Here is a 52,120-nt window from a genome sequence, read left to right on the forward strand (position 1 = left end):
TAATAAATTTGTCTATTCATGCTTATGTTGATAATTACAGTAAGTCACTAAAAAAAGGAAAAACTACTGATAAAAATAACAGTATTATGTGATATACAAATCTAGATTGGAAGTAAGTGTTAATTATGATTACAATAATTGCTAAATTTACGATGATAGTCAAGGCAGCTAATTGTAAACATTGTCTTCCTCTTGACATTAAGACAATGTCATGAATTCAGCCTCTGGACACTGAATCTGGACACGCACCACAGAGAGAAAAACCTCCAACACTAGTAACTAACCCCTGATCCCTGGAATAAAATCAAATTACTGGAAAATACAGTGATATATAACATTAAAATGAACCAAAGTGGGGATTCTAGCTGTGTCCAAGTTTACAAAGTTGCCTCAGATTAATCACAACAAGGTGTCTCTGCTATTGTTTTTTTTTTTCATGAAAGACCTCATTTGTTGTTGTTGTATAATCTACTGCAGGTTGGTGGTATCTGACATCTTTGATCATTATTCCAGGGAGTGACATTGTTGTAAGATTTACCCAACTTTTAATTAACATTGTCTCAACATTGTTTCCTTGGGAGATAGTGGAGATAAGACTCAAATGAAGGAATCCTTGAGAAAAGCACAAGGCTTTCCAAGCAGCTGGGACCAATCTGTGTTTTTACCTGAGGTTTCACCTCTGGTTTTGTAGCAGGGTCGTCAGTATAATTGAGCTGAGTTGTGTCATCTCCAACATCATTTGAACTTTACTGAAATTTTTAATCCTACTTTTAATGTTAAGGTTATTATGATCTTACTGCACTATTATCTTTTAGCAATCAGTCTTTCTCTCTGCTGTTTTCTTAAACAACAGCATAAAATAATATAAGTAATGGTGAAAATTGCTGAGAATACAGCATATGGTCAGGTGTGATATTCTGCACTCTATATTTCTTGGTGGCAACATTGGTGCTCAAAGGTATAAAACCTTTTCTATTGGTGACTGGTGAGTAGGTCAGACTGAGGTTCTGAAGCCTATAGATTTTCCAACTTGATTTTCCAGCAATATGTACAGTTTGGAGGTGTATGTACTTCTTTCTAGCTGGGAACTTTATTCCATAAAGAGTCTAGCAAACACAGATTTTAATGTGCAAAGCACATTTGTTGATATTTTCTAGCTGCCTGATAGGACTACTTTTGTTGCAGTAGAAAATGGTCCCGTCAGATGAAACAAGGTGGCACCAGAGAGGAAGGCTTGCTGTCTGCCGCTGCCTGTGATTTGCTCATTTGTGCAAATCACACAAACAGTCAAGATGCCTAAATGTACTGGTAGTTTTCCATTTAAGTTCACCCTTATTTGAAGCAAGCTTTGAACTTGGACACAGCTCTCCCAAGCAGCTTAATCACAGGAGTCCATTCCTGTGAAGTCATCACTGATGTCATCTGGAGGTCTGGACCTGCCTGGGAGTCTGGGCGTAGAGGTACTTCCAGATGGCGTAGTAATGTATGGCTGCTCCCACAGCTACAAAAAGATGCCAGATGGCATGAGCGAATGGGACGATGCCATCACTTTTGAAGAAGACTATACCAAGACAATAGCAGGCTCCACCGACCAGCAGCTCACACAACCCGGACTGCTCCGGCTAGCGGGAAGCATGAGGGATTAAGGTGTTGATATTGGAAATACAGCACAGTGCAATGCATGCATTACATGAGTGACCTCACCATTGAGAAAATGACCAGAGCAGGAAAAACTCCCATCACTGTATAGCAGATCAACTCCATGAGTTTATACCTCAAAGAGAAAACAAATATAAAAACAGATTTTTATTCTTAGACGTCTGGAAGACATCGCAACTGCCAGAAGTTGATGCAAACTTATTGAAGGATTATGTCAAGTTTGAAACAAAAGAGCAGTAGTTTTGTAACAGCTTAAGCAATTGATTATCAAAAATTTTGTCAGGACTCCCTGTGGGTTAGGGTTAATTAATCAATTAATCAATACACTGGTATAGATTATAAGTCATCCAGAACATGGTAATGTAAAGTGCACACATAGAAGGCAACTGGTCTTCTTCTTAAAGATGTTCAATTAGATTTTATCTTTCTAACATCTACTCTTCAGCCCTGACTTGCTTGTTATCTTAAGTGTTTTTTTTTTGTAATTCAGAACTCTGACCTGCCTGTTTTGGATATGCGACCAAAACAGGCAAACAGGCAGGTCCAGTAGCTCACGTGTTCCAACTGTCCCATAAGTGAGTTAAATTTGCAATGTCTGCGTTTTTATAAAGAAAGAACAGATGCAGCATTAATTATTATTACTAGCTGTGGTAATATTTACCACATTTAAAGCATGACTGTGTGGACACACTGTGTGGACAGAAAGCCAGTCTGAATTAAGTAAAGGTGTCAGTGTGGGAAAAGACCTCTCATGATAGAAGAAGACATAGGTGGTTCCAAAAGACGCCATGACCCAAACCAACCAGCGCATGTGACATGCCCACGGACCCAACTCCCGAAGGTTTAGCCTATAGGAGAGAAGCAGCAACAGCTGCAAACTGGGTTCCTATGTAATCATATTTACATTCTCTCACACACAGACAGCAAGGCAGTATGCTTACCATGGAGCATAAGAGGCTGCGATGAAGAAGTAGATCACCATCCTGTCACACATGTGGAAACACTGCTCCACAGAACTGAAAAACAAAATATTTTTTTGTATTTATATTTTTAATATGGCCTTGTAAAAGTATTCAACATTGTCTTACAGACAGACAGACAGACAGACAGACAGACAGACAGACAGACAGACAGACAGACAGACAGACAGACAGACAGACAGATAGATAGATAGATAGATAGATAGATAGATAGACAGACAGACAGACAGACAGACAGACAGACAGACAGACAGACAGACAGACAGACAGACAGACAGACAGACAGACAGATAGATAGAAACTTTATTAAAGCATAAGATTTTGTAAAAAAAAAAAAACATTGGCACCTCAATCCTATGGTCCTTCTGCTATTACCACATCCTCATAAGGATTTGTAGTGACAGACCAACACAAAGTAATGCATACATAATTGTGAAGTCCAAAGAAAATCATGCATAGGTTTTACATTTTTAAAGAAAAAGCTTCTTTTTTTTTTTTATAAAAAGCTGCTGTATAAAAGTTGGCGTGATATTTCTCCAATGCTGTGTAAATGTGTCTTGGTACCGAAGGTGGCTTTTCTTCCAGGCCACAGTGTGGAACAGAGTGGAGATGATGAAGAGCGAACTGAGCCCCGCCCCATATACCCAGGCTGACAGCCGCTCCCATTGGTCCTCTGACTCGTAGTGCAACAGTGAGCTGCCCAGTAGGCTGGGGATTATCCACATCTAAACCAATTTAAAACATAAATCACACATTAGATTACAGAGGATTTTACACAAACTAGCAGGATGAAAGTACAATTGTGCATGCAATAATGGCACAACTTTAAAACTAATTACAGTATGAGTGTCCTGCTTTATCTTTAAGATCTTAGAGATCAGTTTATATGTGGTGTGTGTGTGTGCACGCGTGTGGGGGTGGCCATGTGTGTGTATGTGTGTGCATACTGACCGCATGCGTGGCACAGTTGGCAGCATGCTCATAGTCTGTGGGTTGATATCGCTTGTTAGGAGGAACACGGTTGTTCATAAACCTGTAAATGTTCACATATCAACAAATGTAAATCGATTTTATTAGAATAAAACATTTGATTTCTTGTTTAAGCTAAAATCTAAGACACTTGCTTCTATTAAAAAAAATAAGCAAGTAAATAGAAAGGTCTTTTGATTCATGGATATCATGAATAACAAGATTCACGATGTCCAAAAACTAATAGAACACAAAGTAAACGAGTCAAAATAAAAGTAATAATAGAAATTAAATGCAATTAAATAAACATTAAATAAAATTAAAGGCTACCCAAAGACAGGCACAAATAGATGAGATTTACAATCAGATATTAGGATCACCAAAATTATTTATTTTTGCTAAACACCAAAATGATGAGAGAAGATCTTAAAATCAAGTTTATATTAGTATCTGGTAGAGCTGCCTGTATTACTTGGGCTAAATGCTTTGGGTATCCTTCTACAAGTTAATGATTGATTTAGACCATGAAAATATCTGGCTTCCACTGCAGAAGCTCTGACTTTAGATGAGAATCTGTCAATAAATTATGACCATAAACTAATTCATGTTTAATATGTGTGAGCTGAAGGTTGACCTGCTTCTTATGAACACTGAACCTGTAAAATGCTGCATGTATCTCATAGCTGTCCATAAGTCCCCACCTCCACTCTTTCCTTTTGCTTAGCAACGCTACATCATGCTTCAACTTGTTGTCATGGCTGCAGTTGCATGGCAACAGTGGGTATCCACGGTCCCGTCTGGACCAGACGTTTGACCCTATGATTCCTTTTATAAATAGTGCACACAGAGAAGCTTCCGCATGTCCACATGTCCACCGCAGACAAACACATTAACACACACTGATCAGAGTCTCTGAGCATGACTGCAAAGAAGAAAAGGAGGTAACCCTCACTGATGTCACTGTTGTCATGGTAACTGCAGAACAGGGATTGTCTCTTTTTTTAAAAACAGAGAACTCCTCGTTTATTTCTTCTCCCTCGCCAGTTTCTGTCGTGTCTTGACTTTCTTCCTGTGATTAAATAACATGCAGAACCAAATGCACAGAAAACCAAATCCCGCAAACACACATGCACACACACACACACACACACACGCCCATGCTCTTATGTTGCATCTTCCAGAAGCAGATTTCGTAAGAGACCTATATTTGTCATTTTCTCACATAAACACCCACCTATAAGAGCGGTGAGATCCAAAACACAAGCTGCTGTCAAAAGAAGAACATCCTCTGCTTCAGATCGTTTGGCTTATATGAGCACTGGAAAAACTTCAGTCATAGAAAGAGTCTAGAGTTAAAGGTCTCACTGCAGTGTTCTTTAAAAAGGACACAAAACATTATCTGTATTTAGTATATTTCGGGGAAGGAGCGTCTCTTCTGACAATCAAACTTCCTGATAAGACATATTTGAGATCTCTATTTTAAGACACTTTGGACACAGCACATAATTTGGGCTTTCTGTTCTGAGGCTCACATTGCGTTCTTTTAACCAAATTATCATTTAAAATTTTCCTGTGTAATTTGGAGACCCTGAAACAAACAAACAATGTGATGAATACAGGTGAACCTTTGAAGAGGTTCAGGGTGTATCAACAATGTTTATAGAGCCAAAAGGGAAAATCATTCACGTTCACCCTCTCCCTTTGTAAAGGAAGTATTTTTTAGCAGTTTGCTAAAAAAAAAAACAACAAAAAAAGAAAAGAAAAAAACAAAAAAACAAAAGAAAAAAACCCAATATCACCATTTAAAATAGAATCAGAAAGAAAATTTGCATCACCCCTTCATCTGGTAACCATGTAACCACTTGATAGGACCAGTATCAGCTTACTTGTTCTTCAGCAAGGCCATTTTTAAAGAATTCAAACAATGACTGTGCCAATGAAAATCGACTAAAATAAATAGATACAATGTTTAAGTCGAAATTACAAAATGTTTTTCCTACTCTATAGATCCACTCAATAAATTAGAATATTAAAACCAATAAAAATGTTTTGTTCATTCAAAAATGTCAGCTAACTTAGTCCTCTATGCAGAGTGGTATGGAAGCCCTGCTGAGGTATCTAGAAATTCTAGGACCTTTTTGCTGCAAGGCAACAGCTCTACCAACTGCGCCACTGTGCAGCCCCACTTCCTTTTTATAAATGGTTTTTTAAAATCGGTTTGGTGTAATATTTTAATAATAAATGTACATTTTTGCATTAGCTATAAGCGGAAAATCATCATTAACAGAAATAAAGTATTGAAAAGATCTGTCTTTGTGAAATTAATCAATTCAATGTGTTTTACTTAATGAATTGAGTAACTGAAATAAATGAACATTTGAATGATGTTCATTTACTGAATAGGTTTGTATTTACTCCAATTATCACATGGGTAAGTGGAAAAAAAATCTGTTAAAAACATATGTTTAACCTTTTTACATCTTTAACGCTTTGTTTTACTGTTGAACTTTAAAGGATACCAGTTTACCATCTTGGTGCTTCTCTTCTAGATGATAAATGATCTGCACTTGTATAGTTCTTTATCAAGTCTGAGGATTCCAAAGCCCTTTAGACTACAATCAGTCACTCACCCATTTATACACTGATGGTTGTAAGCTACACTGTAGCTACAGCTGCTCTGCAGCAGGCCAAAAGAGGTGAGGCTGCCATTCAGTTGGCAACAAGTTGTCTAACCACCAGCAGGAAGAGAGGGTGAAGTGTCTTGTTCAAGGACACAACTGCAAAGTGACCCAGATAGAGGAAACATGGTTTCAAACCTGGCAACCTACCAGATGAACCCCCACCGCCCGAGCCACTGCCACCCCAAAATACACTAACTACAAAGTTTCATGTCTGCTTTAAATTTACACTATGTACATGTTTGGACTGTTGTACAGTAGTGTGATGCAAAGTGGAAGTGCTGTCCTCCCCAACAGTGGAGGCTTAAACCGCTCTGAGACATACGACTGCAGGATGGAAACGGAAGTGAAACATTTACTTGTTGTATCATAAATATGTAAAAGAGGTGAATCGTCCCATCTTTTCTGTTTTCCCTCTATTGGGCTCTCTTTTGTCGAGCTGCTGTTTTTAGAGTGACACTCATTCAGAGATATTAATAATAACTGACCCAGCCCAGAAACTCACAGTCCTGTCCCAAATAAAGAGATTACTCTATTCAGAGGCCACCTCTCTCTTTACTTTCAGTCTGTATTCCATGTTCCTATTCTCAGCCCAGTAGGCCTGGCTGGGTTATAGTAACTTTATTACATTTGCTGACAATTAGCAGACTACAGGCTATGGGCCTGTCCACTCAGTGAGTGGACAGAGAGGAACAGCAGGATAAAACTGATCAAAACCATCCGGATTCAAGTGTTTATTAGACTGAGAAATATTCATTAGATGTAAAATGCATAAAAACATTTGATCAAATACATTACTACCTTTGTTGACTGTCTCTTACAAAACAAAATTAGTAAAAAAAATTCACAAAAATGATTTTTAAGAATCTAAAATGATCTTTTGTAGTTTCTGTTTTAATGTTTAATTTACGTCATTCTGTTTTGTAATGTCTGTTTTTCAGGTTTTGTTCTCAGGCTCCTGCCTGCTGAGGCTGACGGTCAATTAGTCTATCTGGTTCTGGTGGAAATGTCTTTCTCCTGAGGGGGAGTTGTTTCTCTCCACTTTGTATGCTTGCTCAGGATGTAGAAACTCATCAGAGATTATCTTAATTGACTGTATTGTAATTTATTGAGATGTGTTTGTGTCTGGGTTTTTAAAGAGAAAAGAGATTGATTATGAATGGATATTTACAGATTGAGAATATGAATCGGTTATTAGAAAATGTTGCCAGCAGTGCTGACAATAATTAAGATAATGTTTGTCTTAGTTTTGTGTCAAACAATAAATAAAATACAGAACATTGTGGAACAGTGCTGTGTAGTACATCAATTGCCCTCTTACAGATTTCTTCTGTTTTTTTCTGATCTTCATTTTTTAATTAAATACAAACTGCAAATTTGGAATAATTTAGTTTTTATAAACGCTATCCCGACCCCATGTGAAAAACTAAATTATCCTTAAACCTAATTAATGGTTAATTCACCCCTAGTGTCAACAGCCTGTTAAGGTCATGTCAGTCAGAGGTGGACTTTCTGGTGTGTTTTGGATTACTGTCCTGCAGCATCATCCTATTTGAGTTGAAAGGATTACCTTCCAGGTCTCTGTTGTTTGAAAATTAGCCCAAAAGACTCACATTCAGCTGATTAGTATAATCAGCCAATGACACAGCACAAGTTAGACAACATCGTCAAGTTTCACCATCTTTGAGGATGCACTTAATTTTCATACAAATTGAAATAATATCTTTCTATGGGATTAAAGGAACTATTACAAACTCATTACATTCCTTTTCAAGATTTTCAGGGCAAAGCAGCCCCAGACCAAAACTCTTCTACCACTATACTTGATGTTCTTTTCCTGAAATGTTTTATTACTTCACACCAGAGGTAACATACGCACACATTCCAAAGCATTATACATTTGTCTCCTTACTCCACACTATATTTTGCCAGACTTGGGGCTCATCAAGGTTTTATTGGACAATGTGTTTTTTTTCTTTTATTTAGGGGTGACGGGAGCCTCTCCCATGGATGCTAGTTTTACCAAGTCTCCTTATTGTTGAATCATAAACAGCCATGAGAGAAACATGTGAGGCCTGCAGAGCTTTAGATGTTGTTCCGGATTCTTTCATCATTTCTGGTGGTTGGTGCAGTTTTTGAGTAGTTTTAGTGGGCTAGCAACTCCTAAGAAAGTTCACCTCTTTTTCATGTTTTCTCCAAGTCCAAAGCCTTAGAAATGGCTTCATAATTCATTCCAGATTAATATAAGTCAGTCAGTTTCTTATCTGCTCTTTGATTTCTTTGGATCTGGCATGATGTATTGCCTTTTGTGAGGTTTTAGCCTCTGATTTAAGTTTTTAATGCCTGTCCTTTTACCTGGCTGGTTTGGATAGCTTTTATCCCATCTATCAAACCATTTTTAAACAAGTTTATCCCTACTGGGGTCGTGAGGGGTGCTGGGGCCTATCTTCAGCGGTCAATGGGCGAGAGGCGAGTTACACCCTGGACAGGTCATCAGTCCATCGCAGGGCAGCTTTTATCCCTTCATATATTAACAAATAACTTCAAAACTGTGTTTTGTGTTTACTCTAGCTTTTTTTTAATTAAATTTTTTCTGATTATCTGAAACATGCAGGTCTGACAACAAACCAAAACCTTAATTAATCTAAGAAAATACTTTCTCACAGAACTACATGGTGAGTGAAGTGATCTGGTTTCAGAGAGAATGGTTCTGAGATGAAATATTGAGTTGTTCTCTCATCCCAGCATCTTCCTCCTCATCATCACCAACAGGACACAATGAGCTGCATACATGCAATACTCAAGCATTTGTTTAAATAAAATTTAATTCATTTTACTAGTAGGTTAAAATGATACGCAAAGCTTTCTACCTACCTTACAAGATTCATTTACAGTGAAAATAAGCAACAGTTGACGGCAGACAGTAGGATTAAAAGCCTGTATCCCCGCTGAGTGTCGGTCGATAGAAAAACTGCTGCTGATGTGATGCAATCTCTTCAGCTGAGATTGCAAAAGCGAGATTTAACACAACGCAACCAGCCGCTGCGTTTTACTGGCACCGTCCTCCCGTCATCTCAGACGGTCGCATCCCGACCCACAGCTGCCTGTAACAGGGTCTGCTCCGGAAGTGTGGGCGACGGGAAGCGGCTGGACGAGACCCGCTCTGTCCGTGGTATTTCTGCTGCTGCTGAGCCTCTAATGTGTCTGCAAACCACCGCTTCACATCGTCATCACGACTCGATGAGGAAGGCTGTTTTTTTCTTTTTTTTTCTTTTTATTTATTTATTTATATATATATATATATATATATCAAGGCTGCCACATCATTTTCAGAGGCTCTGATTCATAGCTGAGGAAATTCTGAATGTAGTTCCTGGTCGCGCCACTAGATGGATGTGCAGGGACATAGAGCGGGATTAGATTTTTGTCAAATTCAAAGTAATGTTGATACGATTTTCAAGAGTTTGCACAATGTATAATTAATATTACGTGTCTGTCAAATGAACAGTTTTTCAGTTTTAATTGATAGCTCTACACACAGCAATGCATAATTGTGAAGAGAAAGAGTTTCCAAAATTTAAGTGTGGCATTTACTTTTACGGTAATACCCCTAAATAAAATCCAGTGCAACAAACTGCCTTCTGATTCAGAAGTCATCGAATCAGTAAATATTGAGTTATGTGTAATTTAAGTTTAATATAAAATATAACTGCTTTATGCATGAAGTCTGCAAATTCTTCTCATCAAATCCTCGGTTCTAAACAGGTTTTCCAACTTCCTTCAACTTAGATGTAACTTGCCCAACATGGAACTCATCTCTTACCCAATGACTGCTAGAGATGGACACCAAGCTCCCAAGAACCCAGCATAGACAAACTGGTATAGACAATGGATGGAATTAGACGATGTATGCATACTTGAGAGGTTTGTTGGAGAACTTTAGTGACCGCACAGAAGACCAGGGGATACAGCAGGCAGGTGAGGAATAAAACTGGAAAAGTTTAAGTTAATCGCCAAAGCAGTCAAGATGCTCATGATAACTTTGGAGGACCTGCAGAGATTCACATCTCAGGTTATCTCTGTTAACAGGACAACTGTGAATCAAGCATGCACCTTTATGGCAAAGTGGTCATTAGATTATTATGAAAAGCCTAAAGAAGTCTTGATTGTAAATCAGCACAAGGCATGATGGCTGATAAGCCTTTGGAAGAAGCTGCTCAGCTCTGATTAAATCAAAATTATGCTTTGCGACCTATTGGTAAAACATATATGGAGAAATACTGACACTGTTCATTAAACAATCATGTTTAATTGTAAAACACATTTCAGCAACAAGGCCATTCAAAGTGATTTACATAATTAAAACACAACAATTAAAAGCTATTAAAAATTCCTACTCACCAATTTAAGAAATCAGTAACAAATATTAAATTTTGTTGAGTGTGATCATCAAAATCCTCAATACACATGTTAGTCAGTGCAAGATAACCATAAACAGGCAGGTTTTTAACCTTGATTTAAGAATTGATTTTTAGGCAGACCTATGAAGAAGCTGTTGCACTAATCCAGAGGTTCCCAAACTGTGGGGCGCGCCCCTAGGGGGTGCGCCGTGCCGTGCGTGCCATTACGCAAAGAACCTTTCACTGTTTTCCCCCCAAACTAACAGACTGTTGAGTAAAGCTATTGGATGCAGGTAATGTAAGCTAAAAGATGACTAGCTAACTAATATCAATACATCACCTTAAGCTTAACAAGTAGCCTGTAGGCTAATGATGTTATCTATGTTCAGCTACGTACATTTATTTTGCCCCCCCAAAATTTGCTGTCGTATAGACATATAGATATTGAATAACCGCAAGAACTGATCCTTGGGGTACCCAGCATGTGACTTCTGTCCACTTCCATGAGAAGTTATCTATTGAAACAAAGAAATCCCTATTATATATGTAAGATTCAAATCAGTTGAGTACTCGACCAGAGTGTACTGGTCCAGTACTGAAATCAGCTCTCCAGTAATTTCAGTAATATGTCATGGCTGAGGTCTGAGGTCCATTAGAACCAGCACTGTGGTTCTTCCACAGGCTGTGTTTATGTGGATGTCATTAAACACTTTGACTAGGACCATCTCAGTCATTGAAATTTAGTATTTTTTTTCTGTAGTTGTTATGTCTGTTCATAGCCAGGATATTGGATTTAGTGTGGATGTGAAGATTAACCCTCTTTTTTTTTTCTCTGCAAAAAGTTGGCAAATTCATTGCAGTCTGCGTTTAATTGGAGTTCCGGTGGTACAATCAGAGGAAGATTTTTGAGCCTGTCAGCTGTAAAATAAAGCCTGAGCACTGTTATTTTTTAATTTTTATTTATTTTTTTATGGTTTCCGCAAAGAACGTTTTCCTTTCCCTCTAGTGTAGAGTGATAGCTTTCTTTGTAGATTTTTAAATAAATGTTAAATTGAGTTTTAGGTAATTTATGTTTGGCCCTGGGCTGCACAGTGGTAGAGCTGTTGCCTTGCAGCAAGAAGGTTCTGGGTTCAATTCCCAGCCCTGGTGCATGCGTGGGTGCATCCGTGTACTCTGGTTTCCTCCCACAGTCCAACAACATGACTGTCAGGTTAATTGGCCTCTCTAAATCAAATTGTCCCTAGGTGTGTGTGTGTGTGTGTGTGTGTGTGCATGGTTATTTGTGTGTCTCTGTGTTGCCCTGTGACAGACTGGCGGCCTGTCCGGGGTGAGCCCCGTCTCTCGCCCGGTACGTTAGCTGGAGATCGGCACCAGCACCCATCCCGACCCCACTAAGGGACAAGGGTGTAAAGAAAATGGATGGATGTTTGGCCCTATGAGAAAGGTTTCTTGCAGATCCAACTATTTGCGCATATCTCCACGGAGACTTTTTCCTACTGGACATAACCTTTACTTTGGTGGGAGCACTGGCATCAACGATACCTGAAAGTTCAGAATGAAAATGATCTTCCAACACATCTACTGGGTCACACATGGAGGCGAAGTGGAAGAATAGATTTGATTAAAAGTTTCGGCTGTGTTGTGTGTGAAAGAATGCTTTCTAATAGTAGCTGTTTTGCCAAGCGAGTCAAAAGAGATTGTATTTTCAAAGATAACAAAGAAATGTTCAGACAGGGCAACATCAGACCTTGGAAGTATTCACACCCTTACTGATAACTGAATCCAGAATGTGTCCTCGATTGTGGGTTAGCTGTGTAACATCTTGAGAGTAACTACCTCAGGCAGTCATTCATGATTATCAATGAGAAGTTAGTTGGCCATGCAAAGTCAAAAGACATTCAAGAATTTTAAATAACATGTATGAAAAAAAATTTGGTTAATTTACGTATGTTTTTGACCAATCATATAAAATATAAAAAGTGTGAATAAGGAAAAAGTTATCAAAAAAGTCAAATTTGAGCATCAAATAATTGTAGCACAATAGAACAATTCACAATGTTATATTTTGTCATGCAATTCTTCAAAACATGAAAATTAGACCAAGATACTTATTTCATTTAATCTCTAATGATATCCAAAATACTGAACACAACTGAAACCATAACCTCAAACTTATATGGTGGAATAGAATGAACTATAAATGAAAAGCTGTAAAAGTGTTCATACACAGAGACACATGCTAGTTTTGGCCCTGTTCCACAGCAATCATTTATTAAATGTATGTTATGTCCAGCATAAGCTTTTAATATAAGCAGTAAAGCCGCTCTCTATGGTTAAAACGTGCAAAAGCTGCTTTAAGCATTCAGCTTACACTGAGCTCTTTTAAAAATACTAATAGAACTCACCGAGTACCATTTGCAGACCTGAGGTCAGCCCCTCTGATAGAGCAACAAATCAAAAGAGCCAGCAAAATGCCTTGGGGAGACTACATACATTATTGGAACAGAACTGATGGTTTTACTTTGTGTATAGAGAAATACTTGAATAAAATACAGCCAAAAAGCTTTTTGTAATACAGAAGCGAATTCCTTCATGTCTTCAGGAACGTTGGTGTACATCTCAGCTCACACGATCTTCAAATTCTGCATAACGGACTCCAGGCTCTGGAAAGATATTAAGGAGGATGCGAATGTGTCAGATAATCAGGAATAAAATCTGACAATATGGCTGAGGCTTGAATGTGTGTTACCTTGACATCCCAGATGCCCATTCCTCCATCCATGCCAGTGGTGCAGAATTTGGTGCACTGGTTTCTTCCTCCCTCCAGCATTGAGATTTGGCTGAAATGGAGGTTTAGAAAAATCTAAGTCTGTACACTTAAACATTATGTGATCACAGCCTGCAGTTTGAATCAAGAAGTTTTTAAACAGCTGAAAATGTAGGAGATTTACATATAATTGCATTGGAGCCTCATTAGAGCCAATCACTTTGTGAATAAGACATTGAGAAATGGAAGAAGGAGGACGCAAAATGTTATTTTATTAGGAACTCTGTGTTTTACTTTATGCACAATTGTTTCTTGTCTCCCTCACAAATGTGTCCCTTGCTTATTAAGCCCCCTCCAGGTTTTCCCTCCTCTCAGAATCTGAACCTGCCTACGATGTCAATGTCTTATTCACAAGAAGACCAGTGTCTTCTGACCTAATGCTGTTCTTGTGGAGCGTGTTCAGGTCCTTGTCAGTGCTTTGAGTCTCAGAGGCTCGACGGTCCAGGTTCTTAAAGCGTTCCCTGGCACTGATGTCCTTCGAAGCTGCCTGCTTGGGAACATCCAACTTGCCACCAAATGTCAAGCTGGCATTTGCACCATCATATACATACAGCATCGGGTAACAGTCATGACCCTGAAGAAACAAAAAAATGCACGTTTTGACAGACAACAGACACATGAGCAAATACTGTTTAGTATATTGTGACATGCTGGTTGTTTTAAGTAAACAGAAGATAAAGAACTCCATATACTACAAGCAGAATTCTAAGAGGGACTTTAGTTGTTCAAACAACTTCAAATATTTTGAAGCTGGTGGTTGTAACATGACAAAATGCAGAAAAGTTCAAGACATACGAATACTTTTTTGAGGTGCTGTAACCCAATTTAAATTGAGATCATGAATTGTGCTTAAAACAAGTGCCAGGTGTGTGTTGAATACTCACAGCAGCAACTAAGCTGTTCTCAGTGATGAAGGTAACACACAGGAGAGGAAGAGTTTCCGAGCTCAGGCTGCTCACCCTATGAAAGTCATGACAAAAAGTTAAAAGTCTAACACTGAAACAAGTGCTAGCTCCCCAGGTATACCGTCCCTCCATCTCTTACGTGCCCGTCTTTCCTCCCTCAGCTACTGACACTGTGGAGTCGTGGGACGTCCAGGCCAAACGGTTGCCAGAATGCGAAAAGCACACGCTGTGCACCCAGCCACCACCTCCACCCGATGATGGTGCAGCACCTCCAGAACCTCCGGACTCGAACAGCACCTCCCCAAATGGCATCTTGCTGCCCCAAGGAGTGGGGCCAGGCTTCTCCTCCACCTCCTTTATGTAGGCTGAGAACACCCTGCAGAAGACAAGTTGCATTGCTCCCATCAACTCCTACAGTGCCTTCCACATGGCATCCCTGGTGAAGGTGTGAAAAAGCCTTACAGAACAGTATCTTGTATTACAGTACCATAAACTACAAATTAATCGATTCTTTTTTATTCTAAAAGAATATTTTTTGTGAATATTTTTTGCAGCTCCCTGTGTGTCTATGGGATGTTATCTGCTTTGTGTTGTGCTCAGACAGTCATCACGTGAGCATGAAGAGCAGCTGAAACACTAGTCATTATATTAGTGACTAGGAGAGGTTCAGCTACCTGAACATCATTGGTGACATAAGTGGGATGAAGTCACAATAATACAGATCATACAATATTAATGAGATGCAGCATAATTTAGTGCACTTCACAGATAATGAATAAAAATAATTTTATATAGATTTTATTTTATCAGATAAATATCTAAGGATTGGGTCTGAGTACCTGGGCATGAATAAACTTAAGCAACTCTGAATGAGACATCTCTGTTACCTTCATTTAAATATAGTTTAGCTAATTTTACATTTGGCTTGCAGAATCATGAGAAAAGCTAGCAATACCTGCATTTGAAGTCACAGGACCCAGCAGCCAGCAGCACGTTATTAGGATGCCAGTCCAGACTCAGAATAGTAGAACGGATCGGCTTCTTGATGTGCTTGCACACCCACCTAATGTAGAGACACTTAGTCCTATATTATGCTTACTTGTATTTTTCAAATGAATAGAAATGAATTCCATGCAACCTCACCAGTCATTTTCCTGCTCAAAGTAGCAGATTGAAATGAGCCGTGAACCGCTGCCAACGGCAAACTTGTTCTCCTTTGGTGACCACTTCACACAGCGAGCAGCCCGGTTGATCCTCAAGATAACCAAGGTGGGCTTCCATGATCCCTCCTTCAGGGTCCACACATAAGCGTTACGGTCAGCACCACAAGTGACAATGCGGTTACTGTCTGGAGCCCAGTCAATACCTTGAGGCAAAAGAAACTATTCACATTCTGCACTTATGATTAAGGTGTGCAGTTCTAATCAGAAATTAATCAGCACAAATATATTCATTCTGGGATGGTAAGGATGTACTTGAGCCTCTCTCTTTTCAAGCTTGAGTAAATTCAAACCTTTACAAAATGGTTTGAATTTGAATTTAGAATGTAGAATTTAGAATTTTTACTGACTACACAGCAGCACACACTCAAATATAAACATACTCTCCACCAATAATTTGTTAGTGTTATTTTTAGTCAGCTATTCAACGTTAATATGTTAAAAAACATCTTTCAAAGATGATGATGATGATGATGATGATGATGATGATGATGATGATGATGATGATGATGATGATGATGATGATGATGGTGATGATGATGATGATGATGATGATGATGATGANTGATGATGATGATGATGATGATGATGATGATGATGATGGTGATGATGATGATGATGATGATGATGATGATGAGTGGGTGTATGTGAAAGATTTAGTTTAGTACACGAGGAACACAGATGGTCTCACCTGTTACCTGTCCATTGTGCTCCTTCAGCTCATGGATTTTAGTCCACTTGGTTCCATCTTTCTTGTAGATGTGGACTTCATGGTTATTTGGGCACAAGGCAATCTCTAGAACACAATACAAAGCATTTAAATGAACAATGACAACATATACTCACTGGCCATTTTATTGGGTATACCTGTTTGCTAGTGTGCTAAAACAACTAGATAACTTGCTAATTATGTGTCTGAAATTCATGGCAGTTTGACATCTGGATGTGGCGAAAATGACTTACTGAAGTTTAGAGTGAGCATCAAAATTGGAAAGAAATATGGTTCAAGTGACTTTGAAAATGGCATGGTTGTTGCTAGATGGACTTGTCTGAGTACTTCAAAATCTGCTAATGACTGTTGGTTGTTTGTTTTTACAAACAACTATTTCCCACACAACAGAAAATATTTTTAAAAATCCACTGAGTAGCATTTATTAGGATAAAAATGTCTGGTTAGTGTCAAAGGCCAGAAGGATAGTGGACAGACTGGTTCAGAATGAACAGCATCTTAAATAACCACTATATTAATACTAAGGTATGGCAAATACTGTAACTGAACAATAAATCATATCCCAATCGTCTTTGCAACATCAATTTGTTCTAATGGTAAAGAACTGCCTGCATATTTAATAGGCTTCAAAATTGCATCCTATGTTTATTGTCTGATTTTAAAAATTAATTTGGCTCATTGGATATTCCTTTCTGCCTCTGTAGCCCACACCTACTATAGATGTAAAAACTGATATGTTAATGCTACCTGAGAATGATAGCAACACTTAAGATAAGGGAAAAGTAGTGAAAAGTGTATATGTACTTTAAAGCCACCACATCTCAATTCAATACAGAATCCTGGAGAAGTAGATGAAATGGGAGATTTACACCATAGATGTGTAGCCAATAAATGTTCAGCAGCTGTATATGTTATTATGGGAATATCTCTTTTGAACTTTCTCCTAGTGGGAGTACCCCTAGGCTTGGTACTGGGTCCTCCTCTCTTTCCAATATACACCACCTTACTGGGTCAGTATATCCGATCACATGGCGTCTCATACCACCACTATACTGACACTACTCAGCTTTATTAATCATTTTCACCTGATGACCACATGGTCCCAGGACTGTTTCTCTTGCATATCGACATGAATTAAAGCCCATCGTCTTCAACTAAAACTGTCTAAAACTAAATGCTTGTCTTCCCAGGCAAGCACAATACATACCAAAATATCAGCATCAAAAATTAATCCCTATCACTTGCTCCATCAAAGGTGCCAAGAAACCATTTGTCCTGATCGGTGACCAGCTTGATCTTTAGAGATCATGTTACCTCCATTGACCAGTCATGCTTTTTCGCATTGTTAAACCTAAGAAAAGTCTGTCTGTATCTAATGTAACATGTCAGGTAACTTGTGTCATTCCATTATGGTGAAATGACCTGCTGAGCGCTACTACAATTGCTACCTTGTTTGTCTTCAAGGGACCATTGATGACCCAGCTCTTCAGAGATCATCTCCTAGTCCTGTATGTCCCTATAATCTTTACTGCATTTTTTTCTCTTTCTGCATTCCTCCCTGTGTTTCCACTCTATTTTTACACAGTCACCTCTGACGGAACCTGGGCTCGTCCTTCTAGTCACTTGTTAGCTTTGATATTAACTGCACTACTACGCAAATATTCACTTGTAAGTTTCTTTGGATAAAAGTGTTAGCCAAAATGCATAAACATAAAGAAAGAGAGGATGTGCAGTGGAATAATAAGTGAGCAGCTGATTGAATGCCTACAACAGAAAAACTACAGAAACACAGTGTGTCTCTTCCTGGGGGCAGCCTAGACGGCAGCTTGTGAGAACAGTGTCTTTTCCTTTAAACTGTGGCAAACCTCACATGTTTTCGTCTGCAGATGAGTCAGAAGGGTTTGTCTCAGAAGAGGAGTATGAGTGCTTTGTGTGCATTTTTCTTCTCCAGATGAACCAGTCCCAGGGTTATTTTTTGCAAGGTGTGTGTAAAACTAAATATTCACAAGTATGACTCGATCACGGATGTCTGTTACATCCGTTTTGCTCAGAAAGCAAAGCACTGGTCAAAATAGCCTAATAAGGCTTTGATTTCCTCAAGCTAACGGTGCACAAAAGCCTCTCAGAAGTTCTCCGCCACCACCCTCACAGCTACAGGAAACAGGAAATACCTTCTCCCACCAGGGAGCCAATCACAGGCCTTGGTTGATAGCACCAAGAGACTTTGGTCAGAGGAAGATGTACCGTTGGGTTTAACCAGATGAACGATGAGACAGTTTAAGGAGTTTTTAAAGCAGTCTTACGGGTCCGATCTTTGTTCCATGCATGGCAGCTAATTGGTTCCAGAAGGAAGCTATGGTACGCCATGGCCAATCAGATGCCAGAATCAGATCAGGAAGTGGAGAGAGGAACCTTGTGAACTGAAAGATTAACAGAAAAAGAGAAGTGACAATATCCTCACCTAAAAGAGGAAGCAAAGTTGTGGGAGAAAAATGTTTAAATGTCAATAATTAACAGGGATATTTGTAGTCTCACACCATCTTATGATCCAAAATGGAAAATAAATGAAACTCTAATCCAGCATTTTTATCATGGTATTGGAAATTTAGCTTGATAACCTGTTTTAATAAAATCCAGACTTTCAGAGTAATGTAAAGAACTATAAAGGTCAAGGGTATCAAACGTCCCTAAAGCAGATCACTCAACTCTGAGTAGAAAAGCACGAAAACAGCAATAAGACAATTCAAAATGCAACCATTTCTTCACAAGCAACAGCAGAAATATAATGTCACATAATATAATTCTCTGAGTACACTTATTTTTCCTTAATCTGTGCTGTCCTTGCAAAATTTGCATGTGGGTGTGTGAGTATGACATATGAACTGGAAAAAAAAGACAATCACGGCTTACTTACCCAGAGAGAAGGACGGTGATGAATAGAGTTGCAGAGATGGGAGATAGAGGGTGAAAAAGGCAGAGGTTGCTCAGCTCGCGGACTCTGGCCAGTCAACGCGAACGCCAACGACAGAGTGAGCTCAGGAAGAGCAGAGCAGAAGCTGAAGAAAGGGGTGGAGAAGTTCAGAGGGGGAAGTGGAGGAGGGTGCAGTCAAACTCAGACATGCAGGAAGTTTGTAGTTTAGGGTTCTGGGTTCAACGATAGGAAGAAGAGAGCAGGTTTAATGGGAGTAAACTTTTTTTCTTTGAAAGAATGAAGTTGAAACAGCTAGTGTGAAAGCCAAAAGTAAAAAGTAAATCAGGAGCATGAAAACAATTTAATTTTACACAAAATGGAGGAGGTGCAGAATGAAACGAGAAGCAAAACAGCATGAAGAAAAGGGGAGGGGCGTGTGGGCACTTCTACATAAAGAAAGAATTTGAAAAGGAGGACTTCAATATAGAAGAAAAGAAGAAAGCATGGGGTCATTCCAACAAATAGACTGAAACAGCACACTTTGATCCCCATTTTAAATTTATGCAGATACCCAAGAACTTTCTCTTTCCCACCTGAATGAAGCCGTTTTTGTTGTTGTTTTATTATTTACAAATAAAAATACAAATAGCAATGTGAGGAATAACACATCTATTAAGGCACATTTTTGCCGCTGTTTCAGCTACATTTCATATTTATTCCAGGGTTAAAATGATAAAATATATAAAATGTATATATGTTTATATATAAATATTCATCACTTGGACAAAATTATTTTTTTATGACAAAAAATATCAACAATGAAATAACTTGAAACTGACAAAGACTAACATTAAATAAAACTTTACTGGAAATGCTTTTAAAATGTAGTTCAACAGAATCATTTTAAAGAACCAACAAATGAAACAGTTCTTTACAAACATGATGGTACCATTAGAAAAAAAGTGAGAATAATTTGACCATAGCGACATGTTAGACTAAGGTGTGTCCTCCAAAGGTGTTTTCATGCTCTGTCAGACTGTCAGCTAAAAGCAGCAGGGTTCTGGTTCAGCACAGTTGTCTGCCTGACTTGTTAGGCAGACCTGTGAAGACACTAATCTTCTTCACAATAGAAGAAACAAAAACATTTCATTTGCATTATGAAAAAAAACCCAACATATAAAACATTCCAATTAGTTAAACAACGTTGAGAAACAATGTAGGATTTAGTGTTCCCTCTCCCGGACGGGGGTCAACGAGGACCCACTCTGGAGCCAGGCCTGGGAGGGGGGCACGATGGCGAGCGCCTGGTGGCCGGGTTTTTACCCATGGAGCCTGGCAGAGCTCAACACGATGAGGAGATGTGAGTCCCCCTTCCCATGGGCTCACCACCTGTGGGAGGGGCCAAAGGAGTCGGGTGCAATGTGTGATGGGCAGTAGCCGAGGGAGGGGACCCTGGCGGTCTGATTCTTGGCTGTAGAAGCTGGCTCTTGGCACGTGGAATGTCACCTCTCTGGTGGGGAAGGAGCCGGAGCTAGTGTGCGAGGCTGAGAGGTTCCGGCTAGAACTAGTCGGCCTCACCTCGACGCATGGCTCCGGTTCTGGAACCAGTCTCCTTAAGAGGGGCTGGACATACTTCCACTCTGGAGTTTCCCACGGTGAGAGGCGCCAGCCAGGAGTGGGCATACTTGTTGCCCCCCTATCTTGGCGCCTGTATCCCGGTGAACAAGAGGGTAGCCTCCCTCCACCTACGGGTGGGGGGACGAGTTCTGACTGTTGTCTGTGCTTACGGGCCGAACAACAGTTCGGATTACCCACCCTTCTTGGAGTCCTTAGTCCCCCCGATCTGAACTCAAGCGGTGTTCTGYTGTTGGACTTCTGTGCTCGTCACAGATTGTCCATAACGAACATCTTGTTCAGGCATAAGGGTGTCCATATGTGCACTTGGCATCAGGACACCCTAGGCCGCAGTTTGATGATCGACTTTGTCATCGTTTCATCGGATATGCGGCCATATGTCTTGGACACTCAGGTGAAGTGAGGTGCGGAGCTGTCCACTGACCACTACCTGGTGGTGAGTTGGCTCCGTTGGTTGGGGAGGAGGCCGGTCAGACCTGGCAGGCCCCAACGTGTTGTGAGGGTCTGCTGGGAACGTCTGGCGGAGTCCCCTGTGAGACGGAGCTTCAACTCCCATCTCCGGCAGAACTTTGAACACGTTCCAGGGGAGGTGGGGGACATTGAGTCTGAGTGGACCATGTTCTGTGCCTCCATTGCCAACGCGGCTTATCAGAGCTGTGGCCGCAAGGTTGTCGGTGCCTGTTGCAGCGGCAACCCTTGAACCCGTTGGTGGACACCTTTGGTGAGGGATGCTGTCAAGCTGAAGAAGGAGTCCTATCGGGCCTTTTTGGCCTGTGGGACTCCAGAAGCAGCTGATTAGTACATGCAGCTCGAGTGGACGCTGAAGCAAAAACTCGGGGGCAGTTCCCTTGGATTGGCAGACTGAGGAGGTGGTCCCCCAGTTCAAAAAGGGGGACCGGAGGGTGTGCTCCAATTACAGAGGGGTCACACTCTTAAGYCTCCCTGGTAAGKTCTATTCAGGGGTCCTGGAGAGGAGGGTCCRTCGGMTAGTWGAACCTCGGATTCAGGAAGAGCAGTGTGGTTTTCATCCTGGTCGTGGAACACTGGACCAGCTCTACACCCTCAGCAGGGTCCTGGAGGGTGCATGGGAGTTCGCCCAACCGGTCTACATGTGTTTTGTGGACTTGGATAAGGCGTTCGACTGTGTCCCTCAGGGGGCGGACTTGGGGGTTCTCCGGGAGTATGGGGTACCGGGACCTTTGATACAGGCTGTATGACCGGTGTCAGAGTCTGGCTCGCATTGCTGGCAGTAAGTCGGGCTGCCAGCAATGCAGCCCGACTTACTGCCTGCCGCATTGCAGCAGTAAGTCAGCAGTAAGTCAGTTACTTTTATGAACAGACATTACTGTCCATAAAAGTAATGTCTGTTCATTACTTTTATGGACAGAATTTCTAGGCGCAGCCGAGGAGTTGAGGGGAGCTTTTTTGATGGCCTTAGGATTGCATCCCTGCTTTTTGCGGATGATATGGTCCTATTGGCTTCATCAAGTTGTGATCTGCAGCTCTCACTGGAGCGGTTCACAACCGAGTGTGAAGCGGCCGGGATGAGGATCAGTGCCTCCAAATCCGAGTCCATTGGCTTGAGCCAGAAAGAAAAATGAATAGATGGATGGATGAATGGATAGTTAAACATTTAAAGCTATGAGCCAAATTGCACTGGTCTGTCACTAATATGTCAGAAATTACAGCAAGCATTTACAATACACTAGACAGAAAAAAGAAGTATTTTAAATGTTTCAAATACCCAATAAGATGTGAAGTTTTCACCTGAAGTTTTCACTTGATGAAGATTACCATAACTCACAAACTAAGTCACAGCTCTTAGTTTACAGCACAGATAAAATGAAACTCATCATGATCAGACTTGATGAACCAGCGATTTTCTCCTACTTTCTCCATGGCTTCACTGGTGTCACAGTTTTCTTTTAGTTCATTGTGACCCCAGTGTTTAAACTCTACAGCTCTGTCATCAACACAGAACCAGTAATAGAGGGAAGAGGCGTAGTGAAGGTAGAGCCATATGAAGGGACTGTTGGCTTTCTCAGCCTCCAGTTCAGCAAAGGTCTGCATCTGTTTATCCAGGATGGAGGCCAGCTCTTTGTGGTTATGTCTGCATAGCTCAGGGCTTCTTCCCAGGTCTTGTTTTGGTCAATCAGTAAAAACGGTGAATCTTAAAAAGAAATGTAAGCCTGTTTTATATGACAGAAAGTCATGCAACTTTATATAAAACATCACAGTCAGAGATGCAATAAGTTTATAGCAGGTGTGCGAATGATCTAATTGTTTGACTGTTGATTGCGGCAATACACATCATTAGCAAAAATAGAGGGCCCCAAAACCAAATTTCGCTTAGGGCCCCATGGAGGATTGGACCGGTCCTGTTCCCCCCATCATCAAAGTCAACTCACCACCAGGAAATGGTCAGTGGACAGCTCTGCCCTGTCTTTACCCAAGAATGCTAAGAGCACATATGGACACCCTGATGCTTGAACATGGTGTTTGTTATGAACAATCCATGATGAGCACAGAAGTCCAATAACAGAACATCACTTGGGTTTAGATCAGGGTGGCCGATCCTGCCAACATCACCCCTCCAGGTTTCATTGTCGTTGCCTATTTGAGCGTTGAAATCACCCAGCAGAACAAGGAAGTCCCCAGGAAGGGCACTCTCCAGAACCTCTCCAACATCTCCTATAAAGGTGGGTAATCTGAACTGCTGTTTGTCACATTAGTATAAACAACAATCAGGACCTGTCCCCCCACAAATAGGTGAAGGAAAGCTACCTTCTTTACCGGGGATTGAACCCCATCACACAGGCACCAAGATGGGAGGCCAAAAGTATGCCCACTTTTTCTCTGCACCTCTCACTATGGTCAACACAGCAGAACCTGATTCAAAGTCCCCAGGCTCCACTTCCTCAGTGTAAGATGTGATGGTGGGATTGAAGAGATCTTCTAAGTACTCTGCCCAAGTCATTCTCCATGGCCTCTGTGAACTACTCCCACACCCAAGTTTTTACCTCATCGACTACCTGAATTTCATGCCGCTTGGACTGCCAGTACCCATCAGCTGCTTCTGGGGTCCCACAGACCAAAAAGACCTGATAGGTCTCTATCTTCAGCTTGACAGTATCCCTCCCTTCTGGTGCCCATGAGCTGATTCTAGGGTTGCCTAGGGTCCCAGGGTCTAGGGTCCCAAAACAGGCACTGACAGCCTTGAGGCCACATCTCCAATAAGTCACCTCGACAATGGAGACAGGGTACATGGCTTACTCTGGCTGACAACTTTTGGAGACTGTGGAGGTTGAACCCCCCCTTTCAAACTGGTTCAGTGTTCTTTATTTCCCTAAGTTATGAGGGGACATGGGGGGTGTGTGAATATTTCAGTTGCCTGAAATCATCTGTTCGCCCTACATAATCAGCAAGTCTTTGTTTATTCCTCTCTTGATCAACAACAGGGGAACAGATTTTTTCAGAGAGGAAATAACAGGATTTGTTGTTCAGACAGGAATAAACACAGTCAAAGAGTTTGTGAAAAAATAATTAGCTCCCATAGAGGGAGAACTATGGAAGCCTGTTTCCGCCACTCTTTTACAAAAAAAATTAATCTCATAAGATGCCATCTCAAAATAATCAGATACTATCTGATTATGGGGAACATTTTTTCTTTTTTGAGTTACCTCGCAAAACGTTCGTGTTCCCTCGCAATATGCTTACTGCACCATTTGCTGGTCTACTATACAGTCACAAAAGTCAATTTCAAATTTCAAATGTGAATACACATTTAAAGAGTCTCTGGTTCAAAAAACAAAAAATCGATCTATTCACTGCATGTCTATTTGTGTAAGGTTGCGACAGAACTGCACATGAAAACATCCCTTTAATTCAGACTACCAACACAAAAGAGACACAATCAAAACTGTCAGATGACTTTATTACCCCGCGATAACTCAGTAATAGTGCAAAGAGTTTGAATGTTTTTTTCTTCTTCCCTTCTTACGGAAAGTTTGTTTATAACATAGGTAGTGCATTATATCCTAGATATAAAATGTCAGTTATTTCACAAGATATTAAGATACATGGAAAAACCTTAATAAAACCTTATATAATAGAAAGTGTATGGCCACTGTAAGAAAGGCTTACAGTATTCAATTATACTGATTAGTACATTATTGCGAGAGAATGCAAAAGTATTGCGAGGTAATGCAAAAGAAAAAAAAAAGATTGCCATGGCGAGGGCTCCGTAGAAATCAGATCAAAAAATGTTTTACTTGAACTCAGTTACTTCAAAAACACTCAAAATAATTATGACTGTACATTTGATGCAACAATGAACATATCTTTTTTTCTTTCCATATGAAAAACCTGCAAAACTTAAAAAAAATTGTTTTAGAATGTATTTTAACATCTGGCTTCAAGTCGTTACACTGTACCAAGCACAGGGGGCGCTCATTCCCTGTTCTCTGAACATGCCAAGAAGCATTAGACGACTTGTTTCAACAGACATGAGTTTTTTGAGTTTATGCCCCAATATTCTACATACTTTCAAGTAATAAAGTGAGAATACACAAAAAATACCTGCTGTCAGAAAATGTACACAAATAAAGAGTGCAGTCACTTAGTTGTGTAAATGTACTTCACCTTTATTTCATGTCAACCTCATGATCAGTTACATAGAAATCCTCCATTGATGGTTTTAGTGTGGTAGTTCAGAGCGTAGTGCTGGCCAGGCGTGACACTGCAGTTTCAACAGCTGCTCCCCCCAAATCCTCCAACATCAGATCTTCTACAGGTTTTGATCAGACGACCATCAACATTTGCTCAGCATTTTAATAACCCCTGGTCTGAAGTCAAAATTGTTTCACTTGCTGTTCAGTGAGGACAAACACCTGTACATGAGATCATGTTCAGATTGGAGTGAGGTAAAATACAGTTTGGGTTTTTTGGATAAAACGCACATTTCAGCGTTCATCTTTTGGTACTGGAGGTTAGAGAACATAAAAACACACATTTCACATCACGTTTAGTACGTGTCAGAGGACCATCCCACTTTTACACCTGGTTAACCTTTATTTAAAAGCAAACAAAGAAAAAAAAAATCAGTGATCTCACACCACAACTCAGTGTGTGTAGTGCATGTGTGTTTGTGAGTATGTGAAGGACACGCCGAACAAGAGTGTTTAATGGTCTGATCAGTGCTTCAGCAAACACTCAATAGGGTGGTCAGTTATGTACTTTGCTGGCTGCGCCACACAGGTGGGGGGGGGGGGGTAGAGAGAGAGGGACAGGCAGGGGGGTTGATGACTGGGGGAGAGAGGGCAATAGGGGTGAGGCTGCAGCGACTTCATTCATTCAAAACATTTCTTCACATGATGCGGAGACCCTGGATAGAAGCTTCTAGGCTCTGAGGAGGAAAAACAAAGGAGGTGGTGAGTGCTGCATCATGAGAGGACCCACACGCATACAGGAATGATTTTACCTTGAAGTCCCAAATTGTCATTGCTCCATCGATACCCGTGGTGCAGAACTTGCGACAGTCCCTTTTGTCTCCCTCATAGATAGACACTTGGCTATACAAGAACAAAGATGTGAAGACATGTTAAATGAGAAGACTGTTAAAAAATGCTGTGAAAAGTTCAGACCACTGAAACAAAATTGGGTTCTGTGGAGCTGTCAGTTCGCCAGAGTGGTGGGGCACCAGCAGCGGTGGCCCACCCACTGACATAAGCGTGTCAGCCTGTTCCAGTTCTCACCGTTAAATAAATCGTAATGGCATTGTCATTCTTAATAAATGCTCACTTCTGACTATCTTCTATTCTAAATAAATGCGGAAAAGTGAAAAACAAACTTCTAGTCGTTTCCAATTTTACAATCATGGTACTAATCACTACTACCAGGCTAAAACTAACACTGCATTTTTCTGGAAATAGAAGAAAAAAAAGGCTTTATTGTAGACTTATATTTATATAATTTGGTCAGTCACATATGTTTTTGATACTTCCAAATTAATATTTCTCAATGAATCTACAGAGATTTGATTTTCACAACATACAAAAAGGAAAAGAATTAAGAAATTAGGTTACTGCAGGAGACTGACAAATAGTAAAATCCATCTAAAAATGAAAATCTATATAATTGCATACATTCGTCATTCTGGCCTTCACTTATTTGCTTATTTTCTTGACATCTGATTAAAAAAAAAACATGCCTGAAAAACACTAACATGCCTTCTGTTGAGGAAGCTGAGCCTGGGGACTCTGGGTTGGGCTCTCCAATCTCTGGGGACGAGGTCGCCGAGGTGGTCAAAAAGCTCCTCGGTGGCAGGGCCCCGGGGGTAGATGAGATCCGCCCGGATTTCCTTAAGGTTCTGGATGTTGTAGGGTTGTGTTGGCTCACGCGACTCTGCAATATTGCATGGACATCGGGGGCAGTTCCCCTGGATTGGCAGACTGGGGTGGTGGACCGGAGGGTGTGCTCCAATTACAGGGGGATCACACTCTTAAACCTCCCTGGTAAGGTCTATTCAGGGGTCCTGGAGAGGAGGGTCCGTCGGATAGTCGAACCTCGGATTCAGGAAGAGCAGTGTGGTTTTCGTCCTGGGTGTTGAACACTAGACCAGCTCTACACCCTCAGCAGGGTCCTGGAGGGTGCATGGGAGTTCGCCCAACCAGTCTACATGTGTTTTGTGGACTTGGAGAAGGCGTTCGACCGTGTCCCTAGGGGGGGGGGACAGGTTCTGACTGTTGTTTGTGCTTACGGGCCGAACAGCAGTTCAGATTACCCACCCTTCTTGGAGTCCTTAGAGGGGGTACTGGAGAGTGCCCCTCCTGGGGACTCCCTTGTTCTACTGGGGGACTTCAACGCTCACGTGGGCAATGACAGTGAGACCTGGAGGGGCGTGGTTGGGAGGAACGGCTCCCCCCCCCGATCTGAACTCGAGTGGTGTTCTGTTGTTGGACTTCTGTGCTCGTCATGGATTGTCCTTCACAAACAAATGTCCGTCCATATGTGCACTTGGCACCAGGACGCCCCAGGTCGCAGTTCGATGATCGATTTTGTCATCGTCTCATCGGATTTGCGGGCGAAGCGGCATCTCATTCTCCGGGAGTATGGGGTACCGGGCCCTTTGATACGGGCTGTCAGGTATGACCGGTGTCAGAGTCTGGTCCGCATTGCCGGCAGTAAGTCAGGCTCGTTTCCGGTGAGAGTTGGACTCCGCCAAGGYTGCCCTTTGTCACCGATTCTGTTCATTACTTTTTATGGACAGAATCTCTGACCAGCCGAGGTGTTGAGGGGATCCATTTTGGTGGCCTTAGGATCACATCTCTGCTTTTTGCAGATGATGTGGTCCTGTTGGCTTCATCAAATCGTGATCTGCAGCTCTCACTGGAGCGGTTCGCAGCCGAGTGTGAAGCGGCCGGGATGAGGCTCAGTGCCTCCAAATCCGAGGCCATGGTCTTGAGCCGGAAAAGGGTAGAGTACCCCCTCCGGGTCAGGGGGGTCGTCCTGCCTCAAGTGGAGGAGTTTAAGTATCTGGGGATCTTGTTCACGAATGAGGGAAGAAGGGAGCGGGAGATGACAGACTGCTTGGGGCAGCGTCTGCAGTGAAGCGGGTGCTGTACCGGTCCGTCATGGTGAAGAGAGAGCCGAGTCAAAAAGCGAAGCTCTCGATTTACCGGTCAATCTACGTTCCCACCCTCATCTATGGTCATGAGCTTTGGATCATGACCAAAAGAACGAGATCACGGACACAAGCGGCCGAAATGCATTTCCTCCGCAGGGTGGCTGGGCTCTCCCTTAGAGATAGGGTGAGAAGCTCGGTCATCCGGGAGGGACTCAGAGTAGAGCCGCTGCTCCTCCACGTCGAGAGGAGCCAGTTGAGGTGGCTCCGGCATCTGGTCAGGATGTCTCCTGGACGCCTCCTTAGTGAGGTGTTCTGGGCACGTCCCACCGGGAGGAGGCCTCGGGAAGACCCAGGACACGTTGGAGGGATTATGTCTCTCGGCTGGCCTGGGAAAGCCTTGGGGTTCCCCCGAAGGAGCTGGAAGAAGTGGCTGGGGAGAGGGAAGTCTGGGCCTCCCTTCTGAAGCTGCTGCCCCGCGACTTGACCCCGGATGAAGCGGAATAAAATGGATGGATGGATGGATAAAAAAAAAACTAATTTTGTTTTCTTACTAATACCTTACATTCTGCTGAATTTGTGAGATTTTTCTGTATCTTTCGTTTCTCTTGCCTCAGGTCTCTCCTGTTTGACCTCAGTTCATTGAAATATAAAAGTGCTGGATTGACTACAGTCTTAGTATGTTGTGTGTGTGTTTGGTTCCAGACGTACGTGATGCTGTTCTGGTGCAATGTGTCCAGGGTAGTGTTGCGGTCCTCGGTGGTGGCCCTCTTGTCCATGTTCCTGAAGCGTTCCATGGCAGACATGTTCCTCTGGATGCTCTGTTTGGGGAGGTCAAGCTTCGACACAAACGCCAGGGCTCCGCTGTCATCACAGCGGAAGAGCATGGGGCAACAGTCGTGCCCCTGAAGAGACACACAACACATTTTAACATTATGGTTCATGTCTGGATAGTTAAAGTGTGAATGCTTGTTTTAAACTCACCGCAGCTACTAGACAGTTCTCGGAAACAAAAATGACGCTGAGAAGAGGCAGGAACTCTGTCTTCTGCTGTGAGGGACTAAACGCACACAAATTTACTGACATTCATTTTATTCCATCAAAAACAATGATGTGCTGCCATAAAAAGGAGTCACCTCTGCTTTCATGACTGAATTTTTTATTTTAAAGGTTTTTTTTGGCTCTAGTGACCTTTATTTGAAAGTAGTTTGACAGGAAAGAGGGTTATGAGAGAGAGGAAAGACATGCGGCAAATGTCGCCAGGCTTGGAATTGAGCCTGCGACCACCGGCATGAGGACTAGGGCCTCAATACACAGGTTGTGCTTTGCCCCTGCGCCACCACAGCACCCAGAAATATGCATTTTTATACCCAACTCAATATTTAACACTGACCTGCGTTGGTCTGGATAAATCCTCATGATTTATTAGCAATGAACACATTTTTTCTCAAGGCTGCATTACCTGGAATAATGTTGGCTGATATATCAAATATACTTGAAGTAAACTAATGCAGTTTTCTCTATGCGAGATGTCTCACCTATAATCTTTTTACTCTTGCTCTATTCTGCCTAAAGATTTTCTGCAAATCATATCACTCCCACCACTATCATTGGAAAGACTGAAACGTGCAGAAAGCGGATGACAGGAGAGAGAGCATCCCGATAGTGAAAAAAATCCCACTAAACAGACTGATGAGAATATTGAAGTGTTCACAAAAAGTAAATTAATCAACAAAGAACTTGCTTGCGAAAGAAAACAGATACAGAATACTGCAGGATCAGGACTTAAAGACAAAGTAACTTTTTTTTTTACCTAATCCTGGATTGTTCTTGTTGCAATCAAAACTGCTTAAGATGTGCAAAAGCTAAGGTCTCACAGTAACATTTCAAGATAAGAAACATTTGATATAGTTTTAAAAGCTGCAGTACAGAGCTCAGCTGAAAGACTCATGGAGATGTCAACGCGCCTCCCATAGCATGCTACAACAAGCAAGCAGAGTTGGTCATATACAAGTAGCTGCGCAAAGGTGAGCCACGTAATTGAGGAGTGCTTTGGCTCTGATGGAGAGCATCGCCAATGGAAGGATTCAGAGGGAGCCCATGTTTAGAGATCATAATAATCTGCTGGGAAATGTTGATCATCCTGGAGCTCTGAGCAAAACTTAAAGAAAAAGCCGTGGGTTACCGGTGCAACAGCAGTCAACCTTCAGCTGAGCCATGCCCGCTTTGTGAATGTGCCTTTATGTACAGAAAGCATCTCTATTCTGTAAATGTTTAACTTATGCATGATTTCTATAGTTAGATTAAACGTCCACATTCCCACTCGAAGGACTCTGACACACTGTGTTTCTAAATCCCAGCTGAATGCTCTGCTGTTCGAACAGGGATTTGCACTGTCTTTATTTTCCCTTTTTAATTTGGATTTTAAATTAAAACAAATTTTTTTTTTTTTTTTGTGACGTGACCTTATGTGTCCTGAAAGAACCTTTTAAATAAAATACATAATTATTACTATAAATACTTATACTGCTACAAACAAGGACATTGCCATGGTATTACTTCACGTGGTGGCAGACTTCCGGATATTTACATTTATGGGGGGCAATACGACGGACCAGCAGCTGTGTTCTATTTCCTGCTAATTAGGATTTATAAAGGAAAGATGCGTAGGTAGGTATGTGCGTGCGCACGGCTTTATACATCCGAATTCCTTTCTGCGCCACACTTTTCTAAATTTGTCCGTAAGCCAAGTTTTAGAGTGAAAGCTACACACTCTTTTATACACGAGGTCCCAGATGTTTCAATGTGCAACAAGCAAGTGTGCTCTTGTTGATCAACAGACAATTAATTGCAAAGTAACTACCTCTGTCAGAAACCTCTGACTTTAACGTTGCATTAAAAAAAGGTCATTGTTAGAAACGAAACGGTACATAAAAATGTACGGCTACAGCAGTTACCATTTCCTTTTTTAAGACTTATATGTCTGTGTATGTATTTTATTCCAAATTTTGACTGCATAGAAATAAAGATCAGATTGCAAGTAAAAAAAAACAATAACAGAGCCAAGTAATTCTCTCTCCGTTTTTAACTTTTAGACATAGTTCTGAGAAAGACACAGCTACACACACTTATACTTTTATGTACTCATGGGACTTAACAAATGGGATTATTTAAAAAAAAAAAATGACTTAGCCTACTGATATGCATTCAGATTTCTGAAGCTGTTATTTTACATTTCAAAAGTACTGTATTTTCCACTCTATAAGGCGCACCTAAAAACCTTAAATTTCTTCAAAAGCCGACAGTGCGCCTTATAATCCAGTGCGCCTCATATATGGACCAATATTGAGCCACAATAGGTCTAGCAACTACGGTAAGCAGCCGCCGACTTCATTTTCGCCCGTAGAAGAAGATGTGCACGCTGGGATAGTTGTCAAAAAACTGGTTTGTTAATAAAGCTTGACTGACCTATCTACCTACCGACCTGATCAGGTCGTCTGCAGGTCATTTAGCACCACGTTCTCCACCAACATGCTGTGCGTGAACGGAGAAGGGTGACCATCGTCCAGCCACGCCCCGGCCCAGTCGCGGAAGGCTCTCCTCGCCGACCGGAGTCGGACTGTTTTTTGACATTCTTTGTCAACAAAGTGGCTTTAGATATTCATCCGGGGTGCTTCGACTAGGGTTACCAAGGGACCAGCCCCTATACATTTAAAGCCGGGGGGGCGGGGGAAGAAAGACGGAGACTGCGGCGGCAGCGTGTCGGTTGGTCCGTGTTACCCAGAAAGCAGTTGGGCACAATATTGCAACACCAACACCGTGAGTGAAACAATGACTGGGGCAGCCTACTATATTAAGTACTAGGGGACCACTTCCTTTATTATTATACATCCACATTTGTAGAGTACGGAACAAATCACATCCCGTATTGCGGAACAGGTGGAAACCCTAACTGTAGCGTCTATTCTATGCGCCTTATAATGCGGTGCGCCTTATATATGAAAAAAGTTTTAAAATAGGCCATTCATTGAAGGTGCGCCTTATAATCCGGTGCGCATTATAGTGCGGAAAATTCTGTACTTTTTGTAAATTATTAAGATATCAAGAGTTTTAGAGAAAGTGAAATTCTTTAGGTACAGAAACCAACAAACCTGGCAGTCTTAGAGCTGTCTACCACAGTGACAGTGCTGTCATGGCTGACCCAGGCCAGACGGTTCCCAGAGGCAGAGAAGGAGACTGAGTGGACCCATCCCCCTCCACCTGCAGCATAAGAATGCATAAAAACCTGCTGATGTGCCTTTAGTTCAAGAAACAACTGAATTAGCCTGAAGTAGGACATAAATACTGACCTGCTCCTCCAAACTCTGCTAGCACAGCCCCAAATGGCATTTTGCTGCCCCAGGGTGTGGGGCCCGGCTTTTCTTCTACCTCCTTAATGTAGGCTGAAAAGACCCTGAGGCCCGAGACGGAGCACAGAAATGAGAGGAGAAAACATTTAAAAAAGGAAAGGAGGCTGGACAGTTTTTCCTTACCACAGCTTTATTTCTTAATCCTTTTTTAAATTTATTTACACAAATCGTACCTGCATTTGAAGTCACATGAGCCAGCAGCCAGGAGGATATTGTTGGGATGCCAATCTAGACTGAGGATGGTGGAGCGGATTGGCTTCTTTATGTGTTTGCTCACCCACCTGTGAGGAAGACAGTATTTAAAGCAGGATTGGTAGCACTGTGCAACAGAACCCAAGTAAATGTTGGTTCATTATCGTTATTGCTCAGGAAATGTCACATTACACAGTTTACTGTTGCTCACAGGGACACTAAACCTTTTTCATTTTAAAATTCAATACTTTTTCCAACTCAATTCTCTTTGCCATTTTTATAACATTCTTAAAATTTATATGCAAATATTTTACATCAAGTTCTATAAGTCATAAAACAACAATTGATGGCCAACAATTTGCCAGTGTGGTGGATATTTCATGGAGTTATTTTGACCAGGTAGGAGCAGCTGTCTAAAAATCTCAACAACTCAAAATATGGCCTGGCTTAATATACACTAAAATAAATAAATATTTTAAGTCTGGTCAATTGGTGACACCTTTATTATTAAACACAAAAGAGTAATTTTAATTAAGTGAATGTGAATCAAAGATTCATCATAAAATATTGATCCAACAGATCTGAAGGCTTTAACTTTGAAAAAAGGTGAAGAAAGAAGGAAGCATTTTCTAGAAACAAACATGCTCCTTTTTAAAAAATATCCAGACATGAAAAATAACATCAAATTCCACATTTTCTAGATTGCATAGGCATGGTAGGCAAATTTATCCATATATTAAAAAACACATTTGGAGAATGTGAAAGGTGGTCCACTGCTACTTCAATCTCACCAGTCATTCTCAGACTCAAAGTAGCACACAGAGATGAGTCGAGCTCCACTGCCGACTGCAAATTTGTTCTCCAGCGGAGACCACTTGACGAAGGTGGCCGCCCGGTTGATCCTGAGGATGACCAGCGTGGGTTTCCAAACTCCTTCCTTCTGAGACCACACGTAGGCATTTCGGTCTGCTCCACATGTCACTATACGGTCACTTTTGGGAGCCCAATCAATACCTAAAGAATAACCAATCCATGAAAAATGTAAAAAAAAAATAAAAAATTTACTTTCAAACTGCTGGTTTTGGAAAAGGATAATATGTAAATTTAAAAAAGATTGGCAATGTATTTAAGAATACATTATGACTGTAAATATAACCAAAGCCACGTGCACTCAATATGTAGCATGCATAGTTCATTTTGTTGATTTGCATCTTCCAGAATGCATCTACGACTATCAAGGATGAATTTGAGAAATTGTCTAAAAATCAACAAATTACAGCAATCTATTCAGAATTTACTAAAACCTGAACATTATTTGTGTGCACCAATAAATTGCCTAGCTGATAAATCTGCTCTGGTTTTCTTAATTTTGGGAGCTGGGTGATCAGCTGATATGTACATGTGAAGCCAATCTTATCCACTGATCTTATTGACCTCATCAAAGGTCTAAAAAACAGCCACTGTCCTCTTTAGTCTGCTGTGAGAGAGTCTGACAGACAGACCCGCCCATCAGGTCATGTCTGCACATTCAGTGTTAACCACGGTCAACAACTCTGTGACTTTCTTGCTTCATTATATCCATATATTTAGACAAAAAAAATTGGTATGAGCCAAAATCAGAATTGACAGGTCAGGGTTTTTTAAAGATTGGTGCAATCAGTGGAACCCTAATGCTACTGTTGAAAACAGCACAAAGTCAATTGTAAAGATTAACTCTGGACTGTCAACAAGGTGTTCAATCACCCTCCAAATGTGCTTATGTATCAAATAAGATATGATAAAAACAACAATTAAAAACATAATAATTGATGTGTTATATTAGTTTAGCAGCCAAAGAAAAACTGGTCGTTTTCCTCTTAAATAAAAGCAATTATTTGATTTTCAAATTTCACATGACCAACAATATCATCTCATATGTATAGTCATGGCAGAAAAAAACTTTGATTTAAACTACTTAAAGAAATTTTTATTTTTATCAAGAAAATCAACAAGGAAAAACTCTAAAATGTCCCTTTTTTTAAACAAATCCAGACATTGAAAGTAAAATTTTATATCTCCCTTACTGCATTGATGCCCTGAATATATTCAGAAAGGAATCAAATATAAGTCAAAAATCTCTAGCAAACTAAATACAAGTTAAAGAATGTGTAAAATAACATACCTGTAATATGTCCATTGTGCTCCTTCAGTTCATGGGTCTTCAACCACTGGTTGCCACTTTTCTTGTAGATATGAACTTCGTGGTTATTTGGACTGATGGCAATTTCTGAAAAAAAAGAAAAAAAGAAAATCAAATAAGAACAAAAACCAAGCAGGTTACCTTGATGAAAATATAGAAACCCAACCAGTTAGACCAGATTCCATCGACTACTGAAGACTGAAACCAAGCTTGTCCTAACACCTATTGTTTACCTGCAGTTACTCATTCACGTAATGATGTGGAATTTGTTACACAACCTAAGACAGGTGTTGGAACTAACCAAGACTGCTTAGTTAGTAGTTGCTATTTTTAAATTCAATTATATTTTCAGCCTTACGTGTCCTGTCGCGATTCCACGCGTGGCAGGTGATGGGTTCCAACAGAAACTGATGAAGTGACATCTTGTCTGGGTGTGGTCCTTAAGTGCAACTCTGCACAGTCACAAACCAAAAACTTAGTTAGCAACTAGCGACAACAATTTCCAAGCAAACAGTTGTCCTGAACTTTACTTTCTGGCAACACACCTCATATAAAGCTAAAAAGCTGTTATAAAATTATTATCTGTGGCTTACGTTGATTATACTTACTAGCACTTAGCTTGAATTCATTGGCTAGACATAACTTGGGGCATTGGAAGGACTGAACTTATTAATGGCCTCTTAAAAAACGCACAGTAACGTTAGCATTCAAAATTTCCTTATTATATATATATATATATAATAAGGAAAGGGTGTTAGACCAAATACATTTAAACACCAGAAGCCCTGAACCCGGTTAGCTAGCCACGGCACAGTTCGCTGGTTCTGTCCAGCGAAATGTCACTAACGTTACAGGCAGTTTACTATAAGCTTAGCTCAAAATTCACTTATTCTATAAAACCTCGCTGGGCAGTCGAGGCTTGTTTAGGTCTAGGTTTGTTCCAGTTTGCTATCTTGTACACGTTTACTTTAGGCCTACCTTCTATGCGTTTTCAAGCACCGGTGTTTCCTTAAAACGAGCCGCCTCGCTACAACATCACATCTCGCAAGTGCGGAGGCTAACTTACCTCGTCGGTCCGATTCTGCCTGACTGTGCAGTCTCGATAGCCAGTGAGCTAAGTCACACAAGCTAAGGGGTAAAGGAACGAGGTTAAATCAGGAGTGGACTTGAATTCGCGGACTCTGGGCAGTCGACACGAATTCGTCCAGGAATGTTGAGGGAATGTCAAGAAGGTACGACTGGGAGCATTCGGTGGCTAACTCAGCAGCAAAACCCCTGGATACCTGGCTGACAGCTAGCTTAGCATCGTCACGCTAATGGTTACATTCAAAGTGAACAAACCCGTTTACGACGAACGTCTTTACAACACCGAGTACAGCCAACACGAAAGAGCTCCTCTTGTGGCTCGAATGGAAACATGCAAAGCGACTTTTGAGGTCACCCTACACCTGAGGGCAATTTTCCTTGTAAATTTTCCCAAGATAGATATATAGATAGACCCACAGGAATGGGATGTGTTTTAAAGCAGAAAGTCAAAAGTTAGGCCGCACAATATGTCGCTAATTTACAGTCAAAGCAGCATCCGTGTATGCGGTAATATCACAAAGATTTCCTTTATCACAATCAACCAGCCTTATGGAATACCATATTTCCCTGTGACGATTCCTGACTGATGTTTAAAGTCAACCTGTTGCAAATTTTGGAAGCTACCCAGATAGCACAGAATGATTGAAACAACATTGAATCAATGTCAGCCAGAAACATTGAATCAACGTTGAAAGTGGTCGGTGACTTGTATGTTGAATCAACGTTAGGGTTGTTCTTCTTCTTCTCGGTTTTATGGCGGTCGGCAAGAAACTTTTAGTAGTATTACCGCCACTTACTGGTTTGGAGTGTGGTTCGTGATGGTTTAAATATTTATCTATATATACAAATATTCTACCATAAATTCTATCTAAACATACACTCACACATTCACACTTAAAACATAAATACTTGTGCACAACTTATATCATGCCTTCATTCACAAACACACTATAATTAAATTATATGAAATAATTTAGTCTTAAGAAATCGAATAATTATTTGTATACATTTACTCCCTAAATTCTTCAGTATATCTAACAAATTAACTTTCTCCATAATACTTCCAAACTCTCTCTTCATACATCTTCCATTTCATATTTATGGCATTCTAATATAACATGCTCTATGGTTTCATATTTATCACAATAATCACATTTGCCAGTTTTATGTTTTTGAATTTTAAAAGGTGTATAATTAAGTCCTGAATGTCCAAATCTTAACCTCATCACCCTTTCCTATTTCTTCTCCTACATTCTTCTGAATTTTATAAAGCCATCTTCCCATCTTATCTTCATCCCACCTTTTTTGCCAAACTTTCATCAGTTTCTCTTCAACAATACTCTTTCCTTCAGATTTACTTATTTTAACTGTGAAACTAATAGGATACTGAATTGCCCTCTTTGCCATTTTATCTGTCCTCTCATTTCCATCTACTCCAATATGTGCTGGAACCCACACAAATATAACTATCAAACCCATGTTTTGTATTCTGAATAGTGTATGATGCATTTCTAATAAAATGTCCATCCTACTATCTGTTTGATTTTTTTAAACTTAATAATGCAGAGCTAGAATCTGAACGTATCATTTTTAATGGTTTTATGTTTTCTACCCATTGTAAAGCTAATATTGCCAACATTTCTCATGCGTTTACTGATAACCCATCTGTAATTCGTTTTTCTATTTTTATATTGAATTCTGGTACTACAAGATGCAATTACAAAGATGCAATTTCTTCAGTCAAATCAACATATTACTCCACTTTAATCAATTCTAACAAGGATAACTCCAAAAGTTTATTTTCTGTATTTGCAAACATTACCAAACCACTAGATTCCCTTCCTCCCCACCTGTATACCTCTGATTTTTGTAACACTTTGGTATCATTTTTTTACTCCCAAGATAGAAATTATCCATCAGGAACTTATACCCAGTCTCGCCTTAACATCACCTGTCCCAGTTTCAGTTGTTCCTACCAATTCATTTCTCGGTCTTCAGCCTTCCCTCTGTTGACGTCACCAAATTAATTCAAAAATCTAAATCTTCAACCTGCCATTTAGATCCTCTTCCCACTGTTCTTGTTAAAGTGACCCTCCCCTCTCTGACCCCCTCTCATCACTAAAATTATACATTCTTCCCTTACTACTGCTGTTGTTCCCTTGGCTCTCAAAACTGCAGCAATAACCCCAATATTTAAGAAACCTGGTTTAGATCCCAATGAACTCAATTTTCATCCCATCTCAAATCTTCCATTTATTTCAAAAATTCTAGAAGAGTTGCTGCTCAACTCCATTCTCATCTTTCCAGCAATAATTTATATGAACAATTCCAATCTGGCTTCCGTCCACTCCACAGTACAGAAACAGCGCTTCTTAAAATTACAAATGATCTCCTTCTTGCTGYTGACTCTGGTTTATTATCGATACTCCTTCTCCTTGATCTGACTGCGGCTTTTGATACAATTTCACATAACATCTTATTGACAGATTATCCTCTCTTGGCATTGTAATTACACCTCTCAACTGGTTTCGTTCATATCTCTCAGGCCGCTCTCAGTTTGTTCAGTTAAAATCATTTTCCTCTCGCCCAGCGAGTGAGTGTCGCTCCTTCACCCTGATGCTCCTTCCTTCGGGGTTGGGGGGTTTGGGGGGGGGTTGTCGATCTATGTTTTCGCATCCACCTGAATAATGTGTAGTTGCGCCACTGCAAGAAACAACAGACTGAATCAGTCATTAGCAGGTTTAGTTCAGTGTTTCACCTACCTTACATGTTTTAAGTCAGGGGTGTCCAAAGTCGGTCCTCGAGGGCCGGCATCCTGCACATTTTAGTTCTCTCCCTGCTGGTAGTAACAACCTTTTCAGCTTGTCAATGTTCCTCTTAGGCCTCTAATGAGCCATCAAATGATCCAGTTGTGTTAAACCAGGGAGAGAACTAAAACATGCAGGATGCCGGTCCTCAAGGACAGACTTTGGACACCCCTGTTTTAAGTATTTCCCTTCTGCCTCACCTGGATTTAATCTGTGGATGATTAACAACCTTCTCCACTTCTTGATGGCTGCAGACTGTCATGCAAATATATAACTCAGTTGTTCTGGAACAGGCACATCTAAGCACGTCCCTAAGCACATCATAATAAAAAATGAAAAACAAGTGATTACTAACACAACAATTTAAAGCCCACCTGGAGCAGCCAGCCTTACACTTCCTTGTCCACCACATGCTCTCTCAGACCAAACAATAGGCCCCGTCCTATTTTAAAAACTCAAATCTCACAAAATCTCACAGGATTTCATACTTAGGCCTGGAGCGGTGGGCAGGATGAAAATAACACAAAATGAGACATGACCTCAATTATTAAAAATATCTGTTTTGCCCCAAAATAACCAGGATTACTATGGGCACAAAACAATGGCCTTATTTTTCAATAAACACATTTAATATCAACGTAATATTGAAAAACTTACCATAAAACTGCTCAGAGGAGAATTCAATTCAGAAGCCAGTTGCAAATAAACCAGCAGCAAAATGACTGTTTGGTTGGGACAAACCACTAGTGTAAAAAGGGGGAGTCGGACTGTACAACTCCTAGTAGAGACTTGTAGATGTTTTTGTGTCAACAAATTATGCCTGTAATAATATTTACAGACAAGTAAGAAAATGTACATAAAGGAATCACAATCCAATGTTCTCAGCATGTAGTGCGTAATTTGAAACATGATTAACCTCCACTTAGTAATAATACCATTTGATTGAATGGTTGTTTGATGGTTGATCCACCATCATTTGTCGACTTCAACCAAAAATCACCGATTCTAACTATAATTCAACATTGATTTAACATTGTGTGCTATCTGGGTAGTTCACTTGCATAATCAAATCAAATTTATCTTGTAAAGTATATTTCAACAAGGCAATCCAAAGTACTTTACATGATAAAAACATAACGCATTAAACAAAAAAAAATTAACCAAATTTGAAAAAAAAAACAAAATAAAACATGGACAAAGCATTACATTACATTACAGTGGCAAAGTAGAGAAGTAATGAAAAGCTGCAGTCCAGACTAAAGTTATTCTATGTTCCATATTATTAGTAAAGGCAGATGTAGGTCAAGGGCCCAAAATTTCTACTCAAAGTTGTACTACTTCAACATATTTTTGCTCTAGTAAAAGTAAAAAGTAGTCATCAAAAATACTCAAATACTCACTGATCACAACAACAATCATTTTTTCAAGAAAAATGTCATTAGATGGACAAAAATATAATGTTATGTTAAAACTTTGGTATTTTAAAGACAATAAAAATAATCCATATAAGTAAGAACTACAAAACATGAAAATCAGGCAAAAATAAACTTTTTGGCAAATTAATTTATTTCAATATAACTTTAAACTTATAGTAGCTAATATATGTTAGAACAGGGTTAAGTACTTCCAAAGACAATATCAGTTTATTGTATATTTCCTTGACCTGCAAATACCACCTCCTATCTGCTGAGCAGCAATCATTCTATCTGCTGAGCAGATATTTTCTATCTGCTCAGCAGATAGAAAATATCAATAGACCGAGTTTGTGTACAAATAGGACTTTTGTGCACATTAACAAAAGCTACAGGTGTGTGTCAGTGGTCAGGTTTCCACAGAAGCTGACTGTTCCTTAACAGTCAGCTGACTGTTCCTTAACAGTCAGCCGATTGATCTCTTGGGTAGAAGTGATAAAAAAACAGGGTTGGAGGAAGTTTCATCCTAACATGAGGGCAAAACATGTAACGTCTGGACAACCTCAGAAACGTCTCGTCAGAGACATTAGTTGTAACAGTGAAAAAGGATCAGTCATGAATTTTAAAGTTTCCTGCCGCCACATCGAGGCAAATAAAAAGCCTGGAATTCATCATTTTCTGCAGATTGAGCAACTTTATTTATCATTAAAACAACAGTTCAGTCACATGGTCTGAGCAGTTGTTACCTCTCTCATTCAGACCCACAGCTGATGCACCATTTCAAATGGTCAACAAACAGCACCTTCCCCCACCCACCGTTTCCTTTCACCAGATGCTGCCTACTGTCTCTCTGTGTGAGTCTTTCCAGGTTGAAATGTTTTATGTTGTGAAGCACTTTGAACTACTTTGTTGCTGAAATGTGCTATGTAAATAAACTGGACTTGACCTGCCTCTATAAATATGTCCTCTGAAATTCTGTTGAGAAAATAAATCCTTTGAGTCACCCTGGGTTAATGCCTACATGTGCACTGTGTGTTGTAAATGTGCTCTCCCCGATCAGACTGGAGGATTACAACTGCAGTTTATTTTAGATCCCTGAGCCTGACAGTAATAAGACGTTTTTCTCCTTTACCTCCTCTGAGGCCATGCTCATCCCATGAAGCATCCAGTGCCACGCCCTCTGTGCCGCTCAGATATAAAATGCCAGGATGTTTTTGTTCTCAGGTAGATGAGAACTGGCTGATCCCAACACAGATGCACTAGCTACCAGCTGAGCCCTCTATGATTGAGGATGTTTCCAGGTGTCCTGCTTTCTTCGGTGAGCTGGATTGCTCCTTGGGGCCCTCTTTCTTTCTCCGCCAGCAGTTTTACTGCAAATCTGAGCTTCTGTCCTATTTGCTTCTGTGTGTTGCCAAAATGCCGTTCATTCCACAAGTTTCAATCACACGCTCTGTGTCAGGGCTGACTGGAGATGCATTGTCTAGAAGCAGTGGAGCCGCGACAAAAGTTGCAAGAGAAGGCAAAGGGAGTTCAGTCAAGGAGAGACTGGCTTTAAATTTGAAACAACTTGGCAGAAAGAGTCAGTCAAAGAGTCATCTGACCACAGCCAGAAGAATTTCTTCAGGGGAGCTGCAGACAAACAAAAGAGATTGATTGTTGCCTGCGTCTCAAAGTGATAGCCCTCTTACGTCAAGCTCAGGGGAGTTTCTTTCAAAGATGGAGAAGCACAAGCTTGTGAAACAAGGCTCGAAAAAGAGTGAATCGGTGGTGAAGACCAGATCTAGGAATAACGAAGAGGTGCATTTTACTCTAACACTCACACCTGAAGCTATTCTGCTGCTGCAGCAGAGAAACAACGATAGATACCCTTGTTCAGCTGCCAGAAATACTGCAGGTGGTCTCGGTGCTTCTGGAAGCACCACTGATTCTAGAAGAAGGAGGCAGCAGTCAGTACCTCAGAGGAACAGCAGAGCAGTCGGTAAGAACAATTCTGATGCTCCACTGGGAGACATAAGCTAAATTGTAAAAATCTCCCTCCTGAATGAGAAACACAAGTATGACGATGTGGAGTGTGAGGATGAGGAGGACTTGGGCGTGGATGAACGGGTGGTGCTGAAGTGCACCGAATGGCTGCGTGGGTTGGAGAACACACCTGTGACGGTGGCAAAGAACCTAAACAGGACAATGAGCAGTTTGAAAAGTTTCTAAAGGGAAATTTAAATAATGGTCTTCTAATCTATAAATCATCTGTGTCGGTAAATGTCTGTTAGATGTTAGATTTTTTTTAACTTTTTGCACGTATATAACTTATATTTAATTTACTGGAAGCAAAATTTTATGTCTGTTTGAAATTAACATCCTGTGGCAGAGGTCAGCAACCTGTACAATCCAAGAGATATTTTTGCTTTCAAACAATAGAATAGTAAAAACATTTGTATAGCCTCAGTAGACATTAAAGTATCAAATTATAAAAATTATTTGACAGTAACAAGAAGAAATTAATTTACATGAACTGTTATTGTCTCTTCCTGTAAAAGTCTCATATCTCTAATAAAAACATTGATTATTTATGGATTTATTTTGATAAAGCTCTAAGGACCCTAAGAGAAGGCAATGATTGATTACCTCTGTCATATTGGTTGCCTGGAAACTGAACTAAAATGAAGTTATGACTTTAAAATTGTAGCAAGTTCTTGGAATAAAAGTTGTGGGTTATTGAAGTATGTTATTGCGTTTAATGCAGGTTTTGGACCTTAGCAGAAATATGGCATTATGACTAGAAAGGATTATTCCATGGAAACCAAATACTTTCCTGTAAATACTTGATACGTTCTGTGTATATGACCCAGTTACCACTACAGTTCTCAGAAAAATAATCAGAAAAAATGTATGTAGTGTAGCTTGTGATTTATCAGGTAATTTTTTTCTATTCGTTCTGTTATTTTGTTGTAAAGTACTATGTAAACAAAATCAAATCTATCCTTCACAACAATATGCCTTTGGTGTAATCATACAAGGCAGCTGTTAGTTTGAGTATCTTTTTTCTTTGCTTTTTATTGAGATACTCTCAATAAAATTCAACTTCAAATACCTTTAGTTGTTTTCTCCCCATGACGTTTACCAATGCCAGCTGATCAAGATGATTTATGCACCTCCGGTGATATTACTGACCTAAAAATACACAATGGAAAAAGCTTTTTTCACCTTAAAAACATTGTATTTTGTAAATTTCATTCTCTTTTTCCCCTCTGCATTTTTTTCTGATAATGTAAATAATAAAAAAGAAGACTTCAAACATAAGTGTTAGGGTCAAAAAATCTCTCAAAGGGGTGCTGTGGTGGCGCAGGGGTTGAGCACAACCCGTGTCTTAGTCCTTGATGTGGCTGTCACAGGTTTGATTCCTGGCCTGGAGGTTTTTTGCCACATGTATTTACCCTTCTCTCATTACCCACTTTCTTGTCAATTCACTATCAAATAAGGGCCTATAGAGACAATGAAACCTTAAAAAATGCTCTCAAAGCAATGGAGGAGTAAAGGCAAAAGAAATTGTCTGGATTTTGTACAGTTTGAATTAAAAAGTCAAGTGAAGTTATTTATTAAATATGTGTAAATCAATACAATAAAAATATGACAGGTTTCAAACAGAGATTTAAGACAAGGCAAAGAGAAAAAGATCATTATTTTAACTATTTAAAGTTTAAATAAATTACAACTGTTAAGCTGATCACTTTTCTCCTTACTCCAGAATTGGCAATTATTAATTTCAAAATACAGACCTCAATATTTCATGGACTAGAATCTTGGAAAAGTAGGTTCCACATGATAAATGAATCTAGGAGTCATGAAAATGCAGTGATGCAGTGATTTCAAATTAAAGTTTCAGAATAAACATGAAAATAAACGTGTCGATATTTAATTGAATACATTGTTGATATATTCACAAATGGAGCTGCACCAATTATGAAAATTGGATTGTCATCCTTTCAAAATAAAGTTTAGACAGACCTTTAAAAAATAAGAGGTTTCAGTATTTCATTGTTTAGAATATTCAAAACGAAGGTCACAAAGTTAATTGAGCCACTGATGAAAAGGAGATTCAATAAAATCACACAATCTCATCCATATAAAAGTTACCAAGGAACTTAAACCAGACATGAAAAGATATTGTACCTTAAAAAAAGCCTACAAATGTTTTTCAGTCATTTTCCAGATAAGTTCCAGCTGAAAATAGATTTAAGTCATTCAAACAGATCCAAACAAGCCAGACAAAAAAAAAAAAAAAAAAATTATTATGCTTTTGGGCATAATATTATTCGTCAATTTTTTTTAGGAATGTTTCTAGTATTTTAATTTTTACTTAAACCTGTGAACATGAAATGTTTTTTCAAGAGCGGAAGTTATTCAATTACAGTCATATTCTGATTCAAACTTTCTCAAAAGGTTTTCCTGAGTATATATGCAAATACTGTTTTAAATCTGTTCTGAGTGAATTCAAGTTATTATGGGACCTCAAAGCCAGAAGCAAGCTCTAAGAAGCCAATACAGTTTGTTTGTGCCTTTGGCCGGCCATATGTTTCACTAAAATCTGCAAATAGCTCATCACATGGATTTACTAACTATTATTTTAAAGAGCTTTATGCAGTTTTCATATTAAAAAGGAAAGCAGGGAAAGTGTGGATTATGCACATATTTTCTTCTTTGCTGCTAATGTTAGCTCACTCCCTGTAATCAGCTTTGTGAGAAATTAGATGCTGGCTTGCCTCTTGTCACTCCCTCATTTTCCTATCAGGTGTGCTAAGCGTCAGCTTATCAGCCAGAGTCAAATGTTACAACATGTGTGTTTGGTGTGAGTGTGTCACTCAGTGTGACATACCATGTGAGCTGTTAAACAAATCAATTTATTTTCCTTTCCAAATCTTTAACAACTAAAGACAAAAGAAATATATTATAGAATAAACTTAAAACAATTTTCTCTATCTGGTAAAAATCCCAATAAATATCAACGAACAGATAGGTTGGCATCACTTCCATCGGTTGATTCGCAGCAGCTGCACATAAGAAAGCGCCAAGCAGACAGAAATGATTCCCAGCAGAGCCACGTGATTCTGCCAGAAGCCCCACACAGAGTAGTCAATGTCCATGCTTTCCAGAAATACCTCTCCTGGGACTCTACAGCACAGGGAAGAGAACATTGTTTTCACTGAGAGGATGTTACTGTGGGTTGCAATCGAACCATTGCATTCAAACTCACATGGTATTGTTGCTGTAGAAAATCTGACCTTTCATCTCGTTGATGTATACAGCCTAGGAAAGACAAAATGGTCGGGTTGAATTATTACAGTGATGTAATAATTCTTCCCTTAAACACCTTTTGTTTGTTTAGTATCTTTACTGCATACGGTTAAAGTGTGATTTTTCACATTATAACCACAAGCTTCAAAGTATTTTGTTGTTACTTAGTGATGTAGACCTACACAAAGTAATGCATCATTGTAACGTGAAAGAAAATGGCTGCATTTTTTTAGCATTATGAACAAATTAAATCTGTAAACTGCTGTATGCATCTGTCCTCAGCCCCCATTCCCATTTAGGAAGTAGCCTGATTAGTAAGTTGAGTGTGTCTGTGCACAGTTCACTCTCAGTCTCTGTTTAACTATAGACTGCCTGAAGTCTTGCAGCGAGTTTATGGACATCAGTGGTTCAGTGGGGAAAGTAGCTGCTCTGTAATTGGAAAGTTGCGGTTTCGATTCCAGCTTTCTCCCGTCATGTCACTGTGCCCTTGGGCAAGACACTTAACTCTAAAATATCCACAGATCTCTGAATAGGAATGTGTGTGTTTATGAGAGTGACTGGGTGAATGGAGCTTTACGATAGAGCTTTGAGTTGTCAATGTAAGTAGAAAAGTGGTCAGTCTTGCAAAGAAGAATGCTCTTTGTTTACAACATGTGAACAAGAAAAGAGCCTCTCCACACTGGTAAGGCTAATCATCTGGCTCTTTCATCCTGAACAATCTCCACTGTAAAACACGGTGGTGGCATATTTACACATCATATTAATTTGATTAAAAGTCTAGATATATATAAAATTGATAATTTGGGGTAAGAATGGGAATTTTTGTTTTGACTGAGTTTTTTGAATGTCAGTATTTAAGCTGGTAGAGATTCACTCTAAATGGTGTATTTGCAGGAAAAGGTGATCCTACTAAGTATTGACTGGGTGGGGCGCTGCTGTGCATATGCGGGGCACACTTTTCAGATTTTCTATTTGTAAAAACAGTTTGAAACAATATGTTTTTCTTATGCGTCACAGCTATGCATTATTTGGTGCTAGTCTAATAAATTAAATCAATAAAATACACCAAAGTCTGTAGCTGTAATGAGTGAAAAATGTCAAGGAGTAGAAATATTTTTGAAAAACACTATATCTTACATTTAGCCCATAATTGAAAATACTGATCCATTTCAACCAAGACAACCAACTCAGCATGGAGTTGAGATTGACGAGAAAACCACCAAAAACCTACAACAGAAAAAGGACGAGATAAGGTCAAGAGTGCCAAAGAAGAAAAATCAATCGTACAATGTTCTGAAATCAATGTTAATAGGTATCTTGAACATTTCAGTGCATATGTCCTGGAATCATACCATCATGAAGACAAACGGGAGGGCAATCAGGATGTTAGCCATTGCAAATGTAGATACGCTGGCGGAGACCAGGAAAGCAAGGCTGACTCCTGCCAAGCTGACCAGAGACATGGTCAGGGAAAAGCAGAGGAAGGCCACAAAAGCTGGCTTCAACGCTGAAAACAGACAAGAGCAGGTAAACATGCAGGTTCTGCTACAAACCAAACAGAATTTTATAAATGACAGTAAAACGTGATTAGATCCATTTATTGTAAACAACTATAACTAAGCATCTTATCTCATTTAAAAATTATTTTATTTTACCCTGGTTCAAAATGAACAGTTAATTGCATTTTTGTGTAGTCATATGAAATGTGATAGAGTCCAGATGAAGTCATACAAAATGAAATTTGCAAAGTGATTGCAGTCTGCAGTCACGGAGGGACATGTGCTTACATCACTCTCCTTGTGTTAATGGTGGTTACATTGACAGAAAGGTGCTTACAACAAACAGGTCCGTGTCTATTCTGTTCAACACAATGTGAGAAGTTTAGATGCAGTGAACATTTTTCAAGACATTCAAGATTGTCCAGCTGATCTTGGAGCATGTCCCTCTGAGGACTGTTTCAGAATTCCCACCAGCGCAGGGCTGAACGTTTTGAAAGCAGGTGAGTGAGGGTGTGAGGTGATCAGAGGCTTTTAACACACCAGCATCTAAAAGGGAAGATAACAAAGAATCCACTTCTCTGCTAGACAGACACTTAAAAGGACAAACTGAAATTCTCCAGGAACAGCAGGAAGAGTCAACAGATGACTGGTGAAATGTAAATTCTGCAATGATCTCTTCTTTATTCTTTTAGACACCTGGAAAATCATTTTGTTTGAAGAAAAGAAGACAAACACTGATAAAAGTTTTGAACAAGAAGGATCTACAGTAAAAGACTGAGTATTTTAAGAAAACACTAAAAAGTGTTTTATAAAATTAACATAAATGCTAAAATAACAACACAAAACATTTTCACTGGTAAAACGTTTTGCTATGACTGAATCCATATAAATCAGGGGTGTCAAACTCAATTTCACCGAGGGCCACTTCAGCATATTGGCCTCCCTCAACGGGCCACATTGACGGTACAAATCAGGAGTGCCCAGGTCCAGTTCTCCAGACTGCAACTTTTACATGCATCCCTGCTAAAACACCCCAGACAAAAGGTTGACTTCCCTCATCAGCAGCAACTCAGTTCTAGAGGCTTATAATGAGTCAATGATCCAGGTGTGATGGAGAAAGAACACCTAAAGTTGCAGATGGTAGCTCTGGAAAACTAGACTTGGGCAGCCCTAGCATAAATGTATGAAAATACAATGTTAAAAATAGATTAAACACCTCATATTGTTAAATAACGCTTTGGAGCGTCTGGTTAGGAAGCGCATTCAAAACCTTTGGTTGAAATGGCGCGTTAAATTCAAGTCTCCATTACAGACTAGATAAAACTAAAGAGAATGCAACGTTGTGTTAATCCGTTTGAGGAGCCGGTAATTTATCTTGAGGAAATAAATGATGACGCAGAAGTTAGTTAGACGTAACATGCGCAGTCCGCTGCTCAACCACTGCGGACACGGCTGCGAAGAATTAAAAACCGCTGGAAGTAACTCATCCAGAAGATTTAACAAATGGAGCCTTCTCGGTGCACATTACCCAGGAGAGCGGCGTTCTGGAGGAGCTGCAGACGTAACATCTGTCCGTTTCGGAGAAGCGAAAAAACGCAAAACAACAACAAAAAATCCTGGTAAAAGCGCAAACCGGACCGCGCACAGGGCAAAACACTCAGAGTTCAGTTGATCTGTTTGGACCAGACAGATCCAACTGACTGATGAATTAGCACAGATTTTTCTGCAGAGGAGGAAATGCGTTCAGACCCCAGCGGGTGAAGTGATGCTAAGTGAAGTCGCTTAATTTATTTTATTAAAAGTTACTGAGGCCTCAGTCAGAAGTTTTTGTCACTACGGAGAAAAATGTGGGATCAGGATTCACGGTGAATATCAACTAAACCGCATAAAATGCGACTTAATAGCCGATGTTAATATGGTTGTAATTTCACGGATAAAAATAGTACATGAACGATTTTTTTTTATGTTGTCGGTCAAGATAACGGATAACAAAAAAAAGTTCTAGCTGCCGCCCTGACACCAACTCACACATCTTCATTCACAGTCTTGTAAATCGATGTTTCTTTTCTTGGACATTTTGATGTTAGCTTGTCGATGTCTCAGTTTTATTCGCTGGGAAAATCAATAAGCAGCTTGAGGTGACTCTGCTGCTCTCTAGTGGCGAGAAGCCATAATGTTGGCTGGTAACAATCGGAATGCATTATGGGAGATGTAGTTTGTAGTCAATTCGTGCTGAAAACCTATTTTAAGTCAATCATGATCCTATAAAACGCTGGGGGGCCACATAAAATGACATGGCGGGCCACATGTGGCCCGCGGGCCTTGAGTTTGACACATGTGATATAAATGAAGATTTAAATGTAGAATAAAACTACATTTAATAACCCTAAACATTTAATTTAAAACTCAAAGTTTCAAATTAACAACTTGCAGAAGTAGATTTTTAACATGAATTCTTACTCTCTAAATATTTACTATTTCAAGAATGTGAACAGATTAATAACTGGTGTAGGAACTCTGTGTGAGTATGCTCAGATGTTGCTCAGATGTGAGTATGTTACCCATCATGTAGTAGGCGATGGCTGAAAACACCAAGATGGGGATGATGCGGTTGGGGATGAGATCAGCAAAGAGCTTGGACAAGAAGTAGACAGAGGTCCTGTAATATCCACTGGAGTTCTCATGACTGTAGATTAATAATAATAAAAATAAATATGAAATAAAATGAAGAGTTTCAACTAAAATTACCTAAATACTATTTTTATGACATCTTTTCCAGATCTTTTGTAAACTAAAGTGTGAGTTTGTTTATATTTTTAGCTTGCTTTGAAAATTAATGAAAATGTTAACGATAATAAAATTGTTTGTAGATGTGGTAACTAGACAGCATATTTTACAAAACTATTGATTGAATTAATTGGAATCTTCAATCTTAGCATTATAAACAACAAATGTCTCAAGACAAAAATAAAAAAGAATACCTAAACATAAAATGAAACCTTCATACTCAGTAGGAAAAGGGGCAGGAAGAAGCCAATGCTCATCAAATCCTGCCCCCATGTGACTCACCCAGCATACACACATTATGTATTTCAGACTAGAATATTACAGACACACCACTGTTACCCTGGAGGATATCACTGAGCAGCATCAGATAATTGTTTGGCAAAAAAAAAAAAAGAAAGAAAAAAAAAAGCTACAAATAATACCCCTAAGCACTATTAAGACATAGCAGCTTTATTTTGAAGAACATGTTTTTATGCTGTGGCTTCAGTGCATTTTATTGCTGCTTACATGAAGATTGCCCTTTCGTTGATAAAGAGTTCGACAGCAGAAAGATTCCCAAAAACCATGTTTATGATGAGGAAGAAGAAAGCGCCACTCCTGATTAACAAGACAGATGAAAAACAAACACATCATTTCATCATAATGGTTTAATATTTATTCAGTTAAATGTTTAATTTTCTACTTTGTGCTCATAATATTTAAACAATACAATTTTACTTTATAAACCTGTGAGGCATTATCTCAACTTTATTATTTCCTGTTTATTTATTTACTATTAACGCCCAAAACATGCATGAAACTTACTTCATAGTCACAATAAAATTAATTAAAAAACCATGCCATGTTTATTTTCATAACATGCGACTTAAAATGGATCCTTCAGAAGTGCAGGTTGCACATTGTTTATACCTGTTCTGCAAACCCTCTGGCATAGTCAGAGGCATCTGGTAGTAAATACATCCCACCAGAATGGCAAAAAAGATATGGAGAACCAGCTGGGCGTATGAGGTCTGCGGGTTCCTGAAAAGGTTCAGCACTGTTCTTCCACACACCACACGCATCTGTCTCACACATGCAACAGCATTATCTTTTTATGGCCATGACTGGGTTCAATTAGCAGATAAGGAAGCACAATCACATAACAGGTGAATAACGTGTCATAACTTTGTTTTCATAACATCTTAATTGATCAGAACAGAACATCTGTTAATCATTAAACTGAGGTTGTGGGTCTTTTGAATAATAAAAAAAAGAGATGCTGTTGTGCATTGGTGCATTTCTCAAACACAGATCTGCTGACCTGATAGAGGAAAGATGTGCTGTAGCTGGCTGCCTCTTCTTTTCTGTTGTCCATATCAGTAATGCTCTGGTTCACCTGGTCCAGTTCCTGCATTACGTTCTGGTACAGGCCAGATTCACGATACTCCATCGCTAACCAGTTCTTGCCCTCCTCTTAGAAATTAAAGACATGAGTGCTAAGTTAAAGACAAATATATACATACATCCTTTAATTTACTAGGAATGTTTCATTTAGAGTCAATTTCTCTTTTGCAACAGTAAGAAAGACCTGTTATAAACATCCAGAGCGCACACACAATGGGAAAATACAACACCAATGCTAAATACAATGGTGAGCTGTCTATAAGATAGAAGACATACAGACAATATTAAAAATTATACATGTCTAAAAAAAACTCGTTTTGTGAGGCAATCCGGAGCAGAGACACTATCCTATTAAAACTACTTTTTAAGATTGTTTTAAAATGTGTTTAAAGAGAGTAGGGAGTGCTTGCTTTAACAATAAAACACAATTTTCAGGGGAAAATAATCCATCCATCCATCCATCCATCCATCCATCCATCCATCCATCCATCCATCCATCCATCCATCCATCCATCCATCCATCCATCCATCCATCCATC

At 39.9% G+C, this 52,120-nt stretch overlaps 4 protein-coding genes across 5 annotated transcripts in view; all 4 read right to left on the reverse strand.

Annotated features, from left to right (window-relative positions):
- Positions 1 to 419: 419 nt before the first annotated feature.
- On the reverse strand, positions 420 to 9,538 carry LOC103462263 (monocyte to macrophage differentiation factor 2). The gene is made up of 7 exons (XM_008404940.2): positions 9,161 to 9,538; positions 3,591 to 3,672; positions 3,204 to 3,364; positions 2,601 to 2,675; positions 2,406 to 2,507; positions 1,705 to 1,774; positions 420 to 1,622 (listed from the first exon to the last, which is right to left on the reverse strand). Exons 1-7 carry the CDS (start codon positions 9,172 to 9,174, stop codon positions 1,419 to 1,421), a joined length of 708 nt encoding a protein of 235 aa, XP_008403162.1. The 5' UTR covers positions 9,175 to 9,538; the 3' UTR covers positions 420 to 1,418.
- A 3,191-nt stretch (positions 9,539 to 12,729) lies between these two features.
- On the reverse strand, positions 12,730 to 19,562 carry LOC103462254 (actin-related protein 2/3 complex subunit 1B). Its single transcript, XM_008404929.2, has 10 exons — positions 19,283 to 19,562; positions 18,672 to 18,788; positions 16,330 to 16,434; positions 15,562 to 15,784; positions 15,374 to 15,481; positions 14,558 to 14,794; positions 14,398 to 14,473; positions 13,888 to 14,087; positions 13,436 to 13,526; positions 12,730 to 13,349 (listed from the first exon to the last, which is right to left on the reverse strand). Exons 2-10 carry the CDS (start codon positions 18,733 to 18,735, stop codon positions 13,311 to 13,313), a joined length of 1,143 nt encoding a protein of 380 aa, XP_008403151.1. The 5' UTR covers positions 18,736 to 18,788; positions 19,283 to 19,562; the 3' UTR covers positions 12,730 to 13,310.
- A 5,970-nt stretch (positions 19,563 to 25,532) lies between these two features.
- Positions 25,533 to 37,044, reverse strand: LOC103462249 (actin-related protein 2/3 complex subunit 1A). The gene is made up of 11 exons (XM_008404915.2): positions 36,382 to 37,044; positions 35,674 to 35,767; positions 35,298 to 35,402; positions 33,928 to 34,150; positions 33,118 to 33,225; positions 32,885 to 32,988; positions 32,687 to 32,795; positions 29,520 to 29,595; positions 29,247 to 29,440; positions 26,394 to 26,484; positions 25,533 to 26,318 (listed from the first exon to the last, which is right to left on the reverse strand). The coding sequence occupies exons 2-11, from the start codon at positions 35,735 to 35,737 to the stop codon at positions 26,280 to 26,282; spliced, it is 1,113 nt and encodes a 370-aa protein (XP_008403137.1). The 5' UTR covers positions 35,738 to 35,767; positions 36,382 to 37,044; the 3' UTR covers positions 25,533 to 26,279.
- A 7,193-nt stretch (positions 37,045 to 44,237) lies between these two features.
- abcg2b (ATP-binding cassette, sub-family G (WHITE), member 2b) overlaps positions 44,238 to 52,120 on the reverse strand; it is an 18,785-nt gene continuing 10,902 nt past the window's right edge. Inside the window, exons 9-16 of one of the 2 annotated variants that reach the window (XM_008404895.2) lie at positions 51,499 to 51,650; positions 51,108 to 51,259; positions 50,706 to 50,795; positions 49,973 to 50,097; positions 47,265 to 47,419; positions 47,050 to 47,139; positions 45,872 to 45,924; positions 44,238 to 45,789 (exon numbers count right to left, since the gene is read on the reverse strand). In XM_008404895.2, the coding sequence (XP_008403117.1) occupies positions 45,642 to 45,789; positions 45,872 to 45,924; positions 47,050 to 47,139; positions 47,265 to 47,419; positions 49,973 to 50,097; positions 50,706 to 50,795; positions 51,108 to 51,259; positions 51,499 to 51,650 (965 nt within the window). In that variant the 3' untranslated portion in view covers positions 44,238 to 45,641. Of the gene's footprint in view, positions 45,790 to 45,871; positions 45,925 to 47,049; positions 47,140 to 47,264; positions 47,420 to 47,748; positions 47,958 to 49,972; positions 50,098 to 50,705; positions 50,796 to 51,107; positions 51,260 to 51,498; positions 51,651 to 52,120 lie in introns of those variants that run through there. The other variant, XM_017303035.1, reaches the window with a different exon arrangement.

The sequence above is a fragment of the Poecilia reticulata genome, linkage group LG1 (assembly GCF_000633615.1).
Source record: "Poecilia reticulata strain Guanapo linkage group LG1, Guppy_female_1.0+MT, whole genome shotgun sequence".
Taxonomy (NCBI): domain Eukaryota; kingdom Metazoa; phylum Chordata; class Actinopteri; order Cyprinodontiformes; family Poeciliidae; genus Poecilia; species Poecilia reticulata.

What these genes read in the sequence shown, in the direction of transcription:
- LOC103462263 (XM_008404940.2), bottom strand. An exon ending in GCAGCCTCTTATGCTCCATG is followed by an intron (nt 2,508 to 2,600) that starts GTAAGCATACTG and finishes TCTCTCCTATAG; the next exon opens with GCTAAACCTTCGGGAGTTGG. An exon ending in CTCTGGTCATTTTCTCAATG is followed by an intron (nt 1,623 to 1,704) that starts GTGAGGTCACTC and finishes GCTTCCCGCTAG; the next exon opens with CCGGAGCAGTCCGGGTTGTG.
- LOC103462254 (XM_008404929.2), bottom strand. Translation starts at nt 18,735, where the DNA reads ATGGCGTACCATAGCTTCCTTCTGGAACCAATTAGCTGCCATGCATGG. An exon ending in ATGGAACAAAGATCGGACCC is followed by an intron (nt 16,435 to 18,671) that starts GTAAGACTGCTT and finishes ATTGTGTTCTAG; the next exon opens with AGATTGCCTTGTGCCCAAAT. An exon ending in TGGGCATCTGGGATGTCAAG is followed by an intron (nt 13,350 to 13,435) that starts GTAACACACATT and finishes ATATCTTTCCAG; the next exon opens with AGCCTGGAGTCCGTTATGCA.
- LOC103462249 (XM_008404915.2), bottom strand. Translation starts at nt 35,737, where the DNA reads ATGTCACTTCATCAGTTTCTGTTGGAACCCATCACCTGCCACGCGTGG. An exon ending in TTGCACCAGAACAGCATCAC is followed by an intron (nt 26,485 to 29,246) that starts GTACGTCTGGAA and finishes GTTCTTGTATAG; the next exon opens with CCAAGTGTCTATCTATGAGG. An exon ending in TGACAATTTGGGACTTCAAG is followed by an intron (nt 26,319 to 26,393) that starts GTAAAATCATTC and finishes TTTCCTCCTCAG; the next exon opens with AGCCTAGAAGCTTCTATCCA.